This window comes from Equus przewalskii, chromosome 1 (assembly GCF_037783145.1).
Source record: "Equus przewalskii isolate Varuska chromosome 1, EquPr2, whole genome shotgun sequence".
Taxonomy (NCBI): Eukaryota; Metazoa; Chordata; class Mammalia; order Perissodactyla; family Equidae; genus Equus; species Equus przewalskii.
Genome location: NC_091831.1, coordinates 70,174,547 through 70,245,355, shown reverse-complemented (window position 1 = coordinate 70,245,355; position 70,809 = coordinate 70,174,547). Strand labels below are relative to the sequence as shown.

At 48.9% G+C, this 70,809-nt stretch overlaps 1 protein-coding gene across 3 annotated transcripts; it reads right to left on the bottom strand.

The window, feature by feature from the left end:
* Positions 1–15,833: 15,833 nt before the first annotated feature.
* On the bottom strand, positions 15,834–44,865 carry CXCL12 (C-X-C motif chemokine ligand 12). Of its 3 annotated transcripts, none has more exons than XM_008536379.2 (4): positions 44,681–44,853; positions 40,517–40,634; positions 38,267–38,353; positions 15,834–16,142 (listed from the first exon to the last, which is right to left on the bottom strand). In XM_008536379.2, the coding sequence occupies exons 1-4, from the start codon at positions 44,739–44,741 to the stop codon at positions 16,076–16,078; spliced, it is 333 nt and encodes a 110-aa protein (XP_008534601.1). In that variant the 5' UTR covers positions 44,742–44,853; the 3' UTR covers positions 15,834–16,075. The 3 variants fall into 3 exon arrangements, with proteins under 3 accessions (XP_008534601.1, XP_008534603.1, XP_008534600.1); XM_008536381.2 differs by lacking the exon at positions 15,834–16,142 and adding an exon at positions 29,676–32,909 and having other exon boundaries at positions 44,681–44,865; XM_008536378.2 differs by lacking the exon at positions 15,834–16,142 and adding an exon at positions 29,676–35,636 and having other exon boundaries at positions 44,681–44,855.
* Positions 44,866–70,809: the final 25,944 nt, after the last annotated feature.

The following is a 70,809-nucleotide window of genomic DNA, read 5'->3' as shown; positions in this document are numbered from 1 at the left end:
TGTGTATGATCCTAGTTCTCAAAGGGCCATTGTGAATTTCACAGTGTGCAGGCCATTAGACTTGGACCCATGTTCCTTGACACTCCTCCTCTCAAGAAGTCGAGAGGTGGGCTACATCCTCTCCCCCTGAATCTGAGTTTGACCAATAGAACACAGGAGGAAGAGGAGGCCTGGATGCTCAGCCTTCATCTCTTCCAATATGCTCTCTCTAGAGTGTCCCTCTTAAGCTCCTATGTATTAGAGTTCTCTAGGAAAACAGAACTAATAGAATGTGTTTGTATGTAGAGAGAGACAGACAGAGACAGAGAGGGAGGCAGAGATATATGTTAAGGAATTGGCTCACGTGATCATGGAGGCTGGCAAATCCAAAATCTGCAGGGTAGAGGGCAGGATGAAGACCCAGGGAAGAGTTACTGGTTTAGTCTTGAGTTCCAGGGCAGTCTAGAGGCAGAGTTCCTTCTTCTTTGGGGGAGATTAGTCTTTTTTCTCTTAAGGGCATCAACTGGTTGGATGAAGCCCATCCACGTTATGGAGGATTATCTGCTTTATTCAAAGTTTACTGATTTAAATGTTAATCTCATCTAAAAAAAATACCTTTCATACTGACATCTAGATTAGTGTTTGACCAAATACCTGTGTACCATGTCCTAGCCAAGTTGACACATAAAATTAACCATCACAGGCCCTCCCTCTTGGAATCCAGCCACCATGCTGCCAGCCACCTAAACGCCATGGACAGGCAAGGAGGAGGCACTGTAGTCAACAGGCACTATGGAGCCTAGCGTGTCAGCCATCCAGACCAGGTGCCAGACATTGAGGGAAGGTACCTCCAGATGACTCCAGTCCAGTCCCCAGCTGTTGACATCACTTCCAGCCATTCAGATCTTTCCAGCTGTGGCCCCAGAAATCATGGAAGGAAGACAAGCCCTGTTCAAACTCATGACCCACAGAATTCGTGACCACAGTGAAATGGTGGTAGTTTTATGTCACTGCATTTTGGGATGGTTTGATAAACAGTAATATATAACTGGAATACTAAAATCTTTGGGAGAAAAATTCTGATATAGCCCTCAGGTGCAGTGGATGGAGGATTTTGTTGGTATGGCTGAAAGCCACAGCTCCCAAAACAGTCCTCATTAAATTAAATCATAAGACTTCTCACATCTTCCTGTCTCATCTTTCTTTGTTTTTCTTCCCCAGAAAAATAGCCTTCTCTGAACCATACCAAGAAGTCTCAATTTTAAAGCATTAACTCCGCAATTCCCCTCATTTCATTTTATTGAACCCTCAACAAACAGGGTCTATAGGATGGATCAGTTTAAAGCTTAAAAATAAGTCCAGTTATGAATATGGAATTTTTGTGTTATAAATTACTTAGCTGAGGGTACATTGGGGGTTACTCTACCAATAAAAAGAAAGACATGTCAGGGTTATTGGAGTTAGTGAGTGATTCTTTCCATCTACAAGGGCTTTCTTGTGAATTTCACAGTTAGCCCTGAGCTGACCCAGAGCCACCTGTAATGAAGGACACTGGGAACTTACACAAATAATAAGGTTGCTTTGGAGGGAAATGAATTTCTTTAGGAAGGAAAGAGATAGGAGCAGACTGTTTGTTTGCCAGCCTCTCCACTGCCCAGACTGGTGTAAAGATCCATGTCCACTTTTGTTGAAGAGAAGGGATGATAGGGATAAAACACTTGGCTCTCCACATTCTGACTGCAGAAGCATTCTAGGTTCATCCAGATCCTTCTCTTTAAACTGTTCTGGGAAAGAATGTTTGGGAAACTTCATTAGAACCTTGGTGTAACTCCAACATTATAAAACATCTATCAGACTGAAGGACAGAATACAGTAAGCAAAGTGGTGCACCCTCTCCACAGGGGGCATAAATAAGTCACAATCCAGCTCAGAGAGGCAGGGATGACTGTCAAATGGATTAGATGGAAGGGAATCCTGATTCCACCTCTGCTCAGAGCCCTGTGTTCTAGTCCAAACTCAGTTCTCGGTGAGAGGGGAAGAACCTGAGATGCTGAAAGGGTGTATGAACGTTCGCTGACTGTAGACGCTCTGATGAAGGCTGAGGGCATACAGCTGGGAGGAATTTCAAATACCTGGGGTGGCGACACAACCAAGATCCAAAATTAACTTGACCAACCAAATGATCAAAACCAAAGTTCAAAGGGAAAATTTTGGGGATTGAACATGCCTCCCACACCCGACTGCAGAGGAAAAAGTAGGTGAGAAATTAAAAGCCTTAGACATCCAGCAACGATGCATCTTAGGGCTGCCTTGCAGGTTCCTGAGATCTTGGGGTGTGTAGACCAGCTGCAGTCCTCAGAATGCACGCATGGCTCAGGCCCCAGCCCTTTCACCTCCACGTTTGGTGACTGCAGGTTTGAAAAGGCAGAGCCCAGTGGCAGAGGACAGGTGGCCCTGTGCCGGTGGTCAGTTAAAAGTGCCTCTGCACAGGGTGCCAACACATGTGTACTCCAGCTTGGGAGCCACCCAGACCTAGCTTCTCAATCAGACCTACCATCTCTCACTTATTCGTTACTAGTGTAGCTTCAGGGTATAACTTTTCCTTGCATTTAGCCTTCCGTATTTTCCTCCAAGGTAGGGCTTAGAAGCATCAAACTAACAGATTCCTTAGAATTCCCTGTACATTGTTAAGTCTTTTGGGGAAGAATCCAGAGGGTTTTTTGGAGGATGAGGACACTCTCAAAGGTTAAAAACATAGATGTCCCACACTTTTGAAAACTAATCAATCTGTTTTTATAGTCAGGTTCATACCAACCACTCATTCCACCTAAAAAGTGGGTCACCTGGAACCTGACAACATAGGACATGCTTTTGAATTTCAATAAACTGGGGGAAAATGAGAATTTGGATTTCAAGGACTTAAAGGAAACGGCAGGAACCTGCCTGTGAACTCTTAATTACTGTGTTGAATGTTGAAGCTCATGATTAATTTAGTGATCTGGAATAATTAATCCAAAGTTTTAAAGTACCAAAATTGCTTAACTGGGAATAAAGTCATAGTGCATATTTGAAGAGCAATTATTTATTTCTCTTTGGAATTCTTTTTTTTTCTTTGCTGAAGAAGAATGCCCTGAGCTAACATCTGTTGTCAATCTTCCTCTTTTTTCTTTTGTATGTAAGCCAACACCACAGCACAGCCACTAACAGACAAGGGGTGTAGGTCCGTGCCTGGAAACCAAACCCAGGCTGCCAAAGCAGAGCGTGCTGAACTTAACCACTAGGCCACCAGGGCTGGCCCATCTCTGGAATTCTTATGAAAGGGTTTAGACATACTGACCTCCTTGGACACAGGCTGGTGAGATGAAGTTCTTCTCACTGGAGACCACATCTCTGTAAGGAAGGTTTGCGGTGGCTCTGAGGGGTAACTGCCCTGTTAGTCGCTCCTCTGGGAGAAGGCAGCAGGAATAGCCAGGAGGCCTGCAGTTTGATCTTGAGAGGGTGGATATTCCTCTCTGCCCTGAGGGCTGGGAGAGGCACGGTGGTGCTGCTCAGACATACTTCTCCAGGAGGCTCTGGTCAGCACAAGAGTGCTAAATACCGGGTACACAGTGAAGCCACACAGAAATGTTTTCCAAAAGAAGTTTCAAGTATTATAGGACCTTGGCCCTCAACAATGGGTAGGATTTGAACACGTCAAGAAACAACCCTTCAAGTAGAAGGAAGAGCTAAGGTGAGCGTTTGGGGAAGGAGCTTGGAGGAGCCAAACTGGAAGCTAACGGGGAGATCCACCTGGACAGGGGGCTGGGCACAGACTGGAAAGGTCCTGGAATGTCATACTGAAGGACCTATTATTGTGTTCTCCTGCTTAGGGAGCAGTTAATAACTTGTGGGTGAGATCCTGGGAGAACAATGCTGTAATCAGCTGTGGACTCAGCATACGCTCCCTGCTCCATGTCTACCACTGGCCCTGGCGAGCGGTGCTGCCTCTGAACTCAATTTTTTTCTTATAGGCTGAGGGTGGCAGGTAGGGGTGGAGGGATAAGAGTAACTGCCTCAGGTGGTGACTTTGAAGAGCAAGTGAGCTGATGTACGCTGGGGCCTTAGCACAGGGCCAGGCGCACAGTAGGACATGTGTTTACTTGTCAAATAATATTAAACCTTGGCTTGAGAAAGATTTAACCAGCAAAGTGGACTGGAATGGGGAAAAGCTGAAGAGAGAGGACAAGAAATAAATTTCCTATCACAGAGTGTAATTCAGAGACAGGGAGGACCCGAGTCAGGGCAGCAGAGACACAACAGGGAGGATGGCAGGGGTGGGGCTCGCTGGGTTTCACCACTGAGTGATTTCCAGGTGGGTGGATGTGGCGTCCTTCACCAATTCATTCACTTGGTGAACAGTGCTCGAGCACCTACTGCATGCAGAGAAAGTGATGTGTGGGCAAATGGGGGATACTGCAGAAAGCAATTTTCCTCCTATTCTTATTTTTGCTGTATTCCCCCCATCCCTGCATGTCACTTGATGCTCAAAGGTTAGATTTTAGTAGGTCTGGGGTGTCAATTGGGCATCAGTTGGAGGTGGCAATAGAGAACGTGAGACTGAATGTTGGAAGTGAAATAGGGACTGCATGGGGATTTGGGAGCGATTTACACAGAACAATTGGAATGGATGAGTTTGCAAGGGGGAGAGCATAAAGAAGAGGAAGAAGAGGGCTGGAGAGAGCCGTCAGCGGTGGAACTAGACCCCTTTATTCTTTTCTGCAGCTTCACGCGGAGCTCCCTGAGGGCTCAGCTCTCTACCTCGTGCTCCCCACGGCCCGTGGCTCAGTCACTCCAGTGGACGGAGCAGGACCTGCTGGGAGGGTCTCCTCTGCAAACACTCTGTCTCAGCAGCCCTACCTACCCATCTCACCATGGCCCACCCATGTTTCCCTACTCAGCAGCCACCAAAGTAATTTTCCTAGTTATTTTATTTAACTATATTTCTTAATTTTTAAACAAAACACACCTATATGTTTAAATGAAGGTATTCCCAGGTCTATACATTGGCTGACTTAGAAGTTTCCGTTAGCACCCCTGGTCGAAGTCATACAGGACTCAGCAACTAGAAGGGTGTCTCCTCCATTCCCACCGCCTCCTCATCCCGCTCAGGCTGCAGGGATATTCACCGAAGGGGGACACGTTAGACTCCAGATGGAAAGAATGGTAGAGAATCAGACTCAGAATAAGAAAAAGGGCGGGACAAGGACCTGGGTTGCCTTGGGGGTTCAGGAGCCCCCAGCTGTCCCTTTCAGACACCAGCACCAGAAGGAACACCGTCCCACTCCATTTTCTGTCTTTGCCTCTCTGCATTTGAGGGTCACATCTCCCACAGGGCATCCCTCGGCTCAGCTGGGGAAGCTGATCCTCAGTTCTCAGCCCCCTCTCCCTCATACTCCACAAGCAAAGACTCAGTGGGTGGGATCAGGTTGGGGAGAGAAGATTCTGCAAAAGGGAGTCTCTGTGCTTTTAGGAAGGGGGTGGATGCTGGGAGATCCGAAGACAGCAATGCTCCCTGCAGATACTCAAAGAGCTCTTCACAGGCACCCAGGACCCTGGGCAGAGCCAAGGACCAAAGCCTCACCTGCCCAAGTTCCGAGGCCTCCAGGAAGGACTGAAGCCGTCAGGGCTTTCCGGAAGCAGTATGCGAGCATCGCAGGGAGCCCATGAAGAAAGCTCGTACTCCAGAGAGTCAGTCATTTTAAAGCAGATGTTCTAAATTCACAATGCGGTGCTGGAGATGACTTGACAAACGTCATGGCCTCATGCCCTGGGCCTCTTTCTAATTCCCTTCTTACGGAATCCTCAGCCTCTGCAAACCTCTGACTCATTCTAGACTTTGAGACAGCCCTGGAAATGTAGCCTTGAGACCACTATTGCCCTCCTCCAATAGCTGGTGATTTCAGGTGTGCTGCCAGGACCTGGGACATCACCTGGACACCCTGGGAGCTCTGCTCCCTGGGGAGAAGGATCTGTCAGAGGGAGAGAGTCACAGACCTGAGACATGGGCCCCATGGCCTCTGAGCCTGAGTGTAGGAAGTGTCCTGTGGTCTCCCTGGGAAGCCTGGCCAGGCGGCCACCCCCCAACCACCTGGACGCCCTACCTGAGGGGCTCTGCAGCACTGCTGGGTGGATGCCAGCCTCAGCTCACCCAAGGAAGAAGCCTCTGGGCTATTTGCCTGACCCATGGCAAGTTAACCAGTCTTCCTGATGTGGAAAGGGGAGGTTTGGTTTGGCAACACTCACTTCTTTCAGAGAGAAGCAGGTGTAAACACCAGCTATGAATCTATGTGTCAGATTGCGGTGGAAAAAGCATCCCTTTCCTTTACTTATTTTAAATAAATTTATTTCTGGTCCACATCTCCCTTATCGGGGAGACAAGACACCCAGAATTAGTTAGCCTCAGTGCTCTCCTGCTGTGGTCATAGTCCTGACCTCTGTCCCCTCACTGAACGGTCCTCTAAGAGCCATGGGTAGGGCTGACCCAGGGGCTGTGCTGATGGCTTCCCCCCACAAGCTCAGCCATAGCGGCAGTCCCCTGGCTCCTCTTAAGCCAACTTGTCTGGTTTGTGCGCTCTCCCAATCAAGAACACCATGGCCAAGATGACAAAGGGCTCCATTGGTCCCAGAAACCCAGAAGGACTTCAAGTACAACACAGAGAATTGAGCAGACATTCACCGTCTGGCCTCCATTTAATGTTGCCACTAGCACTTACCCTTCCTGACATCCTATCGTTGATGTACTGTTTCCTCTCTGCCCTTTCTACTCAACTCTGTGCCTCATGACACCCACCTGGTCTTTGTCTGCTTTGTTCACTGCTGTATCCTCAGTGTCTAGAACAGGCCTCAGGTACTGTTTGTGGAATGAATAAATAGTGTCTTAGTCTGCTAGGGCTATATAACAAAATACACAGACTGGGCAGCTTAAACAACAGAGATTTATTTTCTCACAATTCTAGAGTCTGGGGAATCCAAGATCAAGGTCCAGCAGGGTTGGTGTCTGCTGAGGGCTTTCCTCTTAGGTTGCAGACAGCTGCCTTCTCTCTGTGTCCCCACATGGTCTTTTCTTGGATGTGCAAATGGAGAGGAAGCTCTCTGGTGACTCTTCTTTAATGACAGTAATCATATTGGGTCAGGCCCTCACCCTTGTAACCTCATTTAACCTTAATTACTTCCTTACAGGACCATCTCCAAATACAGTCACACTGGGAGTAAGAGCTCCCACATAGGAATTTGGGGGAACACAAACATCCAGTCCATAACAAATGAGTATGGAATCCGATGTCCAGACCACAGCACGGGCAAGGAGAAATGGTCAGAGGAGTGAGGAAGCCCAGGACATAAAGATGAAAAGTCAGAGAATAAACAACAACAGAAAGACAAAAGGTAAAATTGAACCCTGAAGAAAATAGGGAACATTCTGGAAAGAGAATTTTAAAAGGAACAAACATCTTCTTCAGTTAGCAGAGTCAGAGAGATTTGAGACTATATTACAGCCACACACAAAAAGTGCAAGTAATTTGAAAAAGACACATTCAGATAATGAGAAATAGTCTTCAAATTTTAAAAATATAATCACTAAAATAAAAGAGCAAAAAAAAAGATGAAGGCCTGGAATATAGAGTCAAGAAAATCTCCAAGAATATAGACTTACCTGGCAAACAGAATAAAATCCTGAGAGAAAATACACAGAATATCAAGCATCAAGCCAAAATTTCAATATCAAATATTAGAAAGAGAGAAAAATTAAAAACAGAGGGAACAGAATTTTAAAAAAGAAGGAATTTCCCCAAAGCTGGAAAAGATCCTGAGTCTTTACATTGAGGATCCAACAGGAGTCCAGCCCAATAAGTGAAAAAAAGCATATCTAGACACAACTTGGTCACAGTTCAGAATTATGAGAATCCAAAACTGAACTTTAAAGATTCCAGAGACAAACAAAGAAAACAAATTTACAAGTGAAGCATAATCAGACTGGTATAATCTTTTATACCCAGCCAAAATGTCAATCCAATGTCTGTAGAATAAAGCTGTTTCCTAAAATCAAGACTCAAAAAGTTTATTTTCCATTTACTCCTTTTTTTAGGAAGCTATGTAAGGATGTGCTCCAGTAAAACAAGGAGAATGCCAAGAAAGAAAAAAAAATGGAATTCATAAAACAATAGATCCAATGCAGAAGGGAAATTCTAAAATGAAAAAATCAAGAAGGCCTTAAGATCAGCCATCCCAAATTGGAGCAGCAATACCAAGTACTTTAGAAAGGAAATGTCAGGGAAAATAGGTGTTTTCAAGAAATACAAATCTATTACTTGACAGGATGAGAAGACAGGATGAGAAAATGTAAGACCACGATAGAAACACCTGAATCTGTCTTCAGTAACAACAACCAAAAATAAATAAATAAAAATAAAAAAAGAATTAGCAACTCCAAGGGAAAGAAAACCATGTACAAAAAAAGTAACAGTCCAAAATTAAAATAAACCAAAATGTGCTCATGAAGTAACTAATACTGTTGAAGAACAGAAAATAAGAACACTTGATTCTCGTTTGGGTGACACTGGACCTGGAGAGAAGCTAATGTAAACCCAGCCCACTATCTGGTGTGAAAATATTTACATTATGTTCATAATAATTTAAATGTATTTTGTTATTGTTCAATTTTGGAATTAACCTCTGACAAAACACTAAAGACGGGTGCAGCTGTGTACAAGTAACTATTTACAGCCTTGTAAAATATGGAGGCAGAAACCATAGCTGATAGAAGGTAGAGTAAGGAAGAGAAAGGTGAGGATGTGAATGTCCTTTTACAGAGAGATAAGTTGAGACCATGAGTAAAGGTGAGTGAACCCAAGATTTATGTACGGATTTTTTGTTCATTTTTCAAACTACAAATATAATGTCAGAAGAACTAAAATTAACAACTTAATCCCCCAACACTGGCAGAAGTGGGTTAGTGGCGTGAGATGAATCTTGGAGACAAGTAGTTTTTGTATAAAGTTGATTAAACAAGAAATAAACACATCTGAAGTAGAAACTAAAATGACAGGAAGAGGCTACCTCAAGGAGCGGGCCTGTGCATGGCCTCTGCGGCAAAGGTGGCTGCCTTTTATTATAAGCTCTTCTGTACTAATTGATCTGTCACCATGTCCATAGAGCAGATTGCTTAACCAAACAACATTCCTCCCATGTCTGAGACCAGTCCGCACCCCCTCCAACCCTCTCACACTTGGACATCTTAGACAATTCCCTAGACAGTCCAACTACCTCCCTTTCAATGGACCCCAAATCCAAGAGGTGATTACTTTGCTGGGTTGGGGGTGGGATGCAGAATGATGCCAAGACAGATAGAGACACAGTGACACAGTATAATGATTCACCTGTCAATGGTGGCCCAGCGAAGCTTGTCCATTGGATAGTCCGTTGGCCTGACACATTGAGATATTGGTATTTTACATGTCTCCATCCTACCGCAGCTCATGCGTCATCATTTTTATGCTGTAGTCTCTTATAGCCCCCAAATTTGTCTTCTACTTTAATTTGCATTCCCTCCAACCCAGCCCCCTCATTCTTATCTCAAGCACAAATCAGACTGTGCTATTCCTCTGCTCAGAATATTGTAAAGGTTCCTCATAAAATAAAGTTCATTTTACTTTAACAAACATTTACTGAACTACAGTCCTGAAGATTCAGAGATAAGAGTCAGAATTCCTACCCTCGGGAAGCTCAAAATCTAGAGAAAACAGATAATATGCACAATGTGTTAGTTAAGTGCCATGCAACAGATTGGCATGGGGAGTCCCAGGGACCTGCAAAAGGCATCTAACCCTTCCCCAAGGAGGCTGTTCCTAAGGGGAGAAATTTACCAGTGTGTCCTGACCAGCATCCACTCTCTTCTTCTGCTAACAGAACCTCCACCTTTCCTCTGGGCAACTCTTCCTCCTTCATTCATATGGTCTCCAGGACACTGTCATTCCGGGTGTCAACCACTCCCACCATCCAGGGCTGAGCACACGATCCCAGTGTGGCCAGTCTTATTGTCTCCATCACCTGGCACAGTGTCTGTCCCGCAATGAACAAGAGACCCAAGTAGGGCCCATGAGACAATTCCGTGGAATTATCCCCCTCTTGGGTGTCTAAGCTGGAATGCTGGGAAGCTGAGGTTGATAGGGGTCACATGCCACCCCACGTGGAGAAGGTCTTGCTGTGGTAGCAGATCGTGAGGAGAGTAGAGCACAGAGACGGAGAGAGAGAGCTGGAACCAGTTGTTCCTGGAGCTCTACCCACCCGTGCTGGTCTAGTTGTTGTGAGTCAGCACATTCCCTGCTACTGCTTAAGCCAGGATGGGCTGATTTATTTCACTTCAACAGCAGATCTCCAACTAGGAGGTGCGTGAGGAGAGAGGAAGAATGCGGGAGCTGCGTGCGGGACTGAGCAGGCAGGATTGAGTGACACATGGTTCTGGACAGAGACTAACTGGCCAGCGGGCCCATACTGAGTGGAGGACAGAGGAAGATCAGGTTCAGGGTGAAGAGTTGCAATTGGACATGCCCAGTGTGAGCAGCTTGCGGGACATCATCCCTGTGTGAGAGGAAGGAAAGCGAAGACTTGAATGTGGCTTGAGGCCAAACTGCCTAGATTTAAATCTCAGCTCCCCAACCTTTCAGCTGGGTGACCTTGGGCAAGTTTATTAACCTCTCCTCTGTGCTTCTGTATTATGGTCTCTAGAGAAACAGAACTGATAGGATATATATATTCTGTATATGTATTCTGCATATGTATATACATTAATACATATAGAGAAAGAGACAGAGGCAGAGAGAGAGATATTTAAAAGAATTGGCTCACAAGATTGTAGGGGCTGGCAAGAGCAAAATCTACAAAACAAGTCAGCAGCCTGGAAATTCCCACAGAAGTTGATGTGCACTCTTGAGTCCAAAGGCAGCCTGGAGGCAGAATGCCTTCCTCTTCAGGGGACCTCACTCTTTTCTCTTAAGTCCTTCAACTGATTAGATGACACCCCTTCACATTACACAGGATCACTTGTTCTACTCAGTCTGCTGATTAAAGGGTTAATTACACCAAAAAAATACTCTCACAGCAACATCTAGATTAGTGTTTGACCAAACAACTGGGCACCATGGTCTAGTCAAGTTGACACATAAAATTAACCATCACAGCTTCCATTTCCTTATCTGTGAAAGGAGCTAATAATGGTACCTCCTTCCTATGGTTGTTGGGAGAATGAAAAACGTTACTCTCTGCAAGGTGCTGAGACAAGTGCTGGCACACGTCTGTGCTGGATAATGGTGGCTGGCTCTGCCTATTATCAGCGTCCGAGTGGAGACACCAAGGAAGTCTTGACTATACTGGTTGGCAGCTGTGCAACACTGAGGTGGAGACATTGCAGCGGTCCCGGAGGCCAGGTGGAGGGAGATCCTTCAGTGCACCGGGTGGGCATGCTTCCCCGGCACCACATTTTATGAACCCTACAGCTGCCACTTCAAATTCTTATCTCTCCCCAAATGTTCCAGGTTTTTCTTCCCTCACTCCTTGTACCTTCCTCCCCCAAGGATCAATTCTCCCCACCCCATGGGGCTGCTCCACGACATGGGTGGGAGTGCAGGTCGGGCACTGCATTCTTTCCCCACTGTCATTCATTGCACAGCATGTTACTCGTTTTCACATCTGTTTTGTTCCTGCTCCCCAAGGTCCTCAAAGTCAAGAAGTCCTATTCTTATTCTGAGGCAGCCTCGCATGGTGGTTATGAGCAAAGGCTTGGGAATCAGCAGATGCTAGTGGGCTCTGCCCCCTAAGGACTGAATGGCCTTTGGACTTGACTCAGCCTCACTGAGCCCCAGGTTATCCATATGCGGAATGGGAGTACACCAGCATGCAGGCCATGGGAGGATTGCAGAGGTAGATGTGTAAAGCAACTGCTTAGTGACCGGTGGCTGTTGCTACCATCTTGGCAGCCCCTGCAGGCAGCCCAGGGCCTGGGACGTAGTAAGTGCCCAGTAAGGCTTCGTTTATGAAGTTCTACAAACTCATCTTGGAGACTTGGGAGATCCATCCCACACTGTCCTGGGTGCTTGGAACAGGTGTGAAGTCTGCCAGACCTCCCCTCTGTGCAGGGAGCACACAGGGTTTCCTGGGGCCACAGGATGTGTGACCCTACACACTGGCCCACTCAGATGTGCCACATAAGGTAGACGCCTGTCATCGCTAGGCAACTCTGCTGTCTGATTTCCCTGTGGGCACAGCACAGTCCATTTACAGATAACCTGCGCTTGTCTGCGCCTTCTGAGCTCTGTCAGTAACCTGGAGAGGTTGATAATATCATGCTCCCCATTTTACAGAGGAAGAAACTGAGGTTCAAAACAGCAAAGTCCTTCCTGAAGGTCGTGCAGCAGCCTTCTAGTGGGGTGGTCTCACCTCCAAAAAGTGTTTCTTTCTACTCTTCAGCAGTCAGCAGGACCCCCGTGAATCCCAGCAGGACCAGCCTCAATGCGGCAGAAACTCCCTCCCTGGCCTCTGTGTCCTGAGGGCTCAGCGTGCTAGAGAGCAGTGGGAGGTCACTGTGGGTGCCAGGAGGAATGAGTGTCGGTTCCCTGGGGGCAAGGGATATGAGACCCCACCAGGGTTTGGCCACTTTCCTGGAGGGGAGAGCACATGCTAGAAAATGGAATTTCTGAGGAGACCCAGTTCTTGAAGGAGAGTGTTTCTGACTTGGGTGTTTTGCAAGGAGGGAGTCCACAGAAGCTCCAACCTGCAAACTTCATAGGTTCGTCCATTCCAAGTACCTCTAGCTTTCAAAAGTTCCATTCTGTTTAGGTGGCTTGCTTTTGACAAATTATATAATCATGCGGCATGCTCCTGGCCTCTTCCTGTGTCTCACTCTCTCCTTCTCTTTCCCGTTCTCATTTTCTTCCTTTTCTCAAGCTTCTTCTCTCTTGTATTCCTATTCCCTCTCCTCTCCCCTTCTTTCCTGCCCTCTCCTCCATTCTCCTCTCCTCTCCTCTCTTCTCTTCTTCTCCCCTCCTCTCCTCCTCTCTCTTCCTCTCCACTCCCCTTCTCTCTCCTGCGTGGTGATTGACCCAGAAAGGAGGAAAGCGTGGAATTCGTTTTCTGCACCAGAGCTGTGGCTTCAAACCAATAGAGAAACTGTTTGGGAGAAAGTGACCTATGAGAATTTAGCACTTATTGAAGGCACAGCCGTGTCTGGGCAGTGGACTTCCTGTTTATACAGCTCTCTGTCTCTGGGGAGGCTCAGCTGAGCCTGGCCAGCTGTGGCCTGGGCACGCCGCCGAGCTCCAAAGCCCAGGATCCCGCCGGTTGGTGTCAGGCCGGGGCCCACCAGAAGACCCCCAGTGTCGTGCCTCTCCCAGTGCTCCCCACAGCTGAATGTGGGCTTGGAACCCTCAACACTGGGACACGCCCATCTCCTGCAGGGCACCCTGGGCCTGCACACTTCAGGAGGACGTGCTAGGCTGTGTCTGCCTCGTCATCCCTGTGGTGCAGCAGGGCCACAGGGGAGATGGCTGCCTGGACTCCTTTCAGCCCCTCTGTCCTGGATCCAGGACCCGGAGTCTCTAAACTGGAAAGGCTCCCAGGAGATCATTCATCCATTCAGGCCTCACATACTTATTAAATACCTTCTGTTTTCTCCACATGGTTCCAGGTCCCAGGTGACACACACGGAAACAGACGTGGCTGTCTGCCCTTCTACACTGACATTCACAGACAGACAGAAAAACAATTATCAAGGAAACGTCAAATAGAGATAGGCAGTGTGGGGGCCACTGGACAGGGGGCAGGGGCAGGGGCAGGGGCAGGGGCTGAGGTGGAGACTGGGGGAGGCCTCCCTGAGGGCTTTTCCTTAGCTGAGGGTAAAGAGAGGGCAGCTGCCAGGGGAAGATGAAGGGGACAGGGTTCCAGGTAAAGGGAGAAAAGGGACATGCAAATGTCCTGAGGAGAGGGCAAACGGGGCTGGACCAGGGGACAGAGAAGTGACTGGGGAGGCCGGATCACAGGAATGGGTGAAGGAGTGGGTTTGCTGAGCACTGGAAGGTCCCCAGAGGCAGAGCTCCTTGGGCACGGGGCTCTGCAGAGGGGTCTGGATTTTCTTCTAAAGGCACAGAAACACCATGGGAGAATTTCACTTGGGGAGAAGGGTGTCAACTAATTTATATTTGGAAGATCAAATTGGCTGGTGGGAGCTGTGGGCTCCCCGGTAAAGCGTGTGGGTGCCATAGACAACTGTCTTGTTCCATGCACATCCTCTGGGTGGGGCTGCGTGGTGGAGGCCGTGAACTGAGCCCTGTAACGTGGATGTTACCCACGTGATCTCCATCATATTCCCAGGGACTTGAGCAGTAGATGAGCTGAAGGGAAAGCAACTAGGGATGGTCAGAAACAAGGGTGTAGCACAGTCTGCGGAGCACCAGCTGTCCCTCCAGTGACATCAGGAAAGCTTCCCTTGCAAGCATTTGCTCCTGGCCCACCTGGGTTGGGCGAGGAAGTGGCTTCAGTTTTTCAGGCTATTCAGGCCAACTGTTCTGCCTTCACATCTGATGACCCCGTTATCATTGCACTGACTCACAAAGGCATGGGTGGGCCCTCTCACCGTGAGCAAAGTGGTTAGATGGACAGCAAGGACGGGGTGCTGTTATAGGAGAAGTGTCCCTGTGCCCATGGATGGCACCAACAGGGGACTCAGGCTGAATGTCATTTAGGAAAAGACTCTTTCTGATCAGCAGATGTTTAAGACAGCCCCAGTGCCACACTGAGCCAGACACCAAGCCCTTAGGTGACCGATAGCAAGATGCTTGTTGCAAACCAACCCCCTGGGCTGGCCGCCAGCATTCTGGGGACCTCATTAGAGGGATCTTCCTTCCTCAAACATCAGATGGTAACACCTCGGTGCATGAAGTGAACTTTGAATGGTTGCAGATGCCAAACTGCCAATTTTCTGCCAACTGAGACAAAGACCTTGTTAGGAGGGCTTTGCCACCCCAAGGTAGAGCGAGCTGGGCCTCAGGCAGTTTGGGCTGCATAGCAGAGGGTAGACAGAACACGGGCTGAAGACAAGGAGGGCAGCCCAGGTGGGACTTGCCACACTTGCCTTGTGAAAAAGAAACTGGAAGCCAGTAGATCATAACCCACCTTACTGTACTCATTGATTGCTCTACACGTGAAACAGCATTTGTAACAATTAGAATGAGAACTGTCTCCATGTTTTGAGTACTTACTGGGTGCTTATTATGCTAAACATTTTAAATATACGATCTCATTTAGTTCTCCCCAAAGCTAACATTCTGCCAATGATAAAGTTGGGCACAGAGAGGTTAGGTGACTTGTCTGAGGCCATACAGGCTAAGCCTGGACTGAATCCCAGGTCTGCCTAACTCCAAAGCCTGGGTCTGTGGCCTCAAAGCTTGATATAGACCATGGAATCAATCAGACTAAGGTTACAATGTTCTCAACCCAGAGTAGTTCTTGTTCTCAGTAAATCCTTGTGTCATCGTCCTAACTCACTGAGCTAAAATCCACCCCGCCCACCCCGGGTATGTTTCTGCACAGATGCAGGGAACTGCATCAGCTCTGCGTCCCCATGGGGACTGAAACCTGGGCCGAGAGTGAGCCAGGTGTGGGTGTGCTAAATGCTGCCTGTCTTTGTTCTTTATCTTTGCTGTTTACTTTCACTATAAAAGTAGCAGGGGCTTGTTATAAGAAATGCAGACAGCATGGAAAAATGTCATCTGAAAATGAAGTGAGTGTAGCAATCAGGGTCCCAGCAGAAAACAGATGGCACACTCCAGTTAGGTCATTTCAGAAGAGTTTAATAAAGGGAATCCTTACAAAGGTACAGGCAGGACACAGGGTGGCCTCCCCTTGAGCAGGGGGAGGGGACGGAGCCGTCACCAGATGCAAAGTCAGGGAGCACTCTGGACAGAGCTCCAACCTTCCATCAGCAGAAGCCAGGGGTGACTTGGTCTGAAGGTGCCAGGGCATAAACATCCTGACCTCACCTCTCCCGCTGTCCTCACCTCCTGCTGGTGACTCAGATAGCAGTGCTGGCCGGATTGGCTCCCAGAGCAGAGGTCAAGCCCAAGAGAGTGGGACTGGGTCTGGAGGGCGATAGAAGATATTCCGCACAGTCTCCCAGAATCCCATCCCATAAAGTAACCTCTACTGGTGGCGATGTCTCTAAACACCGTCTTAGAGACTGTGTCCCCATGACACTTGCTAAATCTGGATTGTTCCTCCCCATGGAAGCCCCTGCAGCCAGCTGTCCCCATGCTCTGCGGGGAACTGAGTGAGTAGAATGAAGTCTGCTGGATACACTCAGAGAAGTCCATTAATCGAATGAGAGCAATGGAAACATTAATGAGGGGTAAGAGGAGGCAGCAACATGGAGGCTGGGTCCACAGTGACAGGCTGAGTGGTGGAGAGAAAGCAACAAAAGGATAGGACTCCTGCCCCATCAAGGTTCAGGGACCTCTCCCCGATTCAGTTCCCTGCCTCTCTCTGCTCGCTCTCTCCACCCACTCTGCAAGCTCCCTGTGCAGCCAGGTGAGACAGCAGCAAGGGCAGGTGTGATCAGGTGTGGAGGCCCAGAGGGCTGTGGGAAGCTTTAGAGAGTTTGAGTTTGAGTTAGTTTTTTGGGGTTTTTTTTGAGGAAGGTTAGCCCTGAGTTAACATCTGCCACTAATCCTCCTCTTTTTGCTGAGGAGGACTGGCCCTGAGCTAATATCCGTGCCTATCTTCTTCTGTTTTATGTGGGACGCCTGCCACAGCATGGCTTGACAAGTAGTGCATAGGTTCGCACCCGGATCCAAACTTGGGAATGCTGGGCTGCCGAAGAGGAACATGCGAACTTAACCGCTGCACCACCAGGCCGGCCCCTGAGTTAGTTTTTAAATGATCCCTGTGGCTTTGCCTTTCCCCAACGCAAAATGCCCCAGTGTCCAGAGCACAGGTTCTCTCTCATCCTGTGGTCCTGGACCTGTAGCATCACATGCCTGGCACCTGTGAGAAAGGTACCACCCAGACCTGCTGAGTCAGAAGCTCTGGGGGTGCAACCAAGAAATCTGTGTCCTAGGAAGCCCTTGGGCAATTCTGATAATCCCTCAAATCTGAGGAGCACTGGTCTAGAGCAGTGATTTCCCACTGTGAGATTATCCACAGGGCAAACAAGTCCTGCCATGCTTATCTCACCCCCAGACTCAGTTTTCACTCTTCCCAGCCTGGGAATCAGGATCCTAATGTGCAGCTCGGGCTGAGCCTGGCTTGGGCTTTCCCCAGGAGGTTCCGCTGCCTCAAGACTGGCTTCTCATCTTGCTTGGCTTTTCTGGACTTCTTTTAATAAATCCTCTCCTTGGATCTGCCTTCTTCTCTTTTCTTTCATCTACTCACTGGAAACGGGTTAGGGCAATAATATTTCCAGACATTTACAGCATAAAAAGTGCCAAACAAGATACTTGTGAGCAAGTCCTTTGTCTGGGGGTTTGCACAAGTATGCTAAAAATTGTATATTCCATTTTTCCTAATGCTTCAGAAGTCTATAGTCCTGGGGTGTTACAGTGTTCTATATTAAACTTGTTAAACTAAATTATTTAATAAAATAAATACTATGCCTTATGTTAATATATTAACATACATTGCAGATATAACCACACGAAAGTGTTTAGAAAAATATTGGCTTGCCACACTATTCAAATTATGTTAATTTGACCAATGCAAAATCCTCAGAGCATATGGGCAACAATAACAAAAACATTTGTAAATTGTTAACATGCGGCAGTTTTACTGCCTTCCTTCTTGGGATAGCAGGTCAGGCTTTGACCAAAGAGAGGGTAAACAAACTTGGACATGGCTGCTTGATGGGCGAAGACTTCCAGGGAGGTGAGACTACAGAACGGCCAGCTGCCCTCAGAGGGCATCCTTGCACAGACAGCTGAGGTGTGGTGTGGACGAAACTCGGCTTCGTGTAGCTGGCAGCCAGTGGGGAGGACAGACCATAGACATCTGAGCAAAGGAATGAAGATGGTGCGAAGGTCTGTGGGTTATGAGGGAAACGTGGTGGAGCAGAAAGGGTTATCACAGGGGCATCCTGGGGGATGGGAGGGTCCTGCTGAAGGATAAGGGAGTCGTGGGGTGGAAGGTCTAGGAAGAGGCCTTGAGCAAAGGAAAGACGCATTGGAGGACCTTGGGGGCCTTGGGGGAGGAAGGAGCAACACAGTGTGATTGAGGATGGGGAGGAGAGAGGCTAGAGAGGGGAGCTTTGGGAAGTTCTTAGAGGGTTTCAATAAAGGAGTGGTAAGATCCTTACAGAAGATTTTTATTTAGCGACTGCAATGAGTTCACACTTTATTGGGCATAGCAGGGGAACTCAAAAGCAGGGCAAGGCTGATCTTTCTGCTCCAGAATCTAACGCATCACCTTTGAGGTGCTTTTCAACCTTCTACGAGGAAAGAAATTGATTGCATCCAAAATCCTAAATAGTTCTAGACCATTATAGAGGCTCTCCTCCCGTTATTTAAAATAAATGTTTAGTATTATTTCATGAATTCTATTTTCCATCCATTTCAACTTTTGTTTGTTTTTTTCCCCCAGACTTTCCTCAAATCTCTGCCTATCTTTTCTCATATGGATGAGCTCCACTAGCCACAGGGAGTCAGGGAGCCTCTGTGGTCCTTTTCTGGGTGCTGGGAAGTGCAGAGAGTCATGAAGCTGCCTTTCACTGCACTAGGCACTGGGACATGCCCAAAGCTGCAAACCAAGGCTGGAGCTGCTCCCAGAGCCCAGGGTGGCCCCCTGCCTCATCCAGTGTTTGGGTTTGGCTGGGTCCCTGAGATTTCTCATAAGTGTCTTTAGTTCCTGCCACAATCCCAAGCCCAAACCTGTTGAAGATGCCTTTTTCTGTCTTGTTTTGCTTCACTTTGAGGCTAAATAGTGTGAAAATGTGAATAAAAACAATGGGAAGGAGGATTTCAGTGCTGGGAACCTCACAAATCTCTTCCACTTTGATCTGATTCCTGTCAAACAGCTCACGGTGTGTGTCGGGGAAAAGAAGATGAAAGTCTTATTTCCAAGCTGCACTGGATATTCTGTACATCCTTCTAAGCCACCTCCAGTGGCGACCAGGTTGAAGAGACCTGGTGAGAGCTCTGTCTGTCTGTCCTATTTTACTTGGAAACCATTTTTTTTTTCTGTCTGGGAGCCCATCTGGCTGCTCTGAGAAGGGATCCATCATCGTTACACTGGCATGAGGTGGTGCTGGGACCCCCTGGCAGGACAGCTGGTGGAATGAATTTGCTGAAGCTGGAATAATTGGGAGTAAAGGATGAAAGTTGGGAATTTGAACTCCCAGGAACACATATGTTCAAAACTATGGAGTTCCGTGGTTTGTGAAACAACAGCAAAATTAAGAAATGGTGAAATCCGGATGAAAGATTTTCAGCTTATAGGTAAAGGAGCAAAAATGATTTTCAAACCACATTCTTGGCAGCTGACTTATAATTGGATGTGTCCAGTGTGCCAGAGCCTCGCAGGGATGGGTGGCTCTAAGGAGCCCCTGCATCCAGCTCAGAGGTGCAGATGTCCCAAACCTACTGAGGCTGCAGGTCAGGGAGCTGCAATGCCTGGCAATTACATAACCTCTAGTGTTTGTTTAAATATCCTGTTCAACAAGTAACTAAATTTTCTTGCAATGAGTTAGTGGTGGCCCCACAATAGAGATTTAGGAGTTGGAAATTTCCATGGAATTTGGCAGAGCTGGTGACTCTTGCTGATGGAGCTGAGGCCAAGGGGAATGGGATCCAAAGCCCCAACTGAGTGCGGGATCCTGGAGGAGGGACAAGCTAGGAGCTAGGGGACCCTGAGGATGGGTCTGAGTCTCCAAGCAGAGAGCAACTTTGAGATGGGAAAGGTAAAAAGGCAACTGGCTGAGCCCAAGGTTGGGGAGTGCAGGCCTGTGTACCCTAAAGCCAAGGATACAGCCTAAGCGCATGAATTTGCAAAGATTCCTGAACCCTGGCTTCAAGACAATGTCCTGACCTTGGGTACTTCAAACAGGCCTGGCCACCCCAGCAGGAACACTGGGAGACGGGCCGGGGAAGAAGCTGAAGTGAGGGGGCTTCCATTCTTTAGCCCAGCCTGGCCTCCAGCAAAGGACATCCTCCACACAGACAGCTGAAGGGAGAAACGTCACCAAGAGCACCTGACACTTCACTAAAGTATGCGTTTGATTACAAATGGACGACATGGGAGGCAGCCCACAGATATGAAAGATCTGCAGGTTTGCGGCCCTTGAGGGCCAAAGCCAGGGAGGGGAACCCCAACTTAGTAATGCACTCCCTGGCACCCAACACACCTAGTCACAAAGTCCCAATTGCTAGCCTTCAAGACAAAACCATGTGGAGACAAAGAGGATCGGGTCCATGTCTCCTGTTTATCCTGGGGGGCCCTGAGAAAGTCACTCACTTCCTCCCTGATAAGTCAGGTTGAATGAAGTTATGGATCTGGAGCAGCCAGCCCTAAGTCTGGCACATAATCAGCACCTGGGGGACATCAGCTGGTTTTATCATTATTATTCCGGTTACTCTTTATCAGCCTCTCCGTGCTGCCTGGTGAGGGCAGGGTCTGACTCTCCCTTTATCCAACTCAAGAATGCATTTCTTTGACCCACACTCCTTAGCCTACAGCTGCTCGTGACTGGGGGGGGGGGGGGGGGGTGTGTCAGTCAACACTGTCACATCCAGGAGATACTTCCACATATCTCACGTGTGCTAGACCCCTTGAGAGTCCCAATCATGTCACCCCTGTACCCCAGGGCAGTCCCTAGTCCAGCAGAAGGTGAAGGAGAGTCTAATGCCCTTTAGGCTCAAAGTGACTCCCTCCTCACCATCGCCCATCCCCACCCTGACACTTCCCTTTTATCTCTCTGATGGCTATGTCTGAGACACACAGGAAGGAGGACTAACTGGTCATACAGATGGCTAAATAAAAAATGTGGAGACTCAAGGTTCTGCTACTTTTATACACATGGCTTAGAAAAGTGCTAAACTTGACTGTTTTCTCATCTGCAAAACAGGCATACCATTTCCCCTGCAAGGAGCATGGAGCATCAGGTAGTGTGTGTTCTGTGCCTGGCACAAGGAAGGATGCAGTGAATGCTAGGTTGGTATCCTTATTCGCACTCAGGCACCACCCCTGCTCCACCTCCGTGGCAATCCAGGGCTGTCCTTTCTCCCCACTCTGCAAGCTACAGATGAGGAGCCACAGACAAGGAGACCAGGGCTCAGGGAGGTGCCAAGACTTCCCTGGGTCTCAAATGTGGTCTATGATGGGGTGGGCATTGACCACAGGTCCAGCAATTTTTGCAGACTCTGTGGATTTTGATCTCTCCTCATCCTGGGCTGGCCTCCATGTCTTATACCTGGACTCCAGGGATAATGTGGAGCCCAAGGCCAAGCTGGGGATTCAGATGCCCCTGAAAGCAGCTCCAGGTGTGGGTGAGGAGAGGCGATGAGGACCAGGGAAGGAAGTAAGACATGGACCTGAGGCTTGTTCAGTTTTTCTTGGAGAGAAAAGAGGACACAGAGAAGGAGGAGGGTTGGGATGAGCAGGATCCTTCGCCATTCAAGGCGTGGCTTAGCAGAGTCCACAACCTCATTCATTTTTTGATAAAGCAGCCATATAATTTATCATTCAACCTAGGACATTCTGAGAGAGAAAGGCACTCTTAGTCATTTTGCTGGGACAATAGGCAGACACTGGGACTGTCTGGGCAGGTCGAGATACACAGTCACTCCATTTTTTTAGGACTTTAAAAGGGCATCTGATTATCATCACTGGTACCCTGGATTGCCCAGGGGATTACTCCCTCTGGTTCCCCACTCTGGGAATCTTGGGGTTCAAGTTGTCCCCTTTCTGGGACCCCAGGCTCCAGGCCCTTGTTCCTTGTGGCTTCTTGGGTGCAGGCTTGGGGAGGTCAGCAGGGGATCAGTGAGGCCCATCCCTTTGGAACTGGCTCCCTGAAAAGGCACTGAGGTGGGGCCCGGGCCCCTGCCCTGCTGCCACCTGAGAACACGGGCCTTGGCAGCTGCAGGGAAAGTGCCTCGTGGATGAGACTGGTGTTGTTATTCTGGAAAAGCACAGAGCGAGAGCTGTGCCCTTCCTGGGATGGCTCTAACTCCAGCCTTTCCCAGAGAGCTCTCAGAAGGATCTTTGGAGTCAGAAATAACTATGCTTGGATTCCAGATCTGCTGCTCTGGTGGGTAACACTGGGCTTGCCCCTGGACTCTTCTGAGCCTCTCTGTCCTTATCCACGCCTGGGATCAGTGGCATCTTCATAACGCACATCAGTCAGCTGCTTTACTCTTGAAGGACAGTGTCCAATACTGATAGCAGAGCACAGAGCAGGAGGCTCAGTACAGGGTAGCAATTATGACCCTGGTGTTTTTGAGTCTGATATATTAGCATTTAATTGTAAAGCCTACAGCTCTTCAGGAAAGAAAAACATAAACTAGCCATTAGATGTGTACTGTAATTGTAAAATGTACCCTGATTCTAGAGACGTAAGAATGTTTTTTTAAACTCTTATTAAATCACAGCTATCTAGTGTTATCCTGTGACTTCTCTCTTCTACTCGGGGAAGGAGAGCCATCTCCTCATTGAGTTTTATGGACACAAGACCAGTACACTTTTTGACCACAATCTACAATAAAAATTGCATTTGACATTATGAAACACACACATATACGGATTGTTCTTCCCTTTAGTGAGTGTGACATATACCAAAGTTTTCCAATTTATCCTCTTCTCTTCTTTCTTTTCTATTCAATGCTATTTCATTTTTAAAAATTGCTGCTTCTGAGAGGTTATACCGATTTCACAGTCAGAATTTCCTTGCATTCCCTCTAACTTAAGGAACTCTCATTTAAGGCCTAGAAATACCCTTGGGACTTACAGGGCAGAACCGGACCTGAGCCAGACAGCCCCTGCCACCGCCTCTGCCTGGTGGACCGCTTCACAAACTGCAAGAACAGATTGTCTCATGCATTGGAGCCAAACAGCCTAGGAGCAGACCTGGCCTCCCCACACACCAGCTCTGAGACATGGAGGCTCCACAGCCGCCCTGGACCATCACACAGGAGAGGGCTGTTCTCTCCTGGGATTGCTGGGGGGGACTGAAGTAGAGCATGCCTGGAAAGTCCCACCATGGGCCTGGCAGGCACAGGCTGCCCCACAAATGTCAGCTGACGGAAAGCTCCTGATCAAGGTGTTTATTTGTCTCTGCTGGGAACTCTGTCCTGCCAACCTAAGGAAACGCGCAGGTGAATGCATTAGCCGCCAGTTCCCCTTTGTGGCCTGAGCAGGGGGCAGGCCCACACAGCCTGCTGGGCAGGTGCTCTCTCAGGAAGAACTGGACAGAGCTAGTCCCCAGCAGACCTCATTCCAGGTGCCAAGGCTGCAACATGGTGCTGGGGGGTGAATTCCCGTAGTGGCAGGAAGGAGAGCCGCCTACCCTGAAGCTCAGGAATGCCCAGAATAGTTGTTTCCTCACGGCCTACAAGCCCATGTGACCCAAGCTGATGTTCAGAGAAATGCCTGGGAATAGGCCAGGACAAGGTGAGCCTGTGGCTGCATCTGGGGCCGTCCAGACTGACCAAGACTGGTCATTCCTTCTCCTGAGCAACTTCCCCAACTGCAGTGCAGAGCTTAGCTGCTGCTCAGGAAACCCGAGCACAGCCACCGCTGCTGCCAACCCTCCCTGAGTTCTTGGCCCCTTCCCCGACCTCCCCAGAGGGTCTGCCATCCTGCCTGGGTCTGGCTGTGAGCAGCTGCCTTTAGGCGAAGCCAGCAACATCTAGGGTGGAATGAGGTCTCCACCTGGGCAGGGCAGTGGGAAAGCCATGGAGAACCAGAGAAGCAAGGCAGGGAAGCCTAACGGCTAAGGGCTCATGTTTGGAGCCAAATAGACATAAGTTGGAATCCCCACTCTGCCACTCCCCAGCTGTGTCCATTCATGGAAGGACACAGCCTTAGTTTCTAGTAGCTGATCTCTGTTCGTTGTCCTTTTCTACTTGCTGATGTCTCTGGAATCCTGCTCCTCTAGTGCACAGGCTGCGTGCTAAGGTCTGACCACTGGCCACTGCCCAAAATCAGGCCTGTGATGAAACACCAGCAGCAGAGACCTCATCCTAGGGACCTATACTGGCTGTGGCTGTCCTCCCCTGGACCCCGGCCCAGCACTGACAACCATTTGGTCTGCACAGGGAGTGTGTGCATGTCCCCACAGGAGGTGGGAGCACTCAGAAGGAGGTGCCTCTGGGGGAAGGAATGATTCTTTAATCTGGACTCACAGGAAATGAACCACTGTTGTTCTTCATGTGCCAGGGACTCGAGGGGGAAGCTTCAGGCACAGTGGGTCAGCATGTGTGACCACTGATATATGGACATTAGAGTGAGATGAATTTGGGTCCAAATAACAACTTACCAGTGTGACCCTGAGTGTGCAAATGAATGCACAACCTTGTGAGGTGAGCACTGCTATCTTTATTTTAGACATGAGCCAAGAAAGCTTCCACTGTGTGAACATCCTGTTGATTTATCAGCCAGTCATTCAAAAAATATTTCTTTAGTACCTTCTATGTGCTAGCCACAAAGAATAACTAGTGAGCAAAACAGACCAAGGTCCTCTCTTCCCACATAGTGTGAACCCTCTCCTGTGGGGAAATGAACGTGGCAGGTGGAGCTACGGAGGAGAACAAACAGGATAAGGTGGCCAGCGGTGGGAGGGACTGCCCTAGAGGATGGGGTGTCTGCAGTGGCTTTTCTGACAGATGATGGTGGGCAGAGACTGAAGGAAGGAAGGGGTAGACCCTGTGGTATCTAGGCAGAGACCAACTAGTGCAAAAGTCCTTTGCCAGGCGTGGGCCCAGTCTGTTCAAGGGAGAGGAGGCCAGTGTGGCTGGAGCAGAAAGGGGTCAGGTCAGAGAGGTGACAGGGGCCAGCAGGTGTAAACCTCTGTTGGCCACTGTAGGGTTTGAGTAGGAGTGACGTGGCCGGGCATCATGACAGGTCACTCTTCCTGCTGTTGAGAGGACACTGCAGGGCGTAAGGGTGGGCCGGCCAGGGGCTAGTGCTGTGATTCACACAGGAAATGGCTGTGGCTTGGACCAACATGGCAGCAGTGAGAAGTGATTGGGTTCTGGATTTGTTTTGAAGGTTGCTAATTGAGTTTGTTAATGGTTTAGCTCAGGGTTGCAAGAGAATAAAATAAATCAAAGAGGACCATAAGGTTTTGGCCTGGGCAATTGAGAAGATAGAGTCGTCATTTGCAGAAATGGGGATGAGCAGGTTGAGGAAAAGGTGGACATTAGGAATTTCATTTTGCATATCATAAATTTCAACAGAGGAGTTGAGTGTACAAGCTTGGAGTCCAGGAGAGATATCGCCCTGGATTCCTCCACATTTACCTGGTGTTCAAGGCCAAGAGAGTGAATGGGTTGACCTGGTGCTAAAGAAGAGCATCTGAGGACTGTGCCCTGGGGTGTTCTTGTGTTTAGACGTCTGGAGGATGAGAACGAAACAGCAAAGGGAAATGAGAAGGCATGAAGCTGAAGAAACAGTCAGGAGTGGTCTCCTGAAAGCCAACCAAAAAATGTTTCAAGGAGAGTGATCAGTGATGCCATGGATGCCTATAGGCTGAGTAAGCTGAGAATTGATAAGTGATCATTGGATTTCCCAAAACAGGGCTCAGTGATGGCCTTGACAAAGAGCAGTTCAACTGGAGTGAGTAGTAGGGTCAAAATTCTAATTGGAGTGGATTCCAGAAAGAACAGAGAGAGGAGAGAAAGTGGACACAGGATATATAGCAACTCTTTTGAGGACTTTTGTGGGAAGAGAAGCAGGAAAATACTGCAGAAGCTATAAGGGAATATAAGGGTAGAAGGATAGAGTATAGGGGTGTTTTATTTTTACTTTGTCGTGTTTTCAATGGGAGTTATTATTGCATGTTGGTGGGTCCATGTAGAGAGTGAAAGATTTATGGTGCAGGAGAGAGGGGGAGGTAAGGAGAGATGTCCTTGGGCAGGGGAGAAGCACTGGGCTCCACCACCAGATGCAGGGTGGCCAGCGAGCAGGGTGCTCCCTGCAGGGTCACAGCAGTGACAGGCGGTGGAAGAGAGGTGAAGATCATGGAAGTCCGCTTCTTATTGCTCACTTGTATTCTGACACAGAAGCCAGATCATCAGCTGATAGTGCAGAGGGAGAAGAGGATGAAGATTTAAAGAGAGAAGAAAGTGTGGAATAAGCACCTAGCAGGAGGGGCAACTGGGGCAGGGACTTGTGATAGGATGCTGGCACCTCTGAGGATCTATTTCTGGTTAGGGTCATGACTTTAAAGAGACCAGACAGCAGGGATGTATTTTTTTTCTGAGCTCTAGTCAGCTGCAGAGGTGCAGGAACAGTGTGGACTGAGTTATAGTCAACAGAGGATGGGTTACACAGCAAGGAACAGCTACTCACTTTCCCTAAAAGTCCAGGGCTCCTCCCACTTGGCGACCAGTCCACAAGAACCTCTAGCCACTCCACGTGCCCCTCCATTTGCAGGAATAGTAGAAGGGCTGGGAGTGTAAGAGGCTTCATCTAGGGCTTCACTCTGCTTTGTTTCTGTTTGGTTTCACAGGCCAAGAGGCAGCTGCAACTCATTTGCTCTAAAATGAGCGTTAACTCCTGAAAACGTGGCAGAGCAACCTCCTTGAGATTGGAGAGGAGCTCTAGCCCCAGGTAGGCCAGCACAGTTTGTCTCTGGCTTGCCGGGAGGCTGCTGCCTCAGGGCCTGTTGATGCTCCACAACCTGAGGATGTCAGCTGGCTCATCAAACGTTTGTTCAACACCCACTATGACAAGCACTCTTCTAGGCACTGGGACTCCCTGACCCCCCATGAGACATTACGGAGCTTACAGTCTAGCAGGGGAGGCCTTAGGGATGGACCCACCTGAGAACTCAATTGTCCTGGTTTGTTCTTCTTATTGGATACACAGGCTGTGGGGTAGATCTCAGCTTCCCCTCCCCATACTTGGGGCTGGCCTGGAGCTGTCAACAGGCTGACCATGGTTCAGCCATCTCACCACAATTGATGTGGGCAAGTTGGGTTGTGCTGGTGGGTGCTTTCAGTGGAGGAAAAGCATCTAGGCCCTAAACAGAATCTGTGTGCCTTTTTGTCGGGAAGGGGCTTAAGGGATGCCTCTAGGTCATTTATTAATCTTAACAGGGTAACAGGCACAGGCGTGGTCCTTCCTTGGAGTTCAAACTGAAGCCAGACAGAGGGCTCAGCACAGACCCTGGGGAGGTTGGAGAGGGAGTAGTGAGATCTCCAACATAACTCCCTGTGCAAGCACCAGCCCACAGCTGAGCCTCCTTGCCCACTTTGCCTAATTGCCCCTAGTGATGGTTATTTGAGTATAATTAGCAGAAATCCTTATTCTAGCTCTTGTGAGGGCTTTATTTGAAATATATGCTACCCGAGTGTGGGGAGTGTTACTGGACCGTCCCAGCCACTCCCACCTCTGCTCAGGGTGGCTGGTCTCTCATCCCCACTTCTCTGAATCCGTTTCATCCAGTTTCATCTGTTTCTCTGTCTCCTGGCTACGCACACTTCCAAGTACAAGGCTCTCAACTGTGGTCAGAGAACCCAATGAGGTGTGAGTCACAACTCTGTACTTCTGGGACAGCAAATTGGATCAGCCAGCCTGGGCCAGATCCCATATCATTCAATCAGCTGTGCCGAGTGGACCCCGTCATGATACTTCCCAGGTGCCAGAACTTCCTCCCTGTGGGGGCTCAGCTCCTCTTAGCTGCATTTGTGTGGTTTGTGAGAGGAGTGAAGGGGCTGAAATCCAGCTCCCTCTGCCCTCATGCTGGGCTCCCCCATGAGCTGCACCCCTGGCAGAATCAGCTCTCATTTCTAACCCACAGAAGGAACCACCTGGGCTCTCAGGGGCAGTCCTCATGGGACAGTAGATCCCCCCAGAGGAATCTACTGCTCTCAGGTCTCGGCTTACCAGCACTTCTTTTAGGGAGCCGTTTATGGTGCTCTAAGCATCCCCGACACCTGGATGCACCTGACCTACACTTACCGAGCTTTATGAAAATGCTCACTTAATTGCAAGTCAGTCCCCAGACTGCAGGCCCCATGAAGTCAGGGAGTAAGCCATCTTGCTCACCACAGCATCTATTCCACCTAGCACAGGCCTGGCAGTGCAGCGGTAGTTGGCTGACTAATGAGGGCCATCAGCCGTGTGAAGCATGGTAGGCCACTGCCTCTTTTTTTTCTTTTATATGACAGCACTCTGAAGAGTCAACATGATTCTGAAGAATTAACCCAGAGGTTAATTCCTGGTGCACACAGAGTGGTGGAGTGTACTGGAGCCAGCACTGCACAGGCACTCAGGGAACCCACAAGACCCCAATCAAGAGGCTTCTCCCAGTCTGCCAGCTAAGAGCAAGAAGCTCAACAGTTAAGATCACTTCTAGCTCCAGCTGGTATCTGAGCTCTGCTGTGGGTCTCAGCAGAGGCAGGTCTGACCTACTCCAGCTCTTTGGACCCCAGGGGACAGGGGCAGAGGGAGCAAAATGTCTTCTGTAAACACTACCCCAGTCTAATCCTCACAACTCCAGGGGATACTAAGCTCCAAGGCTATAGCCGGGGAGCCTGAGAATCCAGGCAGGTGGGATGTCTCAAGTCACAGAGTGCTTCTGAGGGAAGATCAGGATTCAAGGGCTGGTTTGCTAATCCTCACACCCATGCTTGTCCCAGGAGACCATGCTGCTTCCTGCTGTGGCCTCCTCTCATCCTTCTGTCTCCCTCCAGTCCATCTGCAACTTAGCAACCACATCACGGCCACCCTATAAATAACTGGGAGGTTCTGAGCACAGGGGTACATGGTGACATCGGGGCCTATGGGCAAGGGGATCTGGGGGACAGAACAATCTGGACTGAGACATTTTCGGCTTTTGTGTTGCCCTCTCCTTTCCAGCATGGTTGACTATGGACCAGAGAGAATGTGGGAGGAAGTGTGAAGGGGCTGACCGACCTCTGTAAGGACAGAACCTGTCTGTCAGGCTTACTGCCCTCAATCCCTGTTCACAGTGTCCGGGACAGGGCTGGCTGGCCACAGTTGAGAGAATCAGTGTCTGGCTTCCAGGAGGGCCCCTGTGCAGGACAGAAAATGCGCAGGGTGCTGGGTCCTCAGCAATGCCTTCAGGGATGGGGCCTCTGCTGTCTTCTACTAAGCCTGGGAAATACAGAGCGCAGGTTTCCTTCTCCACAGCTGACAGACAAATGCTGGGCCCTTGCAGAAACCCATCCCTTCTGGAGTAGAGGACTAGCTTGCCTTTAGGAAGGGATTCTAGCAAAACTAAGGACATTTGGAGAAAAGGGAGTGCCTTTCCCCCACTAAGGGTCAGTTGACTGGGCGAGGCAAGTATGCCCCCAGAATTCTTACCTCAGATTAGTGTGATTACAGTGGCCTGTTTTCCTCTAACTATTGTAGTTAAGATTACATAATCCCTCTTTTTTGGGTTTGAGGAAGAAAAACCAAGTCTGGAAAACTCCAAATGGTAACACTAATTTCAAACCGTTGGTTGCTACATTTGAATACATGCCTTTATTAGGAAAATTATAAGTGCATATACATCTTTTCATTGATATGACTTCAAAGTAGAAATTGTTTCTCAAAAGGAGTTGTTACTTGTTAAAAAAAAAAAAAAGCACAATGCATACAGGAAGCTTCTCCTGGGCCACCTTCACATTATCTGGGAGATGCATTTTAAACAATACAAAATACAGTATTTATCACATTTAACACTGACCCATCACTGCTCAGGGACTGAGAGTCCAGCGAGGCTGCAGAATAACAAGTTTCCTGTGAGATTTTTTTCAACTTGGCCGTGTCAGTGGTCTGCTTAGGACTTGAAGTTTTCTAGGGAGCATTTCCCAAGGATGGGGTTCCCTTGGAATGGGTCAGGGAAAATGTGTAGAGGGATCAGGACCCCACAATTCTCATCCAGCTGCAAAAGGGCGCTCCACCTGAGAAGGGTGGTGAACTCCCAGCGAGGGAGCCCACGGTGATAACACCAGGCAGCGGTCAGAAAGGAAGGTCAAATCGGATCAATGCAAAGGCTTTGAAGTTCTCTGGACTTCGCACGGGGGGGATGGCAACCTTTCACTATTCAGGCCTCTGCTCAAAGCAGAACCTCCTTTCTCTGGAGGACAGACAGACAAGCAGAGGGCCCCTCCTGAGCCTTCTCGCTGGGGTCTCAGTACCTGGCCAGAGCTGGACAAAGAACAGTGCAAACAACACATGGCACAGATTCAGATTTCAACACACAGCACGTCTGTGAGCCCTGGTCCCCCAGGCTCCCCGGCCTGGTCCTGATGCAAAGGCTGGCAGTGGAGGACCGCCCTGGAGTTTACTAAGGGCCCAAGGAAGGTCAGGGAAAAGCAGCACTGGACCAGGAGGAACAGCTGGGTGACCCCTCAGCAACTGATGCCCTTGACTTGTATTTTGAAAGCAACAGGCTGATCTGGAGAGCCTTTTGTTTTGCAAATAGACTCTTTAAATGCATATTTGCTTTAGCTGGGAATCTCCTTTTAGGGCAGATTGCAAGTAGAGGAATTGTTACACAAATAATTTTCTCTGCAGTTTCTACTCTTATCGATTTTTCCCACCATAGAGGAGAAACAGAAATGATTCTTTCCTTAACTGTAGTCAAGATTTAAGGACATGTTTATTTTCTTGGAGTAAGAGATTTAATGGTTCTGGTTCATGGATTCCAGGGGAAGATGCTCCCAAATTTTCCATGAGATTTTTAAATATCTTGGATTACTTGGAAAATGACTATCCCACTGAAAGTTTCATCATTTCATGTATAATTTAGGAGCCCTGTAGTGGCAGGTTGATTTCAAGAGGGTTTTGAAACCAGTTGTGTATCCCTTATAACTAATAAAGGCCCCCATACTCTACTTTTTCAATGTAAACTAACTGGTTTGACGTGAATCCTTGTTCAGTTGATGGACTGACCTTCTACCATGAAGATCCAATTTAAAGGAATGTCTATGGAAATGCCTAACACATGCTACTGATAACTCAAAGATTATTAAATTTTAAACACCTATAATTCAAGACTGTTTTACTATAATACACTTTCTGCATGTTACTTACAGTGTCCTGTCAATTGATACATTTCCTTGTTTTGTCCTTTTTTTCCACTTTCTTAATTTTAAAAATTTTACTGAGATCTTTATCCAAAGGGAAAAGTATTTGTGAGACCACATGAAAAACACCAAAACAAGCATAAAGCCCTCAAATGCCTACCTTTTCAAAAAGTGAAATTTTTAAACTATGTAATTCAACTCTACAAACTGCCCTCAGTAAAAGGACACACTCTAAACAGCAGGGTTTTTAACTTACTTTCCCAAATATCCCATCATTTTCTAAGGGGAATGTCTTGCTGGAGGTCCCAGAAGCACAAGAAGACAGGGGCAGCAGAGAAGTTCCAGCAGCCACCGTGCAAGATAAGAGACAATGGGATTGCCCAATGGTGAAGAAGATGAGGTTAAATTTTAATTGGGAAGGAATCTTCATGTCCAAGACTGATCATTTTATGGACTGGGTTTTCAAAACCAAAAGAGTTGAGAATTCCTTTCTTATTTCCATAGCAATGCTGGGCTTGATACAATGAAGACAAAATTCTGTTTCTGAGCTATTAATAACTATAGAAGCAGGAGGGTTGGTGTCTTCAGAGGTCAACACTGCTATAAACCAAATTCCCTCGGGCTCTGTTGATCTGCCACAGCTTTGTGATCAGTGGGGAAACCAAGGCTGTCCACCCCAAAGGATGGTTGTCCTCATCAGAAACCTGGTCAGGGGCCCAGACGGGCTTCTCCTCACTCCCAGCCTTTGCATACGAGGAACTGACAGTGCATGCACTGAGGACATTGGCCTTGAACAAAAACACAGGATTGGACAACAGACAATATTCCAAACAAGACACAGATGTGCACAGTGTTTTCAGGACCCGGTAACAGGAGACAGTTTGGTTTGCTTCTTCGTGCCCAGTTTAAATTAAAGCTTTGGTCTTGAGAGAGTCCTTTTCCGGGGTCATGGAGACAGTCTTGGAGACACATGATGATGGATGAGAGAGAGAATGATGAGAAGAACATGATGGGATGTAGAGGAGAGCTCAGGATGAGGGGTGCATCTCACCCTACGCTGGCCTCACACTCCTGCTGCCTCAGCTCAGGGAAGCCCTGCGATCTCGCCAAAGAGGCGGACTCCAGTTCTCCCCTGGAGGAAGGGTGAGCCTCCCGCCTGGCCCACTAGAACCTAACTCTTCATCACCCCTTACGGCACAGGGCAGTCCTAGGGTGTGCCCATGCTGACTGGTCCTGACACTTCCTGGTGGTTCTCCATCCTAGGACATGATGATGTGGGCAAGGCTCCCTCAGTCTGGGGTCTCAGCCTGCACAGCTCAGAGAGCGACAAAACTCAGGAACCCCTAATCAGACCTGGGGCTCCATGGGAAAGATATTACAATAAAGCAAGTAAAATAATGGTCTTAGTCTAAGTTGCTATCTGTCACCAGTGACATTGGATAATCAAACTAAATGAAAAATAAACATCATATATTTTGCTACATAATCAAACGGTGAAAGTAAGGCAAACTGTGCAAAACAAAGCCCTTGGAAATGCATTCGGCCCTGCCCAGGCCTTGGGAAGCCTCTGCAGGCCCTTCCTAACACTGGTTTCAGACCTGGGCTCCTACTGTAAGGTTTCCTCAGGCGTCTGACCCAACCTGCGCCTCTCACATCTTGAACCTCCTGTTAACAAGAACAGAGGGAGACACCATTAAGGCGGGTTCCCACAGCAGCCAGGCCTTATGCCTGAGATGCTGAGCCCCGCTCCAGCAGGGCCCCCGACGCCTGACTTCCAAGTCGCCGCAGTGCGTCTCCCTTCCGAGGCCCTGGGCAGGGGGAGGGCAGTGAGAGAGAGAGCCATGGCTGAAGCAAGGGATCAACTGGAAAAGGGAAGCAGAGAAGACGGACGGGTGCAGCCAGCATGGGGCGTGGTGGATGGAGGAGGTCACTGAAACAGCATGGCACAGCGGTCACACGACAGGACAGGGCGCACTGCCTCAGCCAGCACAGACATTAGGACTGATGGCCTCCCTGCTCGGTCTGGAGCCAGGAGCAGTGTGCCGGCTCGTCCCGGGCCTTAGTGCTACTGAACTCTTCCACCTCCCACCCATACTCGCCTCAGGACCTCTCGGCCAGCGTGGGCAGGGGGGCCCAGGAGTCGGGCGCACCGGCTGCTGCACGCCGCACACTGTTCACCTGGTGCAGGCGCGCACCTGCCTAGTTTCAACCCCCAAGAGAACGAAGGTCCGCCTCTTCGGCTCTTCCACGGCGACCCTCTCTTCGACGGGGCTGGGGCTATGCCCGCTTGTCAGATACAGTGAAGCCCTGGGGCCACTGGAGTCATACAAGGACAGGACTCAAGCTTGCCTGCGTGTCTTAATGTGGCGCCAACTCTCTTAGTCCCCGCAGCCCTGGCTTCCCCAGGAATGGAGGGGAAACCTTGTCGCCCTGAGCACTGCAAAAAGCAGGTTGTCACCTTAGAGAAGCAATAGCTTGCCTCACTGTTGCTAGATGGCAAACAGCTCTCCATGGTGCTCAGGCTGGACCTGCCACCCCTCTCTAGGCACAGAGATGCACTGTTCCTACAGTGTGAAGAACTGAGAGCATGGAGGCCTGGGTCTGACCTTCTTCGGGGGTTTTTTTTAAGGTTAAGCCAAGGTCCTACAGACCAGAACTGCTGCTGGCTCCCACAGGCAGGACGGCAGCCCTGGGCAGCCCAGCCATCATCCAGATGCCTTCAGAGGCTGGGAGGGCAGGAGGAGGTGGGCACCCCACACACCCAGGAGCAGGTCTGCTATTCCCAGTGCCGGCAAGAGGGGCTCAGCCTGGGAGAGGTGGCCAAATAGAAGAGATGGCAGTGGGAACAAAAGGCCTTTGGCAGCAAGACCCTAGGGGGACACTTCTCCAATGGCAAAAAGGAATGGCTACAATTCTGTATCCTGTAACCATGAAGGAGTGCATTAAAGCAGAAGGAAGACACGGGCTGTGTGACCCAGGTGAGGGTGACAGGCAGGGACCTAGGGTTTTCTTCTCCTGAAATCCATCTGCTCCATCCTCCAACCATTTCATCTTTCTGGACCCATGTACTGAAATTATGCCCAAGGGTCTGGGGTGCAGGGTGAGTGTGTGTTTATGTGTGACAGGGGATGGGGAGAAGAGTAGGTATTCAAGGCATCCTTTTTCAAAGCACTGAAAATCAGGGCCTTTCTCTCCAATGTGATCCCTCTCCTTCCCATCCAAATTAGAGAGACTTGGAAAGAAATCTCAGACATAAATCTGTGGGTGGGGGAGGAAAGTTCTAGAACTTAAACCATGTCCACTTTAAGCAGATATTTCCCATGAGTGAGGACGGAGGCAGCTGTGTTCCCGAACCTAATCACACAGGGTCATGGAGACTCTCCGGCAGAAGTGGGGAGGGGATAGGGCAGGAGTCCCGGGAGCTGCAGGCCCTGCACACAGTTCCTCCACTTCCATCGGGGACCTGTTTAAAGAATCTACGAAATGAACTGCCTGGCGAGGAGGCTCCCTGAGAAGCATTTCCACAGCTGCTCTCTGAGAGTGCAGAGCTCCCACCTGCTCTCCCCACAGTCTGCAGAAGCCCACTTGTGCTTGGAGGTAAAGCCACTCACACAGCCCCAGGCCTGGGGGGTGCTGGAGAAGTCCCACCCCTGGCGGCAGAGTGGTGGAGGGCCAGGCGTCAGGCACTTGGGCAAAGGAGTCAGTTATCACCTGCAAGCGGCATGGCCACAGCCAGCTCTGCACCACCAAGGCCAAGGGGCGGGGAATAAGGGTATAAGGCACATGCCCCTTGCTGGCCAGGCTCCTGCTGCTGGGCTAGCAGACTGCCCTGTGTGCAGGCCAGGCGGCCACAGCCTGGTCTCAGACAGGAATGCAGACTGTAGGTGTGTGGAGCTGTGTGAGCTCCAGAGTGATCATGGGCATTCTAAGGGAGGGAGCGGAGGGCTGAGTGGGAGGCTCAACAGCCCAGAGAGATGCTGGAGACCCCTGGCCATTCTAGAGTCCTCGGCCACTCTAGATAGAGTCCTGAGCATGGAGTTTCCCCGTCACAGACCCAAACCCCAGTCTCTGCACAACTACTTTCTTCATAACTTAGTAGACCAGGAAAGGCCTTAAAAAGCATATAAATACAGGAGACAGTGTGGCCACAGGGGCAGCAGAGTGCTGCTCCCCCATAGAAGTCTGAGCGGCGCCCGGGAGGCAGGGGTCTGCCCTGGAGGAGGGGAAGAGCAAATTTACAAAGCGCCTGGAGAGACAGGAGCAGAGAGCACTGCGGTCCATCTCGAGGTGGCAGATAACTAGTTTTTCCTTTTCTGAGCAGCCTTTCTCTTCTTCTGTCGCTTCTTTTTTCCTATCTTTTCTTTTTTCCCCACTTTTTCTTCTCTGCGCCCCCTTAGATAAAATTAGTAGAATCATTAATACTGTTGAAACAAACAAGAGTCTGTCTCAGTCTGCACAATATGTAACACTGGCCCATGTATCCTTTTAACTTTGTCTTCAGTCTCAGGCCTGGAGGCCCCTGGGCAAAGCACTGCCATCAGTAAATTAAGATAAATTAGGCATTTTCCCCAATTCAAAAAAAAGCTAGACAGACTTTTGAAACATCTGCGAACTGGTTAGAGCAATTGCCAATTTGCCAACTTGACCCTGGTTCCCACTACTGCCTGATGCTTCCAATGGGGAAAGGAATTCACACCTAAAAGGGTGCGAAGGCACGCCAGGGCCCAGGGCCAGGCTGGACTTGGTCCTCCATCTCACCCCATCTGTTCTTCTTCCTTCTCAAGGCAGAGCTGCTCTGCTTTATGTAAAAAATCTCTGCACTTCAAATCGAATAATGCTTTGGAGGATGGAGGCCCAAGATTCAGATGGTCATCCAGAAGAGGAGAAAGAGGGTGGCCAGATGCCACCTTCTCCTTTCTAGATGCCCGTGGACACCCCCGGGAATGACTGGGATTGTTCTGGAGAGTGAGGGAGAGAGCTGGTTAGCAGAATTTTATTAGAGCAACTGGCTCATGACTGTCACATTAAAATGATTCAAGCTGAATGGTATTTAATGATTTATGGGGTGAGGCCACCTGTTCCTGAGAAAGCTCGATATTAACCATGGCTGGGAATTATGGGATTTTTACATGGGAAAATGTGAAAGCTGAATATTACAAGGGTTGAGTTTCTGGAGATTACATGGGCATGTTAGGAGAACTGAGGAGGAGGAGGAAGGGGAAGAGGAATTAGTGAGTCAAATATCATTCTTCAGAACACCAGCACCACTACTTCCATTGGGTTAAAAAAAAAAAAAGACGCAAAAACTTGAGCTGCAGATCTAATCTGCTCCTGAGGAAAACCGGGTGCAGTCACTTGCAGGTGAAGCTGTCACTCACAGCTGACCTCAACAGGAGGGTCTAAGGCACCTGACCAGCAGGCCAGCTTATCTTCATAAACTCCAGAAATACATCTGAGCTTCACGTCTAACAACTAATGGATTTTATTTCAGGTAAATAAATTCCCACATACAGTAGGAGGTTTATACCATGAAACAGTTAGCATTTTATTGCTAGTGCATATAATGTCACATTTGATACAATTTTAGTACAAGTGAAAAAATACGCTGTGGCTAACATCAAAAAGCTGCAATCACATATATATATCATATGTATTTCTTTACAAATTGCCAGTAGTTTAAGATAATAGAGAAATGTAACCTACTGACATTTATATGGCTCCACTTCAAATATATGAGTTGTTCGACTATAAATATATTCTGAAATACATTTGTTTTCTAAAGAAACGTTTAAAAAAGTTGTGCATGAAAAAATATTTTAAAAATGCCTTGCAAAATGTTACAAATACCACCAGGCCCGTCTGTGGATCACATATATACATGGAAATTTCAACTTGCCAACATTTCTGATTGGAACCTGAAACCCTGTGTGGCTTCAGGAACTGGGGTGAGTGACAAGAGGCTCCTTTATTCATTTACTTTTTTACTTCTGATTTCAGAAACCTCAGAGTTTGTACAGCCTCCCTGGCATATACAGGCTTCAGAGGCAATCACAGAAACCAAATTCCTCAAAGCAAACTCTCAGATTGAAAATTGCATTTGATTCTGCAAAGACCTGTGTTTTGTGGGAAGGCAGAGACACGATCTCACATGGCCCAGGAGAGGGCCAGTCCCATTCTGGAGGAGGCCAGAGAAGGATCCCACAGAGGGCCGAGGAGGAGAGGAGGGCAAGGGGGGAAAGGGGGCTGTGGGGTGGGAGCCCCAGCAATCACCCTTCTCCCGCTGAGCACGTACAGAAATGAGAAGCGAAAGCGAGGTGAAAGCATGCTGTTGGAGGCAGGGGGAAGCCTGGGAAGGACCAGGAGAAGGTCTGAGCACAGTCCTCAGTGATGGGGGCTGGTAATGGAGCCCGCAGACCCAATCACTCAGCTTGAAAGAGGAGGTGAAGGTGGTGGCCACTGCCTGGCACTGGTCAGTATCTGAGAGTCACACAGGGCTGTCATTCTAGGAGGTGCCCCCTGTGGGAGCTCCCCACAGTGTTCCTCCAAACCTCAGCATCTGGAGGAAGGACACTTTTTTGAGCTCTCAGCTTGGCCATCACCTGACTGTGCCCAGATCCCCCAGGGAAGAATAGGAGAAGCTTCAAAATAAACCAAATACAGATCTTGAAGTAATCACTGATTTAGAAAAGGATAACGAGAATGATGATGATGGTGATGATCATGAGAGAACCGACAGGTGGGAAATGCTGCTGGGATAATACAATTTCTTAGAAAAACCCCAGTTATAAAACAGCCAATATGCAAGGGTACGGGGCACGGATGAATACAAGCTGCGATATCGTACCATGTGCTATAAATGCCATTGTCTACATGCTGGGCAAACCTCAAGCCCATTCCCAGGTCCATGCACTCCCCCGCATTCAGACCTTCCTCCCCCACGCCTTCGCCCTTTCATCTCTCATACGGTTTTAGCTTTCCTCAAGTGGATCTAGTGGAAAGTCCTTTTTGGCTGTTGTGCTTACTTGTTTAAAGCTTTCTCCAGGTATTCCTGAATCCACTTCAGTTTTGGGTCAATGCACACTTGTCTATTGTTGTGCTTCAGCCTTGCCCTGCCAAAACAGAAAGGGTGACAGTGTGCAGCTGAGCGGAAGGAGGCACTGCTGTGATGTGGGCATTTGCTCATCTGGCCCCCACGTCAGGACCCTTACCTGGCCCAGGTGCCCGCCTTAGCAGGCTCAGGTTCCAGAGGGATTCAAGGGGCACTGGGGACACACAAAGCTAGCAGTGTGGCAAGTTCCACTGCAGAGATACAGGGAAGTGGAAAGAGTCTTCTGGGTGGGGGGGGGGTTCCAGGGAGACTTCACAGGGGGAACATCTGAGCTGGCCTTTGAAGGATAAGAGCTGGGCAAGTAAACCAAAGGGTGAGGGAAGGCAAGAGCAAGTACAGCAAAGGGAGCACAGGAGCCAGGACGCCCAGGGAGCAGGTGCAAGGGGCACAGGAGTGGGACTTGATCTGCAAGGTTATGGAAACTTGGGAGGATTTTAAACTGGAGAGTGACAGAAGCAGATTTTATTTTGGTGGGTAACCTTGATAGTACATGGAAAACAGACTTAAGAGTAAGCCTGCAGGCAGGAGACCTGAAAAGAGGTACTGCAGTGGTCTGGGCCGGGGGTGGGGGGGCAGTGAGGGGGCAAGGAGAGGAGCATTTGCGGTGTGGGGGTGGGATGGGACAGGGATAGTGTATGTAGTTTGCCAGAAAAATGGTTTCTAGAGAGATTTTACAAGTTCACTGACTGCTCCATGATTTCATTTGTTTTTGAAAAGTTCATAACCCACCTTCCTCCGACTTCTCTGTTCTACTCACAGCCTCCCTACCTAAAAACTCCTGGGGAGGAGCTGGACTCACCTCTCTGGGTCCCCTCCATAAAGCCCTGGGTACCAGGTACTCTCAAGCACCCTGAGGACTCCCCTGCCCACCACTCATGGGTCTATGAGGACAGGTACGGCCATCATGGTGGCTCGGGGACATCCATGGGAGTCTTCACACAGCCTATTAAGTGACAGAGGTGTGCAGAGGAAAGGTACAGCTCGAAGCAAGGCAGTTGGAGGTCCAAATCCGGGTACCGCCGTATATTAATTTTGTACTGGCTCAGACTTGAGAATTATATTTGGCTTCTTCAGCTTCGAGGTGCATTCCCAGGCAACTGAACCAGCACAATCTGTCCTGGAAAACAGGCTCATGCTAGCTAAATTCAGTATCTGATAAAATACCTCTCAAAGGAGAGAGAGTATTTTATTATAAGCAAAGTAAGTGAAAAAACATTCATCTTCTAGTGGCCAAAAACAGACTGTAAACGACAAACACATTCAAGGCAGACAGGCAAGAAAAAAAGACAAAGAAAATCAAACCTAAAAACAGTTGGCCTTGGGTGGAAAGGCCTTCAGGGAGTTGCAGCTTTCATTCCGACTTCTGTGTTCCCACCCCACTTTTAGCACTGGAACCCACAGGAGGTGAGCTTCCCCTAGGAGCACCTGAGCCTCACCTCCCGGCGTCCAGACACAGGACCACGCTCGCTGTGTGCAAGTGTGGGCACAGGAGACCTGGAGGCCAGCAACAGACAGCAGGCTCTCCTCATGCACCCACACCGGGCGAGAGATCTGTGTGTCTTGTGTAGGTGTGATGTTGGTTGGTCTCTTTACCCATGTGAATGAAATCAAATGTTATCAGTTGCCATCAACACCGGCAAAAACAGAAACTCATGTGTCATGTTTGAGAAAATGCTTAAATGAGATGATAATTTTGAGTTTCACCAAATGGTTAAAAATGACTGAATTTGGGTCTTGTGAGTTTGTGCTGTGATAAAGGATTAATTGAGAGCACTAAAGTCTTGAAACTGGCAGCACAGACAAAACCATCACTAACCAAGGGCTGGCAAATTTACTGGACTTCCACAGAAACTTTGGTGAAGCCCACGTTTCTCCAGTCTGGAGGCTGTGCTGCCATCAGCTGCCTGAAGGGAGGAAGCATGGAAAGAAAAGATGAGGACCACGATGAGCCAGCACGGCACCAAGGGTAAGAGTGGTTTTTGAAAGTCCTGCCTGGTGGTGAACTCAAAGTCCTTGTAGTGATAATAACAGCTGCCTCTAATGATGCCAAGTTCAAGGCTGGACTCCGCGCATGTGTCATTTCTCTAGCTTTAACAAGCCTGTGAGTTAGGTGTTACTATGCCCATTAGATGTGACATCCCTGGACGATGATGTTCAGACTTACACGATCTGAAGGGCACAGTTCGGAGTGTTGAGGATTTTAAGATGTTTGATGTTGGCTCTGGCAACGTGGCTCTCGAAGAACCGGCAAGGACATCTGTAGCTCAGGCTGACTGGTTTCCCTAGAAGAGTAATGATAACAAGGATCTTGTCATTACCCTGCCAGGCCTTGGGGATACACGTGTGTCTGCTTCTGCAGCTGAGGCTTAAGATGGTGGAATGATGGTAGGATTAAGAGTGATGGGACAAGTCAGGGGTGCATCCTGGCAAAGACCATCTCCTCGGGCAGCACAGTGAGCTCTGGATGGGCTCAGGAGTAGCTTCTACAGGGCCAGAGGGCAAAAGGCCCTTCTTGGAGAGAGCTACACTCTAGGTGGGCAGGGAAATTAAAATAAGAAGCTGAGGCGTCTCAAGATAAAGGTAGCAATTACAGGAGATAATTTCAGTCTAAGTACTGAGGCTCCCAGTTTTTCTGTCCAAAATAAATTTCTCTAGGACCAACTTAGAAAGACCTCCCTACTCAGGGAAGGGGAGCAGAAAGGAGCCTCCAGGCTCTCTTGCCTCCTTCATCTCCCCTGGGAATGCTACGGCCCGGCCCACCCCTGTCTCCTCTCCTCACATTCACCTTAAGTCCAGGCAACCAAAAAAGACTCCCAGCTTGCTTCCTACCTGGAGTCCCCAGAGGGCAGGACAGGGTCCCACCTTCTCCCCAGCACTGCTCTGAAGGCATGGAGATTCTTGGGGCTGGAGTCAATTGTGGCTTTCATTGCAGGGCAGGGATGCTATAGCCTCCTGGGTTATATTACATCTTTGTTTGCCAATTCACCAATTTGCAAAATGCCATAATTGACACTCATTAGTGTAAATTAGCAAAGGGCTCCTGCAGAACCCACTGCTCACCCTTTAAGTCTAGAATTGCAAGCCCCGAGGGGCTGGGATTTGTGGGCTGGTTTTTTTCCTGCAGATTTTATCCAAGCCCTACTTAATACCGCAAATTATCTGAATTTGTGGATCCTTTCATCAGGGATTAAACGTATGTCTGAGAATATTTAGTGCAGAGATTTAAAAAAAAGTTTGCCTGTTTACAGAGCTCCCAGAGGCCTCCTCGTGGTTCTGTTCTACACTTTGGGGCATGAAACCTCGTGAGGAAGGGACTAGCTAATTTTTTTTCTAAAGGCTGCATCAGTTGAGAGATGGCATGGCCTGGGTACAGCAGCCTATTTAGCTGCTGACTTGGGGTGGCATGGGGGCGGGAAGCAGACCACACTGCCCCCAGGACCAAACTCGACTCCCTGAAAACCAGGAAGGAGAAAGCCCGGCTTCAGGATGCTCAGTGACTCATGACACTGGAGAGTCCCGGGGGCAGCATTCAGGTTTTCATCTCATCTGACTCCAGAAGTTGCTGTTGGGGCCTGGCTTTTAGCAAGTGCAAGGAGTCCCTGCAAGGGAAGTCTGTACTGCCCTGTAACCAGATCACCTGGGAAAGCAACCCCAGAGCTGGGGGCTGGGAGGCCCGGGGAAAGGAGGAGCCACAGTCTCCCCTCGGAGAGGCCTGCCTCCAGGTTTCCCTGGAATTCTCATGGGTCCTTCTGAGCTGAGTGGGACTAGAGAACTGGGGCCTTGGTGGTGGGACAGGACAGGGTCCCCACCCCAGAGCAACAAAGAGCTGGAAGGTGCACAGTGCGAGAGGAGCAGGGGCAGCACAGGGCTGGGGGAGGGGGCTGCTACTCTCATGTCTGAGAAGCTGCTGTGACTCCACGAAGCAAGCAGTGGAGATCAGGCCAGAAATCAGAGCAGATTCTGAGCTCAAAACACAGGCTTTCTCTTTTTCTCCTCTGTCCCCTCTGTCCCCCTGGGATTATTCATTTCCTTCAAAGGTAATTCTTATTCCTGCTCCCAGGACCCAGCTGCCTGCCTGTCAAATGGGGAATTTCAACAGGTTTTTAAAGTGACAGGGCCTCCTCAAGTGCTCTTACCAAGACACTCGGTGCTCTGTCTACCCACTGTGCTTTGTGTCAATATTACCAACTTTTCCAACTGTTCTGGATGTGACTGAGTACAGGCAAGAAGGCTGACTGGCCCAGATGTTCCCTGGGGTTGGGACCTAGTGAACTTGGCCCTGCTCCTGAGCAGTTCTCAGAGAAGCTTGCACTCTACAGCAGAGAAGCCCTGGCCAGCCCCTCCAACCAGGCCTGGGAATGAGGCCCACCTTGGGTTTAACCCCTGGAAGCCCAGGGCACCCAGGGGCCCAGCTGCTTGGCTGAGGTCAGCCAGTGGAGGGAGGGCAGGGGCCCGAACAAGTCTCCTGCGTGCAGCTTTGAGACTCAGTATGCAGCCAGAGGGCACACAGGCTCCAGGTGGTCAAAAAGTACCTTCTGGTCTATGCATGCAAGGAGAACCAGACCTGCCTGGAGCCCAGGACTCTAACCTGGCCACTGAGCTGCCAAGAGGCAACTCAGAGGGCAACAACCGACCCTTCCCAGGGTCAGGAGGAGTCTGTAGATGAGGCCCCCACTTCCTCTGTCCTCCCTGCAGTTCAGCTGTGCTCAGCACTCAAGGACTTGAGTCCCTGCATTCCAGTCTTTTCTGCAACTCCCTAGGGGAGGGGGCAGCACCATTTCCTCAGAGAGATGCACACACCTCCACTCTCACCATACCACTCAATTGTTAATGTCCAAACCAGAAGGTTCCCCATGACCTGGGGGTCAATGTGGAGACACAGCCTAAGATACTTTTCCAGCTAGGCGAAAAATTCTAAGTTGCCTTCCAGCCCTGTCCCTCTGCAGTTCTGATCAGCAAAACTTGCTGCACTTTTAAAGAACACTTCCCAGGCCCTCAGCTGCCAATCCCTGTTAGCCCAGGCCCTCCAGCCTGGCCCAGCAGCAGGCATGCTCATTTTACCCACACTGGCTTCCAGGACCACCGCCGCCAAGGATGCCGCGGTGCAATGCCAGGTCCGCGGCCGAACCCAGCCTAGCGCTCCAGGCGCTCCGGTGCTGCGCAGACCGCAGCAGCACCAAAGCGCTCAGAGCGTGCTTCAGCCCTTTGCAGGGTTCCTTCGAAACTTCGCATGCAGCCAAGAAAGGGCAGCGCGGCCTAACATGGTTTTGTTTTCCGTGTTCGGAGACAACAGTTTATTTTGGCTTGCAGCAACAGTGTCCTGTGACAAAACAGCGAGATTTCTCTTAAGCTTCAAAAGAAAAAAAAAAAGCTCTCTCCCTCTCCCAGTGAAACGGGACACCACCTTTCTCAGTGGCCTAAGGCCTTGGCGATTGAACTTTGCTGCAGCGCTCATTCCAAGGTAGTGCCCTCGCTTGGCCAGAGACAAAGGTGCCTGTCTGCAGGTGTGTTGTGGGGGCTGTGGAGGGGCAAGAGCGACCTGGACGGCCCCTGGGCCTCCCTTTGGTGACCCCGGGAACAGGCAGGGAGGCAGTGGCTGGACACGCGCCCAGTTTCCCCGCGTCGTTGCGGACCGTGGAGATGTGCAGACGCATGGCCAGGCGAGCCGCGCAAACCCAACAGCTGCGCGGTATGATTCGCCCGCGGAGACGCGCCAGGGTCAGTGCAGAGAGGGCTGGCCTCTGGTGAAGGGGATGCCACGGAGCGGCACCCAATTGCACCGCCACGACAAGCACGCCGCGAAGCTTTGCAAAAGCTTTGCAAAGCGCTCTCTCCCACACGAACTGCCGATCGCACCTCCAGCACCAGCGCAGCGGGTCTTCGGAGCCCACTCGCTTCTGGCAACCGAGCCTAGCGCGCGACGGTACTAGCTGCGGGCTGGGCGGCAAGGGCCTGGGGCCCGCGGCTCCTGACTTGGCGCCACACCCCGCGCCCTCCCCGAACGCGCCCTCCGCGCGCTCCCACCCAGTTGTCCTGCCCGACCTCGCTCTGCAGCCCGCTCGAGGTCTGGCGGCCCCCCGCCGTCCTGGAACCCGAGCCCGGCTGCGTACTGCGAAGCCTCAGCGCGGACGGTGCAACGCACCGGGCTTTGGCCACTGCACCACGCGGAAGGGCGCCCTGCGAAGTGGACTGCCTCAACCTCTCCTGTGCACAGTGGCGCGAACTGGGTTCGTTGAGGGCGGTCCTGGCGAGGGCAGGGGAGCCGCGGCCCCGCACTGGGCGCTGAGTTCTGCGCCCTGCCTACGCCTCCGCCGCCCAGTGCACTCACCGTCGCTGAGGCAGAGCGCAGCCAGCACGAGGGCCAGCACGGCGACGACCTTGGCATCCATGGCACGGGCAGGCTGCGGGCTGACGGAGGCCGGACGCGGAGAGGACACGGCGGCGGAGAGTGAAAGTGCGGCGGCGGGAGGCGCGCGCCTAGCACTTTAGAGGCGAGAGGGGGCGGGGCGGGGCGGGGCGGGGCGGGGCGGGGCGCGCGGCGAGGGGCGGGCCTGGAGCCGAATCCCTGCGGAGGCAGGGGGCTCGCACGCGCTTCTCTCCCCGCACGGCAGCTTCTCCCGTCCCCTCCTTCCCACCCCTCCTGCGCCCCCGGAGTGCTCTGGGATCTGCCGTGCTCTCCGGCCTTTGACCTCAGGTTCCCCTGGGCCCCTCTCTGTAGGCCTGACCTGCAGCGAGGAACCCAGAGGAAGGTTGGTTATTGATCTGGTCATTGTTCCCATCATGCAGATGGAGAGATTGAGTCCCGCAGGAGCTGAGTGAGAACCAAGGAAACACAAACAAGTCGGTCCTAGGGGTGAGGGCCAGCTGGGCCGGCGGCGTCCCGAGGTAACTAAGAGAGTCCTGTTTTCGGAGTGCAGGACGTCGAGGTGACACCGACCCGGGCTCACCGCGCAGTGGCCTGGAAAGCTTGGCGGTAGGGAAGGAGTCCGGTCTCTACCGTCAGAGGGACTCCTATTCCCAGCCAACACTATCAGTTACTAGCGAGCCTCAGTTTCCTCACTGTAGAGTTGGGCCCCTAAAATAGGATGCTGTGCCTCCAAAGGAAACAAAAGCACTTCGCCCTGGAGGCTCTTAGTAAGCGTGAATTTACTTGGCCCTTTGTACCTCTCTTCTCTCGACTGTGCGGTTCCACCGAATGGGCCTGGAGGACGGACCGACTTGCCTCCCCAGTGCCGGACGGTGCTCAGCATAGAGTCCGACACATAGTATCCAATAAAGGGAAGCTGGAAATAACTGTTTAAACGTCACCATTTTCTCCCTCTCCCCAGTGAATGCCCTGGACGACCCAAAGTGCTGAGTGAACTCCTCTTCTTCCCGCCTCCCACCCCGAGGGTGCTCCTGGCGACTGTCTTTCTGGTGCAGAGAACACCGTGGGTAGTCCCTCAGCGGTGTCCAGCCCTTCTGGCAGGCCGCCGCCGCGGCGCCCTAACCCAGATACTCTGAGAAAGAGCAGCCGAGCAGGGAGGAGTGCAGGCAGGCGTCCTAGGAGGCGCGGAGGTGAGAAGAGCGCCCTGTTGGGTCTCGCTAGTGACCACGGGACGCTCCAGCCACCTCCCCATGTTCTTACTGGCATAGCCGGACAATGGAGTGAATTCTATCCACGCGTCCACCCGAGGGACGCGCGGTGGGGAACAGGTATTTGTCTCTGGGGAGCCCCGGAGTCCTGGCCATCTGAGGAGTGGGCGGGCCCCGCTGGCCTGGGCTCAGCAGCTCCAGCTGAGGGCCACGCGAGGGGGTGGTCTGCAGGAAGCTGTGAGAGCTCCGGGACAAGGGCCATGTGTGTCTTGTTTTCCGAAACTACTTTCGCGCCCAATTAGGTGCGCTCTGAACCTGCACTCACTTATTCATTCATTCATTCACATCTGGCCGAGCCTACTTCGGGGCACTGGGCCTAGGGCCGGGAACCTTACTTACTTGATCCCTGCACTTAACTAACAATCCAGTGGGGAAGACAATCCTCGGGCATCCTCACGCCTCCACCTGGTCTCCGGAGCGTGGACTAGTTATCTCCAAGCCTGCGAACCCTGGCAGGCGGCGGACAAGACAAAGCACGGCGGCTGGGCTCGGGCGCCCTCTGGTGGCGAAGTCCCCCCTCCCCCGACTCCCGGTCCCCCTCCCCTGGGCTCCTGGTGCGGCACGGCTGAGTCCAGGCCCTGATGGCTGAGCAGCAGGGTACAGCTGCAGGGCTCCGCCATAGATCCCGCAGCCAGCCCGGCGGCGCGCCATGGAGCCCAGAGCGCAGCGGGAGCCGCGCGGAGCCTCGCCCGCAAGTCTGGCCAAAGCAAACGCCAAAACCTCTAGCTTGCTTCCTCTTTGCCACAAAATCTGATGCTGACCCAGCAGCCCAGGAGAGCCACTGGGAGGGACCCACGTGGACAGGGCGGAGAGGAATCAGGACCTCCTGCTTGGCCGCGCCCCGCGACCCCTGGATAGACATTAGCGTGGGACCGGTCAGTGCTGATCACTTCTTTCATTCAGTCGTTAAAATACTTACTGATCAACTATTATGTGCTAGACACGGGCTAGGTGTTTGAAATATTTAAGTAAAGGGACCAAAAAACCTCCCCAAACCCCTGTCCTCCTGGAGTTCACATCCTAGGGGTCCGGGAGACAGGAAAAGAGTACTAAAGGACAGCTATTAAGCACATAGTCTATAGAAGATCATTAAGTGCTACAGGAAAATGGAGCAGAGGGAAGGGGAGGAAGTTAGGACTTTAAATAAGGAAGCCAGAGGTCTGTGTTTTCAGTAAAATTTCCACAATTTTTCAGTGGGCAAGCTATTTAAATTTAGAACTCTGTTCTGGCCAACGCTCTGGGGGTCCAGGGACCCTCAGACTGTGCCTCTTTAACCTGGGCTCTCCCTCAGCCACAGGGCCACCTCCCAAGTTCAGGGCAGGAGAGCCCATCACCCTTTCTTCTCTGTCCTTTGCTTATGTCGCTATCTCTGTTTAAAAGGCTCCACCTTTCTTTCTGTGCCGGGAACTCCATTCCCCATCACGCCCAAAGCAATGCCACCTTCCCTTTGTGATCTTCCAGATCTCTCCCACGCTCAGCTCAGAGCTGCTGCTCCTCAGGGACACCTTAATCATGCAGAGTTCAAAGTGTGGGGGGTGGGTCAGGAGTCTGGCTGTTGAGTTAAGGGGCAGGTGCACCTCCACCTCCTGAGTGTGTGTAATGGTCTCTAGACCGTGGTGCCCAGTCTAGGTGTCTGCCGGCGGCCCTCCTCCCGGCCTGGGCTGTTCACTCCTTCAGAGTTCAGTGGCTTGGCTTGAGGGGAGGACCTTCTACAAGTTTGAAGCTTTGCACCAAATCATTGTTTACCAGTGTGTAACTGACAAGATGAATTTGGGTGGTACTCTGAAAACATTATTTTTAAAAATATAGATTTACATATTTATTTTTAAAAATAATAAAGAAAAAATGCAACTAGCGCATTGAAGCATTCATATATTTCTCAAGACTGATTTCATTTTTTAAGTATATGATTTAAGTTTTAAAAATTAAGTAGATTTAGACTAACATAGCATGCAATAGTCTAGGTGATTGGGGGTATAGCAAAAATTCAGATAGTGATAGAAAAAGATACAGAAAGAAAAGGCTGCCTAAATAATGACCGTCTTTTGTATTATTTCACACTCTCTCTTAATTTCTAAACAAACCATTTGTCCCCAAAGTAGTAAAACAAAATCATACAAGGAGATATGGCATCTTCCTCACCCTTGTCATCCAGGTGAGGCCACAGAATGCTCAGCCAGGAGTGCTCAGGCCCTGGGCAGACTGTGAGACATGTGAGGTCCCACCCCTCTGTCCCTCCGATCGCAAGTCCTTCCCCTCCCATCTTCTGGGGTGTGCCTAGAGGGGCACGCCAGGAAACAGCTGCATTGCTGCCCCCCTCCCACCCACCTCTGTTCTCCCACCTCTGACACCTCCTATTGGGTTCACGAGCTGGTGTCCCACCCTGGGAGCCAGGAGGCCCCTTGAGAAAGACAAATCCTTTAGGGTCTCAAGGCTGTCATCTGTGGAATGGGTACACTAGCTCTCAGGGGTGGTGTTGGGATTTACTAAGTGTGAAACCACTTGGCATGGAGAAGGCCCTTGGGAAGATATTCACATAGGACTTCAACTTGCTTTCTCTGAATTTGTCACATTTGTTTCTTACGAAGACCCAACTCGCTGAATAAGCCCTAATGTCTCAGCTTTGAAGACAAGGAACCCAAAGCTCAGAGTGGTTGAAGATCTCAGCCAACATGGCAGAGCCAGCCAGGGACAAAGGCACAGCTCTCTGGGACCAGCGTCTTTGAATTCTGGAAAATCGTCAAGGCTCACTATCTGTACAGCTGGCCATGTTTTCCTCAACTGGATCCCAAATTGACCTCAGGAGCTAGTTCCAAAGAGCCGCAAGCCATCCAGGAGGGAAGAATCCTGGGGAGGCCAAGCCAGGGCTCCCGGATGCAGGGCTGTGCTGGGGTCTGGCTGGCATTGGGGCACCCACACAGGCAGGGGTCACCCTGGGTGAATATGCACATCCAGCAAGCCAGATCATCTGTTTAAGCTGGCTGTTCCCAAAACCTCTCCCTTGATTGACACTCCTAAAGCAGGAGTGGTATTTTCTGGAGCATTTTTCAGGAGCATCAGACTAACAGGGCTGATGTTCAAGGGCAAATCAGACCTAAAGGTCCTGATAGTGCAGGTCTGTGTCCCAGCCCCTACACTAGCTCCCACATACCAACTCAACTCTGCCTGCACCTCATCACCAAAATCAGTGGAGTCAGGTCCAGATTTGCTCTGCCTTCCTAACCCCGCCCCTCTGTCCTGTTACCCCTGCCTCTGAGTAGATTGGTCTCAGCACCTGAAGCTCTGGTGAAGGATCTTGGAGTATGCACCAGCCCCCACTATGAACCCCTGGGTGACGGGCACTGTGAACCGTGGGAGGATAAATAACATTTGTGCAGGAGTCACTCAGTGTGATTCACTTTTTGCCTCTTTTATCCTCACATCTACCCTATGAGGTGAATTCAATGTTAACCCATTCCCAACATTTGGAACGTAAGAGAACAAAGTTATTCGAGAGAGCTGAGATTTAAGTCAGCTCAGCCTGGCTCTGAGCAGGGCTGTTCCTGGTGAAGAAGAGAAGAGTAGGTTTCCTGTAGAAAACTAGGACACCCAGTTAAATTTGAATTTCAGATAAACGAGTCATATTTTTAGTATAAATATGTCCGAAATATTCCATTTTACTAAAAAGAATTGTTCTTTGTTCATCTGAAATTCAAGTTTAATTAGGTGTCTTGGATTTGCTGAGTCTGATAACCTTCCTCCAAAGTGTCTGCTCTTCGCAGCACAATAGAACCCCTATTTGTGGGCTTTCTGCCTGGGCCTTCAGGACACGTGAGCAGAGGATGGGAAGGGTGCTGAGAAGGCAAGGTCTGGAATCACCCACTATCTCAATGATGAGATTTCTTGAGTTTTCTTACAACAGCTTTATTATGCTGGAAAGTACAGCACTAAAGCAGTACAGGAATGATCTTTTTTTGCTCTCCTTTCTGCTATCAGCGGTTTAATACCACACTAGCCCCCACCCCGACCTTCCAGAATTAGTTATGGTTATGCCTGAGGCAAGGAGAGTCAGGCCCGTTCTCCCCAGCATCACCAACCCTCCTCTTCCTCTTGTCCAGGCAGCTGTTTATGAAGCCCAGCTACTGACAACTTATCCTTCTGTTTCAGGTGCCATGTGCTGTGTATGGGGGAAGGGGAGGAGCCCTCACCTGAGGAATGAGCATCACGTGAGCAGTAGCTTGCTCTGGAGGGATCTGCAGATGAGGAAAGAGGTCCAGAGCTGCTGTGGGTTGTGGAGGAGGAGCTGGGCCTGCTGCCCACACAGCTGGCCCCCGAGTCAGAGAAGCCAGGGTTCCAGCCTCACTGGCCTTCCTTCTTCAGAGGGGGTACTTATACTTCTTTCTCCACCTTCCATCCCTGTGGCCAGGAGTCTGGAGTCTTGCTGCACAGATCCACTGGAGAAGACCCTACACGGAGGCTGCCTGGAGAGGCTTTCAATGCCAAGTGCCAAGGCAGGCCCCACTGGCAGCCTGGCCCAGGGAATGTAAGTGGGAGGTGGACTCAGGTGGGGAAGATCACCCTACACCAGTAAGGTACCCATCCCCCCACCCCACTGCTCAGAAACAGATTGGGGAGGTTAAACAAATTGATCATTAAAAGATATTTTTGTTTGGGGATAATTTATCAAATAAGGAATGTTTAAATTAGAGTTGTTGTTTTTTTTTTAAACAGTGCAAATCAAGCATGCTGACTGGGAGTTCAGACCTCACCCAGGCAGCCTCACTGGCTTCCAGCTTCCAGCAACCTTTCTCTTCTTAGGTTGCCAGAATGAAGCTTCTATGTTTGCAGCCAGACTTATTGACCATTATTGCTTCCTTTGTCTCTGTATAGTGCCCAAGTTTTGCCTCAGAGTCCTAGGCTGTACCACCAAGAGGTGCTATAGTTAGTTTAAGAAATCTGCAATCCAACCTTCTATCTATCCATCCACCCTTCCACCACCCATCCATCTGTCTATCCATTCCTCTATCTATTCACCCACCACCCATCCATCCATCCTTCTATCCACCCACACATCTATTCATTCAACCATCCATCTATCCATCCATCCACCCACCCATCCACCTGACTCTCCTCTTCAATACTCCGCATCAATCCTCTCCAAGTGCTCTAGTCCTGAGACTCCTTTTCCACCATGAACAGAAAGGGGTGCTTCCTGCTTCCTGGACCACAGGGGAAGAAGAATCAAGCATCAAGGGTCCAAAACGCAGAGATCTCAAAACAAGCCCTCACCTTGAAACAGATCAAAACCTTCATTTCCTTCTCGCTGAAAGAATGGCCTCTCTGAAAGGCAGGGAGGGCTTGCTGGGGAATGCCCACCCAGGCAGGAGCTAAGGAGAGAAATGTCTGAGCACTCTTCATCCTCCACTGCCCGTCCCATGATTTTCTTCCATAAATTCCAAAAAGAAAAAGGAGGAAAAAAATAGCAAAGAAACAAACCTTTATTTCTGTGTTTACTCCTCTGCATTTAATGAGCAGTTGTTAACATGACTGAAACCGTCTGATGATTTTTGCCAAATGGAAAAATCTCCCTACAGGGGCAATAAAACAAATATTCAGGATAGAGAGAGGTGGTCATAAAAGGCATTACCCGGTTGTAAACAGAGGCGGGTGGTGGTGATGTATTACTCCTGCCTCAGCAGCTTTCAACAAAGTTCTGACATTCCAGGAGGAGCTCTGACCTGAGGCAATATTTACTTCTGCGGCTTCTTCAGCAGGTCAGTGTGAGTATAATTCTGTCTACCAGTTGACTGGAGTTGAGGTTTTGAGCAGGAAGCCCAAACCCCGAGCGCTCATAACTCAGGAGGAGTCAGGCACCCCTGCCCAGTGTGTGCCAAGAAAAGCATATTGTACTGTCCTGGCCGGATGGGGCGAGGTGCTCTTCACACTTAGGCCATTATCAACTGAGATGGATGGCCTTGGTTTGTACCTGGTCCAACAGTGCCACTGGTTGTGCAGTTGTCAGCTGTATTTTGTCCCAGAGCTCTCAGAAGTCTCATCCTTTTTTGATATACCACGCGCAATGATGGTAGTCTTAGCTATACGACAGTCTCATGCAGCCTCCGTAGAAAGAGCCCATTAAACCCGGCAAAGATCTTGAAGTCTGAAGGGAATCAAAGCTTAAACTTACAAGGACAGGCATCTTTCCCCAGGGACCAAGCGCCCAGCTGCCTCTTCAGGTGGCTGCAGTTACAGGTCCTGTGTGCTGTGACAACTGCAGTGTGGCGGAATGTCAGATAGATCCCGATGATTCCGTAGACAGGTCACACTGCCAGTTCATCTGAGCTCCCCAGCAGCATTGCAGGGCAAGTGTGGTTATCCCACTCTTCCGATGCAGATGCCTGGGCTCAGAAGTGAATGAAGGACTTCCCAGCACCACATGAACTGGCAGCACAGTCTAGGCTCTGACCAGGGCTCATGATACGGCCTGTGTGTTTCCCTCATGCCCCTGGTGTGGATGTGGAAGTGCCTGTGGTGGCTTTGGATGCAGAAGTACAGACTCCCTCCTGATCCCTGGGCCCACTGCGGGTACATTTCTGGTGTGTGGTAGAAGTCTGAGACACACTGCTAGGCTTTGCCGAGAGGCAAGGGGAGGCAGTTTAATGAACCTACAGAACAGCTGACTCTGAAGACCAGAATGAGGCCTGGGTCCCTTTGGTCTATGTCTGCAGCCTGCCATGGGGCCTGCAGAGCCATGGAGGACCGGGCCTGCTGGGAGCTGCAGTGTGAGCCAGGGGCTGGGTCCCCTTGGGAGCCATGGCACTAGCTCCCACTGTTCCGTGCCCACCAGCACCTTCCTGGGGGGTTCCAGGCATGGCTCTCTGGGCCCCTGAAGAGGGGCTCACTTGACCGTGCCCTAGCAAACCCGAAATCCTCGTGACTAAGGTCATGCTCAGACACTGGATTCGTAGACTAGGATGATTCAAAACGGGCTGCAGATGGTTAGAGGAGCTGGAAGAGGGGACTGAATCTGCTCTTCCCTTTAGGCAGAGCCAGAAGCTCTGAGAATGACACTGCTGTCCTGTATAAGTGCAAGGAATAACAGCATTTATTATTATTATTTATTTCTTCCCAGTTAATAGCTCTTGTTGGTTCACACAGCAGCTCTCATGTGCGTTTCTCTCTCCCACTGAACTGCAGTAAGGCATGGTCCCATCCTCATTCCCCGTGAGGAATCCAGGACTCAAACACTTGAGGGAGGTCACTAAGGTAGCGGGTGGAGATGCAGGTCCGGGGGCTTGTCACCCCCTTGGCTGCACGATCTCCAACACTGGTGCAGACACGGAGAGGGCTGGGAGCAAGAAGGAGCAAGTCATTCAAGGGCGAAGGTGAGTCTCCTGGCTCCTCCGGTAGATTTGGCCTTAGCAAGACATTGGAAAAACAGTTCACTCCAACAGTTACTGCCTGACTCCTGCAAGCTCCCCACCTCAGTCTCAACACAGGGGGCTTTTCAGGCAGGGGTCTGCACAGAGTTGGTCCCAAATCAGCCTTGATGTCAAGGAAAACAGGTTTCGCGTCCCCCACTGCTCACCTCTCCCCCCTCACTGCTTTCAGTTTGATCCCTTAACAGGTTCTTAAATGGGAGCTTGTTTTCTGTAAGCTCCAAGCCCTGGAATTTGGGCAATCCTGGTTTCAGTGAGAACCAGCCTGCCTGCAGGCCTAGGAACCATGGGAGATGAGAGTGAAGATAAATTGGTCACTTTACCCAGAGCCAGTTCTCCATTAGCACTGAGGAAGAGGAAGGGGGAGGTCGAAGGAGACAGGAGCAAGGGCAGGGCACTAGAGCTGCACTTAGGTCCAGAGAGGGAATTCATTTTCCAGGAGCAGCATTTCCATAGCAGGAAGATGGCACTTGTTTGTGTCCTTGTCAGTCAGCCACCCTGGAGTAAGCTTCCGATTCCAGGACCCCAAGGAGATGGAGAGGGCAGGGCCAGGCTCGGGATGGGTGGCCACCTGTTCCTCCCCCATCCCTGAACAAGTGCAGACATCTCCCTCCCAGGCCCCAGAAGTGAGACCCTCCTCTTCCTTTCCACTACTCAGCCAGTCCAGGTATGTGCCTGTCCTTGCCCCAGAGTATATCTTGGCCAGGACGTCACCTAGCTGTGAACAGCTGGATCGATTCTGAGCATAATAAGGGACCAAGAAAAAAAAAAAAGAACTTGTTTATTCAGGCAGAAATACTTGATGTGTGCAAAATTTGACCTTTGTCTCCCTAGGTTGCCAGATAGTAGATGTGTTTAGTTTGAAGAAAAGAAAAAGGAAGAAACTGGACTGGACAGAGATCTGCCTGTGAGGCTTCACAGTGTCCACTCTCCACTTCCGGCTCAGAGAGACAGTCTGTTCCCAGCAAGGAGGGATGCCAGTGGGTGGCAGTACCCAGTGCACCCAGGAAAGAGCCTTAACCTCCCCATTCTGGCCTCCTCTACCTCTCCAGCTTAGCCTGGGACTGCAGTGTCCACTGCAAGACTGAGTAAACTGCTCAGCAGTTCCTAGGTTCAGCTCTGATCACAGATGAGGAGGGAAGAGATGCACTCAGAATTGCAGCCAGACTCTCCACCCAACACCAGGCACCCTGGACAGAACCCAGTTGGCCTGTGGGGCTGCAGGTTTGGGATGCTTTGGAGGCCAACGTGGATGTGAGCCCCACGCTGGCCCCACGCTTACTGCCTCTGGTAGGTCAGCTCAGGGAGGGTGGGGTAATGGTGAGAAAGGCCAGCCAGCGGCCATGGAAAGCTTTGTACTCCTGCCCAGTAAGCCCCCTCCCCCCTGGGGGCTATTTGGGGAAAGGATCTGGGGAAGCTCCTCCATTGCTCTGTGTAGGCACTCAACATCCTCCCTGCCTCCTCCTTCCACACCCTGTGGATTTTCTTTCCCTGGGTGACCTTACAAAGCAAGTCATCTCAGTGATGCCACATCTCCAATCCCAGCAGTCACACCTGCCCACTGAGACTTCTCCTCCTGGCACCCGGTGCCATCCCCAGGGTGTTCCTTGCCTCTACTCTGCACTGCTCTGGTAAGGGCTCACTCTGTCCCTGGCATTCTCCTGGGCTCTTCCTCATTCCCTTTCAGGGGTGACTGGAAGTCCTGGCGGGAGCTGGCCCCCAAAGATATGGCTTTCATGCAGAGTGGACAACCCAAACTCCCCAAAAGCTCTTCTACTTCCTAGTAAGAAGTCCTTAGAGCCCCAGCAACAGTGGCAGAAGGGACTTGACATGACACTCAGTGCCTACATGTTGTTGCACAGCCATCTGTCCCAGATGAGGAGACTGAGGCTCAAGGAGTTTGTCACCAGTAAATGGAAAAGATGGGATTTGAACTCACACTGAACCACAAATCCTGGGCTCTCCCTTCCCTTCATGCTGCACAAACCTTCTCAGGGCTGGTGGAGCAGGCGTCTCAGGGTGATGGGCCTGGGGTCTGGAGTTATAACAAGAATACGCGTGTGTCCAGGAGAGGAGGAGGAGAGGGGTGGAGGGCGAGGAGAGAGGCAAATGGCAGGGCCAGTTTGAAAGGTTGGATGAAGTGGGGTGTATCTGAGCTGGATGTTGAAGGCTGAAAAGATCTAAACAGTGGAAATGCAGTGGGTGGAAGGAGAAATGAGGGTGAGGACGCTGGAGGCGTGTTGGGGTCAGGAAGGAGTGTGATTTGTGGAGTAGCAGATGCATGAGGGGAAATCACGGGGCTGAACAGGGAGGCAGGTTGTGACCAGGTCACAGAGATCTGGGGTGTCCGACCAAGGGGTAGGGAAGTGTTCTTCAGTCCTCGGTGTCCCCAACCCCCCAGGCTGTGGGCACAAATGGGTTTGCATTTGCAGGAAACAGTAACTCTCCTCTCTTTCTCTGGAGCCCCCTTCATGTTGGCCCTGCCCTGGAGGGCCCAGGGAGTGCCCAGGGGCATCCAGCTCCACCCGCTTGCTCTTTCATGTTTGGTCCACATGGCTCGTTGAGGACACGCTGACACTGGTCATGCTGCTCGGACTGACCCTAAAGCTGCCTTCAGTGCTCCACGCCTCTCAAGCTGTCCATTCTCTAGCTGGCAAGGTAGAAAGTGTGGAGCGGGCCCTTCCTCTCGCCTGTGCCACACTCTGCCACCCGGACGACATGCCCCGCAAAGCTTCCATCTGCCTGCAGCACCACTTTCAGCCATCTAGACCCACACAGAAGGGCCTGGCCAGGAACTAGAATTCCTTCCACAGCCCTCCTGTCCCTCGACCTACAGTTTCATGCCGCTTCACTCTTCTCTGCAGACATCCTCTCAGGCAGCTGACTCCACCCAGTCAAGCATGGCAGGACATGTCCAAGATGACATGAACCCCCACAGTTGGCCACAGCTGGGGATGCTGCTGAGTTCTGTAGGCAAGAAGGAGCCCCTGAGACTGTTTGAGCCCAGGACAACTGGGATCAGAGACTATGTCTTTTTTTCTTTTGTTGGTGAGGAAGCTTGTCGCTGAGGTAACATCTGTGCTAATCTTCCTCTATTTTGCATGTGTGACGCCACCACAGCATGGCTGGATGAGCAACATGTATGTTGGCACCCAGGATCTGAATCCGCAAACCCCAGGCCACCAAAGGCACGCAAACTTGACCACTATGCAACAGGGCCAGCCCCCAGCCTGTCTTTTATCTGTGTGTTTTGTTAATATGTAGATGGTTTATTCAGGAGTGCTCCCATGGTTGACACCTGTGGATGGGGAGGGAAGGAAGTGGGCAGAAGTGGGCAGAGGGAGAAGTTGGACTGTGACGCAGACTTCAAAAGGTCCCAGTCAATCCCATGGGACTCTGAGGCAGCAGGGCCCTCATGCTTCCACCTCAAATGGTTGCTTATTCTGTTGCCCTTGGAAGAGGCGTGACCCTGGGCAAGGCTCCTCCCCAGCAGAGGACAGCTTCTGACGGTGTGGCTGCCAGGTGGCCACCAGCAAGTGGCACCCCCAGCACTTGGGAGAAACAAGTCCTTTAGCCTCGAAGGAGGACCTGGTGGCCCATCCCAGAGTCTACCACTGTCTACCCCTTGCCTTGCCAAGTCTCATCTCAGGAAGAATTTTGTGTTAGGAGAGGAACCTGGCCAGTTAAGGTGCTGCATGTGGACCAGAAGAGGAATCCACGCACCCAGGAGGCTCCTGGGTGTGAGTGGCCAGCTTGCACCAGCTGAGTGGACCGGGCCTCTGTGAAATTTCAGGGTGCCAAGGGGAGTTTCATGGGACACCTTTCAGAATAGTGATCTGGCCTAGTTTAAGATGAAATGTGATTTTAAGAAACTTTTATAATGGAAACAGCAGGGATATAAAACTTCCACCACCTTGTTAGAGTAGAATGTCTCCAAACCTGGTGCAAGGGCTTTTGCATTAGCCCATTTTTACAGTTACAAATGACGAAAACCCAACTGAATTAGCTCAGGCCAAGGCGGGGGCATTTACTTACTAATTCTAGTAAATAGACCGAGGAAGGGAAGGGTCTGTGTCTCAGGGAAGACTAGCTCTCCCTCTCTCTCCCTCCCTCTCCCCTTCCTCGTATTTGAAGTGAGGGAGAGCAGTTGCTCCACAGAAGGGGACTATGGTCCCCCTTCCATATTTTGCCCCTGGGTTTGGTCTTTAGGAACATGGGGGCCTCAGTGAGGTCCCTGAGCAGGGAGGGGGAGGAGCAGCGTGGAGTAGCCCAGCCCCAGCCGCCCACTGGGGTCCAGGCCCCGGGGGTCTTGGTGACAGCGGTTCACCAGGGCTACTGCAGATCTGGGTTATGTGGCTGCTGTCCTGATCCCACTGGAGAGTCCTTGCATTTTAACTCCCCTCCCCCTCCTTTCCCACCCCAGCTGCTGGGATGTAGATGAGGCCCAGGCCCAGAGAGGGGGCTAGAAAGAGCAGGAGCAGAGAGCTGGCAAGGTTCAGAGTCTGACCTAGGCTCGAGCAGCTGGCTTTTTCCTCCCTATTTCTTTCTGTTGGATTTTTTCAAAACCTAGTGGGATGTTCAGGATGCCTGGTCAGAGAAACAATGCCCTTCCTCTGTCATATGGCCTAGCGAGGCCCAGCATGGGCGAAGAGTGGCACGGGGGGCTCAAGTGGCTGCTTTGTGGGTTTTGGAACTCCAGGTCCACGCAGGTCCCTTAATGCCCAGCTCACAGTAGACAGTGCCAGACAAGGAAGGCATGGATGACACTAGCCACCAGGTGACCCAAGAGCCATTGCTGAGCATCACCAGCATTCCTACAGACCGGTCAGCAAGTGTGTGGATTGACCATTCTCTTCTGATTAGCAGTGTAATTTAATATTGATGGGATACTTTCTGTGCATGAAACACAGAGGGGAAAGAAGCAGGGTGTTGAACTGAGGTTTATGGAGCATCTACTATGTGTTGGCACACTCCTGGGAAATAGACATGTGTTGTAATTGACACACAAACTCCACCAAACAGGCAATTTTATTGCTATTTGTCAACCTAAGAAAGAAATGGGCTTAGGAGACATTAGTAACTTGTCCAGCCCTAGAGCTGGTGAGTGGCCAGGATTAAAATCTGGGCTGTCTGGTTGAAGCCTGTCTCTATCAGGCAGCAGCTCCTCCTCTGTGTTGCAGGGAAAGTCACGCAACAGTGCTGAGCCTCTGTGCTGGAGTCCTCACTTACAAACAGTGCTAACCAAGCATCTTGCTGCAAGGAATAAGTATGTGTGAAAGTGCTTCGTAAACTGTGAAGTGGTGTGCACTTTGCACCTTGAGGTGTCATGATTCTTACCATCTCAGCTGGCCACTACCCAGCTCCAATAAGGTTACAAGGGCAAGTCTATTTGCTTTTCTACCTATTTGTAAAGGCTTTCAGGCATGACAGGATACTGTGGACTGCTGACTCCTCATCCCACTGATGTAGCACCTATTTTTATCCCCAGGAAGGCAGTTTTGCAGAGGAGGCCCTGAATGCCAAGCTCAGAGCATGCGCTAAACCTTGAGATCACTAGGGTACAGCCTCTGCTTCCCTGGTCTTGGTACCCCAATGCCCAGTGGAAACAAAGCTCAGAGGACCCTTCTGTAAGGCCACTCCAGGAAATGTTTGTTAGATGGACTGAGGGATGGATGTGGGAAGAGAGGTCAGGTGACCTATCCAAAGTCAGTAAGCCCGGGAACAGGGTATAACTCAGGTCTCCTGAAGTCCAGTGCAGCCAGAGTTGACCAGGAAAGCAGTTAAAATAGAGGGAGCTGATCCCCAAACCCCATGGCCTTTTAAAATTCATCTTAGTGGATCCAGCCTCAGGTCCAGAAACTCAGGAAGGACCTGAGTTTGTTGTTACAAAGACCTCAGAAATCCCGCCCCCTCTCCTAATCTGCAAACACCAAGAGCTCAGAGACCTTACAGGTGTCAGACACTTCTCCACCCTGACGGGGCCGGGGAATCGCAAGCTGATTTACTCCTCTTTCAAGGGAGGCAGAACCCACATGCACTTCAAGGTAGATATTTCTGTTTGTTTCCTCCCCAGGAAAAGCACAACTAAAGGCGCCTACACATTCCACACCCTCTTTTCAAGGCTCATTAATAAGGAGCCTGGGGCCAAATCATAAATATGGCAAACACTGTAACCACTAAGACCAGCAGAGTGAAGGCTGCATTAAGGGGGAATTTCAGCGAAATGCTGCATGGTTCCTAAATTCATACCAGATGAGTTCCAGAAGATTAAAGTTATTACAATAAAACCCCAGGGAATCAATCATGCTTTGCCATATAAACTTCTTGGTTTACCTCGTCATTCACACAAATCACTTCCCCCAGGGCCTCGAGGAGGCTGTGGAAGCCATGGAGTTAAATGTGGCAAAATGCAGAAGGACAAGGACGAGAAGGGCAATGTCACAGTTTCCATGGGTTCAGATGACCCTGGGGCGTTCCTGAGCTGGATGCACCCAAGCTGGGCTGGACTTCAGGTTGGAGAGCCCCTATAGCCGGACAGCTTGGCTGGACAGGTGGCTAGCATCTGGCATGTGGCTTATTTTGTGACCTGTCACAGTGGAGGGGTGGCAGCCCAGGACAGGGGTGTGTGCTCCCTAACCTCCCAGCCTGCCTGAAGCACACCCCTGGGTGTGGTCATTGTCCAGACCTTGATAAGAGAGGCTTAAAGCTGCTGAGAGGCTTAGCAAGTTGTGAAACATGGCACGATTCTCTTCGTCCTTTGAAGCTACTTTGATGTTTTCACTTTTTATACGTTTTTTTTCTCAAAGCACCTCTAAGCCACCTAAGATAAATCTCCTGTGTGCTCAGGAACTATGAGCCCCCTGGCTCTCTGCTCCAGGTTCCTGTCTCCCCAGTGACCCTGTTCCTGTTTGGAGGAGAGTTCTCTCTACCAGGGGCCGCTGTGGTCACTTTGTTCTCCTGCACCTCTGTCCTAGAGTGGTAGCCCAGACCTCATTCCCCATCACACCTGTGAGGCCAGGAATCAGCTGTCACCTCTACTTTCCAGCAGAGTCCCAGAAGCATCATAGAGGAGTTAACCCTCTCTGACCCAGACCTGCCTAGTGTCTCTGCCTGGGCACCTGCATCTTGCTCCCAGGCCCGTCCTCTACAAACATCCCTAGCCGGGCCACACTTTGGTGTAAGCCCCGAAGGCCTTCGGTCCTAGCACTCTGTCCAAGTCCTCACTCCTGCTTCATGATATTGACTGGGACTTTCCATTCCCTTCAGCTAAGACTCGGCTCTCAGCCTCAGAAACGTGGTTGGACCCAATGACCAAGCAAGATACTTACTAAGTTGGCTAACATTGATGCATTGCCCTGTTTCTTATTTATTCATTCTTATTTAAGCTAATATTTAATTTAGGATTTATGCATCAATATTTGTGTGAAGTGTCTGTAGTTTTCTTTTCTTGTGCTCTTTTAGGTTTTGATGTCAGAATTGTATTAGCTTTCTAAAAAATAATGGAGAGAATTTTTTCCTTATTTCTGTGCTCTGGATCAGTTTAAATTCAGTGTTTGAAAAAGCTTTTCCAGAAAAAAGTTTGGACCAGGTGCTTTACTGGGTGTAGTTCTTTGACAACTCTTTTGGTTTGTTCTTTAGGCTTTTTTATCTCTTCTTGAGACCATTTTGATCGTTTATATTTTCCTAGGAAAAAGGAGATGTTATTTAGGTTTTCAGAGTCATTCATATGTTTGTGTAATTCTGATCCTACTTCATTTTTATACCCAGGTTTGGATGTCTGTGCTTTCTCTTACTCTATTTCTTTCCGTTTTTCCCCGCTCCCTCTCTTCCTTCTTTCCTTCCTTTTTCTTTTTCTTTTATTAGTTCATTTTTTGTTTTTCTTGACTGGGCTAATTAATATTATATTCTATTTTATTCTAGTCCAGTCTCCTCCCTCCCCAAAGAACCACCTTTTACATCATGATGAATTGATGCTATTTTTCTGTTTGAACCTTTTAATTTGCTTATGACTCTATGTTTAATATCCTTTTAGCAACTTTTATTTTTAAAAATTTATTGAGAGGCCAGCCCTGTGGCTGAGTGGTTAAAGTTCTGTGTACTCTGCTTCGGTGGCCCGGGTCTGTGGGTTTGGATGCCAGGCGTGGACTTACTCCACTCATCGGCCATGCTGTGGCGGAGTCCCACATACACGGTAGGGGAGGACTGGCACAGATGTTAGCTCGGGGCAAATCTTCCTCACAAAAAATAAACAAATTATTGAATATGATTCTTAAATCATTTGTTTTTATTTTTTCATATTTATTACTAAAAATATTAATGCTTATAAATTTTTCTATTATCACAGCTGTAATAGTATCACGAAGATTTTGATAAGGGGTGTTGTTTTAAGGGAGTTCCCTGAGGTATCTTGAGTTTTTCTTTGACCAAAGTATTGTTTAAAATTCCAAAATCGTTCCTTGCTAAATAATAATTGGCAATGACTAACCTTTTGTTATGTATTTCTAGTTTGACTCTATTGATGTTATAGAAGGTAGTTTCTGCTAGTTTTCATTTTTTTCTCTAATTTGACATTTTCCTCGTGAAATAATACGGAAAAAGAGAATAGATAAAGATGTAAACTGTTTGCAAGACATGGAGACACACTCATCTATAAATAAACACGTGTTTATATAAACGTAGATATGTACTATGTCTATGATTAATCTAATTAATTATATTATTTCGATTCTCTGTATTTTACTCATCCTTAATTTCTTGACATACAGGACAGAGCCAGAGAGCTACATTTAAATCTTCTAAGGATTTTGTGTTTTGCCAAATTTATTCTTTTATTTGTTCTAGCTTTCGTTTTATGTATTAATGCTATGCTGTTTAATAAAAAAAGTCCTCGATAGCTCTCTCTTTATTGTTTACTAATACTTGAACAAAAATCTTATAAAATATTTTATATTTTTATGTTGAATGTTTATGTTGAGTACAATATTTTTATATTGAATACAATTCAACATTATCAAAATGTAATCCACTTTTTTTGGCTCTAAATGTAACTATGTATGATATTAACACCCAGATTTCTATGCATGTACATTGAACTATAACTTTTTTGCTCTACTTTTGACTTTCAACCTTCCTAAATTCCTTTATTTGAATTGTATATTTTTTTAGAATGCGTGTCGTTTGGTTTTATATTATTTTGGTCTCGTCCTGAGTGAGGACCTTTCTTTTGTGAGTTAGGTTATATATTTGTATTTATTGCATAAGGCGTGTGCTGTAAGTCATCACTTTGGTGTTCTGTTTTAATGCTTCCTTGGTTTTTCAATTTTTTTTCTATCTTTTGAACAATGGTCTGTGTTCTTCCACCTCAAAAACCATTGCCAGGAATTTGGAAAGGATATAGTTGATTGTTAGTTTTATTTTATAACTTGAAATAAATAACATACAGGCATTACCGTGTTATAAGATTTGAAATGCTGGTGGGAAGTCAGATGAGAAAACTGCCTTTTGGCCCAAGAACTTTCTGTGATTTGACTTCTGTGATTTTTTCTCTATAGAGTCACCTATGATCTATTGTTATAAAGTCAGATGTCTCCTGACCTCACCCCTCCTGTTGGTGAAACCTGATCACAGAAAATAAAGACCTATTTAGCAGCAAGTTTCTCTTTAGTCCCTTTTCCCAAGCTGATGGGTATTGAGTGGGAGAAGCTAACATGGGGTTTACTCTCCAGTCTCAATGGAGCACCAGCCGCTGGTGGCTCCATGCTGGACAGCACTGGGGACATTCAGAATGCTTCTCCCTCAGCCAGACACCACACTGGTTTTGTGATCACCTCTGTCCCTGTGCTCAGTCCCAACTGTGGTGTACCTCAGGGCTAGTCTGCAGAGACAGTGGAATGAGATGAGACATTCCTAGTTCTGTGTAGATGATTATTTTTCCTTTTTTCTAAATGGAGTTCTTTTGGCTCATTTGCAAAATTACTGGGCAGGAGGATTGGCCACATTTACTTGAAATGCTATCTTTAATTACCTCTAAATCTGTCTGTCTTCTTCTCTGCGATGCGACTCTTTGAAGCAGGAGGAGTGTCTTGTTCATGTCTGGGCTCTAGCATCTAGGCTAGTGCTGGGCAGGGAGGAAGGCTCTGGGCATATTGGCGGAGCCCATACGTCAGCTGACTGCAGGATGGACTAGCCAATGGAAGCCTCTGGTCAGCAACACAGACAACTGATGGTCAGGTTCTGGATTCCTGTCATGGCTTCTGCCAGCCAGATAATATGTACTTTCTTCGTTATAAATACCCAATTTGGATACTCTGGTCCTTTGTCTAACTCTCATCTTTATTGAAGCTAATAGTACTGTTTTGAGATAAGAACCTGGAGGACGTTATGCTAGGTGAAATAAGCCAGACATAGAAAGAAAAATACCACATGGCCTCACTTTTATGTGGAATCTTTCAAAAAAAGTAGAATTTACAGAAGTAAAGAGTGAAATGGTGGTTGTCGGGGCCTAGGGAGGTGGTGGAACAGGGAGATGTTGGTTGAAGGGTACAAGTTCCAATTATGTATGATGAACAAGTTCTAGAGATGTAAGGTGCAGTATGGTGACTATAGTTAAAAATAGATCTTCAGGTGTTTTTACTGCACACACAAACAATGGTAACTAATGAAGAAGTTGGGTATGTTAATTAGTTTAACTGTCTCTTTTCACTACGTGTATGTATATCAAAACATCAGGTTGTACATCTCAAATATACACAGTTTTTATTAAAAAATAAGTAAAAAATTAAAAATACCTCACCATGAAAATGAAACCTTTACTTTAAAAGAGGAAATATTTACTTCTTTAAAACAGGCATTTAAAAACATTTAGGGTGTATTTTCTTGTGATCGTGATTTTATTAGAAAAAGTCCAGAAATTCCTTGGGGAAAAGAATTAATGGCCAATGTTCATAAGGGAAAGTTTAACTTTCATTGAAGAAGAACCGTTTTCAAGTTTGTAGGATGCCATCCTCGAGAGCCTCGACTGTCTGGGGAAGTGTTTCCATGGGAAAATTGACAGTGGCACAGTTGTATCCTATTATTTTCGGTTTGGTATTTCATGACAAATTTCCTTCTTTTGGTGAAGTTATTTAAATTTCAAGATGGCTTGTATGGTGACCAGAGTTCCAAATTCTCATTATAAGGAAATCAATGCTTTGGCTACATGTAGATGGCCCCTCCTTTTGCTGGAATTTAATCTTCTGAAAATTTCCAAAAGAAATTGCTGTTCTAACTTTGAAAGACTACTTCTTGATTCTATTTCAATAACCCTGACAAATGCTAATGTGGAAATCATTTTCTTTTTACTTCTCTTCTCTCTCTCTTTTTGTAGTCATGAATGCTCAATGGATTAATGAATTTAAAGGATTTAACATTGCGTCAGTAAGAAGACAATTTTGTATACGCCTGTTTTCCTATTTGGCAATTTTTCATTGTTTAGGAGCAAAAGATGGATTAAAAAGGTAAAAGCCGCCAACCTAATATACAATATTAGGAATAGTGTAGCTTGTTATTAATACATGTCCCACATCGTGTAGTTTTTTTTCTGGTCAGCAAAGTTTCATCAAATATGCCTGGTACTTTGCTGTAATCACTTGGTCACTATGGACTTGAAGAACTAAATACAGAACTGAAAAATAAAGAAAATTATTCAGAAAAATCATTCTATGAGTGGACAATTTCACTAGCAACAAAAGGAAGTATTGATTTTTGCATTACCTAAGAAAAAAAGGCAGTGTGGACACTAGTGTCAAGCAGCACACTTGCATTTAACCAGGTGGCTCCCCAACTCCTTCCAGCTCAGTCCCCTCCGTGCCTGCTTGCACTCAGCTGAAAGAAGTCTTTGCCTAGTCTCTTTTTCTATTCTCTCTTCTACTGAAGTACATACGTATATATTCTTTAGAAATCTTTTAGTGGTTTCGTTAGGGTTTACAATATGTTTTAAAATAATCCAAGTTCATCCTTAAATAATATTACACCAACTCATATATTATACAAAGATCTTTATTTCCAATTTTTCCTCCTATCTTTTGTGCTATTGTTGTTACATATTTTACTTTTACATACACTAGAAATATGCAAAACATTGTTACTATTATTGCCTTAAATATTCCATTATCTTTTAGAGAAATTAAAATAAGAAAGAATGAATTTTATTTTACCTTCATTTATTCCATTTCTAATCCTCTTCATTTCTTTGTATAGATGCAGTTTTCTAACCAATATCATATCCTTTCTTTCTGAGGAACTTTTTTTTAACATTTCTGTTGGGGGGGCCTGCTAGGGTGAATTATGTCAGTAATTATGTCAATTACATTTTTGTTTGTCTGAGAAAGTATTTATTGTTCTTTCATTTTTGAAGGATATTTTCACTGGCTATAGAATTCTGTGCTGATAGATTTTTTTCCTTCACTATTTTAAAAGTGCCACTCCATTGTAATTGTTTCTGAGAAGAAGTCTGTTGTAATTCTTATCCTTGTTCCTCCAAAGGTAATGTGTCTTTTTTTTCTCTGTCTTCAAGATGTTCTCTTTGTTTTTGGTTTTCAGTGATTTGAATATACGTTTAGGTGTTTTTTGTTTATTTCTTTTGTGTTGTTTTCATGTCTATCCCACTTGGTGTTCCATGAGCTCTTGGATCTGTGGTTTCCCAAGAGCCTGGGAGAATTCTTATCCCTGGATGCTATTCCCTCAAACATGTCTTCTATTCCACTGTCTTTCTCTTGTCCTGGAATCCTAACTATGTGTGTCTTAAAATATTTGATATTGTCCCACAGCTCTTGGATGTACTTTTTCTTTACTTTTTTTTTCTCTTTGTGTTTCAGTTTAGCTCATTTCTATCAAGCTATCTTCAAATTCATTGAATCTTTCCTCAGCTGTGTTGTACCTGTTAATGAGTAGGTTGAAGGCATTCTTCACCTATGTTACTGTGTTTTTCATTTCTAGCATTTCTACTGGATTCTTTCTTAAAATTTCTCTCTCTCTGCTGAAATTACCCATCGGTTCTCGCATGCTGTACTTTGTCCATCAGATCTTTTAACATATTAATCATAGTTATTTTGAATTCTTTGTCTGACAGTTCCAATCTCTGTGTCATATCTGATTCTGGTTCTGATGCTTGCTTTGTCTCCTGCAGTGTGTTTTTCTTGCCTTTTCCTATGCCTCTTATTTTTGTTTTTGCTGTTGAAAGTTGGGCATCTCGTGTAAGACAGTAAACGTTGAGGTCAATAGTTTTTTATACTTGGACATGAGCATGCCTTTCTTTCTGCTGGGCCTTTGTTGTGGGAGTTTGTGTTAATATAGTCAGAAGTTGGGTTGCCTTTGAAGTCTGTTGTTTCTCTGGTTATCCTTACTGCACTAGACTTCAGATTCCTCTGGTTTTGCCTTGTATTTAGGGTGTGGGCTAATTTCCAGAGGGTTTCCTCCACTGTCTGTACCCTACTTGGCTTGGTGTCTAGCTGGTTAGTGTTGAGTCTTCACATTGTGTTGCTCCCCAGAGAGAATCTGTTTGTTGTCATTCTCCCAACTACAATTGACTGTTACTTTTACTCGATATTTGTTAGCATAGTGGTGGGAAAAGGGGAAAAGGATGAACTCTGATGTTCCGGTTAAGCTTCCGTCGCAGGCAGGCACAGTGAGGCTTGGTGTCAGGGAATATGGCCTTAATAAGTGCCTCTTCACCTCCTCCAGCTATAATGTTGGCCTGGCACATTTTCCTGGATTTCTCCAGGCATGCAGACTTACTTTTGCTGTTCCTTTCCTCCAGCTGCAATGGTTTCCACCAGTGCTGTGGGGTGGCAATGTTTGTTGCTCTTGGTCTGAAGATTAAGGCTGTTGTTACCCTACTCTGCTCAGCATCTGAGTGAGACCATCTCAGGATTCTCCTAATCTTCCTTGTGAATGCCTGTTGGGATACATGGAGGAAAAGCCTGCAGGAGGCTGCAAACACCACTATATCTCCATTCACTGCCCATCCCCCACCCCAACCCCTTGCCCAGGGGTTTCACCTTTTCTTGCTAGCCCAGATGTGGCATTTATCAATTCTTTAAAAATTTTTACTTAGATCTTATTACCAGTTTATATGGCACCCATTGATGTCTGCCCTAGGTAAGCAAACACTAAAATCCCTGCATACATCTGTCTCTTTCCAGACTTTGGGTTACGTGGCTGACCTGTGACCTCAGTTGTCTGATGGGTTCAAGAAATGTCATTAATTTGCAATTAGTCTAGCTTTTTTCTTGTTGCAAGGGCAATACCTTTCTCTTTACGTCTCTTGAGCTGGAACCGGGGGTTCTTCCCTCAGATCTAAACACTTAGGAAGCAACTCTCTCTCAGATCTGTGTGCCAGGACTACTGCTTCCCTCATTTTCCTGGAGAGAAGACCTACATGAACTGGCTCACGAGGCCCTGCTCTTGTTTTGAAAAACACATCTGCACATATCCGTGTTTGCCAAAAACCTCAAGCTGTTCAGCCAGTCTCCTGAGCTCTATAGTTTTCCCATTTTGGAAAAAGCTTTGGAAAATAGGAATGAAGATTGAGTTGTGCTTTAACCAGGACTTGTGTATTCTGACATGAGGGGTGTCAACTGGAAGAATCATTATGGATGGAATGGGGCTGAGGCAGAAACTGAGCCAGGCCATCAGGACTATCCAGGTCAGCCCTGGAGGGGCTGTTAGTGCCTTGGTGCTGGAGCAAGGGCTCTTAGCTCCCTGAAGAAGTTGTTGTAACAGTGATTTGAGAGAGGAAATGAAAGCTTCCTCTTTTAAGCCATGTCATAAACTCCCTCAGCAAAGTTGTTTGTAGGAAGTGGTAGAACAAATATTATTTAAGGGAGAGTGTGGGGAGATTAGGACTCTGTCCAGCTAAGGAATTTAATCTCACCTGAAGGAAGTGAATTCATCCACTTGCTGAAGAATGTTAAATAAGTCAGCTATGGCAGGGACCTGAGACTGTTTGCCACATACTCACCCCAAGGGAACGACGGAAAGTACTATTCCCTTAAGACCAGGGGAGAGCAGGAAGGGGGAGTCATAGGAGAACAATTTGGAGCTCATCTTATACACCCCTTGTATCAGTTTGCTAAGGCTGCAGTAACAAAATACCACAGACTAGGCGGCTTGAAGGACAGAAATTTATTGTCTCACAGTTCTGGAGGCTGCAAGTTCAAAATTGAGGTGCCAGCAGGGTTGGTTCCGTCTGAGGACTGTGAGGGAAGGGTCTGCTCTAGGCCCTTTCCTTTTGCTTGACATTGGCCATCTTCTCCTTATGCCTTCACCTTGTCTTCCCTTTGTGCCTGTATCTTTGTCTAAATTTCACCTTTTTTAAGGACACTAGTCATATTGGATTAAGAACCATCCTACTTCAGTTTGACCTCATGTTGACCCAGCTAATTACATCTGCAAAGACCCTGTTTCCAAACAAGGTCACACACCTGGGGGTCTTGGGGATTAGGACTTCCATACGGGAATTTTCAGAAGGCACAATTCAGCCTGTAACTGAAGGGGTGTTGAGACTCAGAAGGAAGAGTGAGGTGGGAGGGGAGCACTCAACAACAGGTATTTATCGAGGGCCAACGAGTTGACATCATCTGGGGCTAGCACCATACCATGATTAAATCTAACTTGATTCCTGTTCTCTGGAGTTCACATTTTAGTGACGAGATGGAGACAATCCACAAAAAACAGAGGCAATTCCAGGGAGGGATAGGTATTTTGAAAAACATAAAAGAGGGTGATGCCGTAGATCTGGAGATTGCCTGGGCGTGTGTGTGTGTTGGGGAGCAGCTGCTTCAGCTAGGGTGGCCAAGGAGAACTTGGTGAGAAGTGAGATTTCAGCTGAGACCTGCATCATGACAATAACACTGCCACACAATGATGTGGCAGAAAAGTGTTGCAGAGAGTGAGAAGGTCTCATGTAAAGGCTCTAAGGTGGGAATGCGCTTGGTGTGTTTGAAAGAAAGAAAGAAGGGCACCCTCATTGCAGTGGAGGAGGGGAGACTGACTGAGATGAGGCTGAAGAGGTGGCCAGGAGCCAGATCACGCAGAGCCACAGGTGCCAAAGGCAGGAGCATGGGTGTCATGCTGAGTGCACAGGGAGCCAGCGCAGGGATTTTAACTTGCTGGTTACTTTGACATCATTTTATTTTAAAGAAGACCATCTGATTGTCGGGGGCCCTGCACAGACAAAGTGGTCCAGAGGGTCACTTCTCGCCCTCAAATCCCATGGCTCTGTCTCCACTTCTAGTGCAAGGTAATGGGCAATTAGCTTCTTCTGTCTCCATCTCTCTCAAAATATTACATATCCTTTAGATATTCTTTAGGCCCGGCTTCAGCACCACTTTTGCTGTTGAGCTGACTCTGGTTTCCCAGGTGGAGACTGGGTCCTTTCTCCATTAATCCCCAAGCACTTGGTTGGTTCCCCTCTCCTGGCACTGTTACGTCCTGCCATGTGGTGGAGTTATGTGAGTGGCTCGTCCTCACAAGAGGAAGGTGTCTTCAGGGCTGGGCTCTGCAGTGTACAGGACCTCTCTTAGACTCCTTCACATAGTAAGGACCGGGTCAGTGTATGAGGAGAGGAATAAAGAAAGGAGGAAAGGAGGAAGGAAAAAAAAGAAAGAAGGAAGGAAGGAGGGAGGGGGGAGGAAGGGAAGAAAGGAGGAAGGAAAGAAGGAGTACTCGCTTATCAAATACCATGGTCACATTACGGGGTTATGTTGGCACCGTGAGCATCCGTGAAGGGTGTGTGTGGGGGTGGAGGGTGTCTTCCCCTCCTACAGTGCACCTACACTTTCAGTGAACCACCAGTGGGATACAGGGGCTGGGTGCGGTATCAGCCTGGCAGGCCTGAATCCCAGCTCCACTAGGCTCTAACTACCTGGCCTTGGGCAGATTACTTAGTGCTCATCTCTCCCAAGGGGAGAGTACTGTTGTCTGCCTCGTCAGATTATCATGGCGATGCATGTAAGTGCTCAGTAAGGATTAGCTCCATGTGGTTCTGTGCAATCAAGCACCTTACTTCAGTGAATCGCCCTTGTTCTGAGCCCCTTTTCTTTACTCTGCTTTAAAAATCAGACATTATTGGTGTTTTCCATGATGTCCCAAAGGCCTACATGCTGGGGAATGAACACAAGTCCTTGAAGATCTTTCTTCTTCCACAGGAAACCTGGCCTTCACTGCTTCCTCTTGGCAGGAGGAATGCAACAAGCCAGTTATCTCTGTCTACTTTTTTCCCACAGCCAGGAACAGGTAGAAGCTCAGAGTTCAGAGCATCAGCGTACTGATGAGGGAAGTACGAGCTGCCCAAGCTCCGGAGCCAGTCTGTTCTGAGCTGCAATCCTAATTCTGTCACTTGAGGTGTTTTCACCGTCATGCCTCC

Bases quoted from the DNA above. Each gene is read 5' to 3' on its own strand.
- CXCL12 (XM_008536378.2), bottom strand. From the start codon at position 44,741: ATGGATGCCAAGGTCGTCGCCGTGCTGGCCCTCGTGCTGGCTGCGCTC. The intron at 40,635-44,680 runs GTGAGTGCACTG...TTACTCTTCTAG, and splicing joins TGCGCTCTGCCTCAGCGACG to GGAAACCAGTCAGCCTGAGC. The intron at 35,637-38,266 runs GTAAGCACAACA...ATTTTATCTAAG, and splicing joins CTGGAGAAAGCTTTAAACAA to GGGGCGCAGAGAAGAAAAAG.